This window comes from Athene cunicularia, assembly GCF_003259725.1.
Source record: "Athene cunicularia isolate RWA chromosome 1 unlocalized genomic scaffold, athCun1 chr1_part1, whole genome shotgun sequence".
NCBI classification, from domain to species: domain Eukaryota; kingdom Metazoa; phylum Chordata; class Aves; order Strigiformes; family Strigidae; genus Athene; species Athene cunicularia.
Window position 1 is genome coordinate 13,171,965 of NW_020799091.1, and position 72,089 is coordinate 13,244,053.

The 72,089-nt window shown below is 35.7% G+C and overlaps 1 protein-coding gene across 1 annotated transcript; it reads right to left on the bottom strand.

The window, feature by feature from the left end:
• Nucleotides 1–7,881: 7,881 nt before the first annotated feature.
• PGR (progesterone receptor) lies at nt 7,882–42,648 on the bottom strand. Its single transcript, XM_026847517.1, has 7 exons — nt 42,503–42,648; nt 28,401–28,517; nt 20,817–21,119; nt 19,710–19,854; nt 16,273–16,403; nt 12,067–12,224; nt 7,882–9,812 (listed from the first exon to the last, which is right to left on the bottom strand). Exons 1-7 carry the CDS (start codon nt 42,507–42,509, stop codon nt 9,657–9,659), a joined length of 1,017 nt encoding a protein of 338 aa, XP_026703318.1. The 5' UTR covers nt 42,510–42,648; the 3' UTR covers nt 7,882–9,656.
• Between the last annotated feature and the right edge of the window lie 29,441 nt (nt 42,649–72,089).

Sequence of the window (72,089 nt, forward strand, 5' to 3'; positions counted from 1 at the left end):
ATGGCTCCTCTCCTGAATGCAGCAGGAACACACACAACTCTGCTTTTCACAATTTCCAAGGCACTTGTTGGGGTCAGCCTTCCCCTATAGGATTCATCACATTTGAGTAAAGCAGTGGTAACACAAAACCCACCGCAGCGCAGTGGGGGATTTAGGCCAGTGGACCTCCTCGTTGTGTCACCTCAGCCCTGGCTCAGTTCAGTGCCTTGTCCAGCGCTACAGCATTTTCATTATTGACACACAGGAAAGCAAATGATGGGTTCATCTGAATTACTACATGGCAGGAGCTCTGACACTGCTTCTTTCTTTCATTTAGATAATCACAAAATAGCAGGGTTGTCTTTCCTGTGAGCAGCAGATTATTGCATGAACTCATTAGTGTAAGTGGAAGGTCACCTGCGCTGTGCAGATGAGTCAGTCTCCGTCGCAGCTGTATCATTACAGTCTGCGATGTTGCAGTGAAAAAACATCTCATATAGGTAGGCTGTTATTAGCTAAAGGTTAAAGCAAAAAATTTTACCTCAAAGGGCTTAAACATCTCATTTTTATACCCATTACCATGTCTGTTAAAAAAACAAAACCCCAAACCATTTTTGAGTAGAAGAGGTATGAACTGAGACTGAATTTGGACATCGTATAAACACATGTAGTCCTTCCACTCAATCCAGAGGAACACCATTGCATAAATAACTGGGGCCTAAATACCAGTGCAGGTGTGCTCAGCTGTTTGCATATTTAAGTAAGAGCACAGTTTTAAACTTTGACATCTTGTGGTTCTTCAGTGTCTCAAAAGCTCTTAAAGATTATTTTCTTCTGTGTGCTAACAGCTAATAGAACTTCCACTTTAAAGAAATCCATGTATTCTTGTATTGACCAAATGCCTTCTGCTATTGTTTAATACTTAATGGAATGTTTTAAAGCTAAATTAACTTGGAAAAAATAATCTGTGTGGTAAATCCCAACTCTGTCAAACTGTTCATGATGTGCACATGAGGTACCGAAAATGTCTAAGAGATCAATTCACAAAAACAAGGACATTCAGAAATGAAACTGAAACATCACTTTCAAGATATACTGTATTATGTGGAAATGATGTGGAGCAGTGTCATCATTGTTGGCACAATTAATGCTTCTCTGAGAGCACATTAACATTACAAGTGCATCCTTAGCAAGGGGTGACATCCAAACCACTGGTCCAGAGTACCAGAGCTTCCTTAAAACAAGCTGGGAGAGAGGTCTGTCCTGCTGAAGGAGAACACACCACGCTGCCCGGCTGTTCTGCTTGCCACCCGAGCCCCTCACTGGGGTGTGAGTCCCGCTCCGTGCCCATTGCACACCACATCAGAAGGCAGCAGGCTGGGCAGCAGGATGTGTTGAATGAGGAAAGGATTGCCTGAGGGCTGGGGTCAGTTCCTCAAAAGCCAGAGATGACGTGTCTTGTTGGTGCAGCCAAAAAAAAAGGTTGTGCCAGGCCAAGTTAATCACCCCTCTGCTCACCAGCAACAGGGAAAGAGCCTTCTCCCCGTGACTGGAGATTGCAGGGGGGATGGCACCCTGCAGTTGCACTGCACCTTACGTCTCAGGGGGCAGGTCTGGCAGTGCCCACTTTTGGCAGGGGAGGACTCCAGTCCTTGGTATGGACATGGCAGTGAGCCCACAGACAGCCTCTGTGAAGTCTGGGGACAATTTACTCTCAAAACCCAGCTATAAAATATATATAACTCTGCTAGTTTTTGTCTCTACTCGGCTTTTTTTCTGATACAGAGAGGCAGCAGAGTGCCACGGCCTCTGCTCCCACATCAGCACCTGTAGCTTGTGCTGCTGTGCATGCACCTACCACCATGCAGGTCATACTTTTTAATAATTTTCCTTGACACGTATTTAAGCTGGAAGATCAGGAATGCAGTGTAACTTATTTTTCTGTTTTTATACACTAGCAGTTTGAGTTTGTAGTTTTTCTTAAAATCACTACTTTCCACTTAAAAAAAGTCTCCCATTCTTTGAGCCTTGTAGAAGGTTTGAATTGAAAACAAAATGGAAAATAATTCCCCTCTCTCCACCATATAGGTTTAAATTCAATAAATAAGCAGTGTGTGTTATCTCTCACCTGGAGCTGCCAAAGTAATCAAACTGAAATTAGCCATTAGCCTCCCAGCTGCTGCTCTAGGACTGCAAGTGCAAGTGCCCACCAGCCTGGTACTGGAACTGCAGATCCATGGCCAGTTACAGCATGGGGCTGGTTTGCAGCTTTACTTTCCTTCTAGTGGTAACTGAAGACTTAAACACTGAAGACTTAAACACTTCTGATACTATTATAAAGTAAGCACATCAATTTATTGGACATGATACAATGTAGCTAGACAATGCCTTTACAAAAATACTTGAAAGCTATTATTTCAGATGTACAGATGTACAAATATATAGATGCAAGTTCCTCTTCACAAGAGGAAAATACAGAAATCTTATACAAGTCTCTTTTCTAAAAAAAAAGTAAAACTATAGCAACAAACCATAAATTATGTCCGTCATGAACTCGAATGTTAAACACAGAGAAATACTAACATCAGTCCAAATATGTCTCAGAGATTATTTGGCTTCCTACAGAATTTTCCATCAAGGATTACAAAGCCTCCACAAAGTGCTAATGAATTACACAACCAAGTACTCCTTGGGAAAGAAAGTTCCTCCAGGGGAGGGAGGGGAGGGTAAGCATTTTACAAATATGGGAACTGGGATTTAGAGGTTGTGTGAAATTCAGAAACCACGAGATCATGTATTCAGGAGTCCCCAGCATGGTTTTTAACCCTTTAGCTTGTGCTTTTCTCTATCTTGTAGTTTTCCTTCAAATAAATGGCTGTCTTCAGAGAGGGCTTTAAGGATGCTTTCAAATAAAATCTTGCTAAAGTATTATTTTCAGAATTTCAGAGGACTTTATTTTTTAATGTCAGATGTTTATAACCTTGCTTTATGAACAGACAAATAGACACATGACCTGCATTATGAAACTTGAGAAAGGGTAGTTGTTTCTGTCTCCCAGTAAAATATATGCTGGCTATAGCCATCACTATAAACTGCATGTTATAGCAAACCCAGTGCCAATGTTTCTGTGTAAAATTATTCTAAGTGAATTGGCCACTGCACAGTATGACTATATTGTAAGCTGAGTTTGGGGATACAAAACTTCCAATTAAATTTCAAGTGAAAAGCCTTATCATCCTCAGCTGGCCAACCCATGATGTGCAGTGAATACAGTCCCAAAAGATGATATTCTCCTCCACTGTGCGTAATGCCACCACCACAGACCCCAGCCTGACCGTGGGGCCATGGCCAGCACCCCGACTCCTTGGGCATTTCAAGCAATGTGAAACTTTAACAGATTCTGATGTCACATTTCTTCTATTTAATAGTGTATGATTTTTGTCAGGTGTATTGTACTCTGTCTGTGAGAGAATATGCTTACACAGACCAGAAAAATCCACATTTTACTGTAACTGTAATGTTGCTGGGATCTGGGAAAAGATTTGGGAACATATCAATTGCTTGGACATCTTTGTCACTGTTCTGAAAGGGAAATAGCACATTTCAGATGCAACATCTTCAAAAATTTCTAACAAAAGGGAGGTTCCTACTTGTAACAGACTGTCACCCAGTAGTCTGACATTTCAGTTCCTTCACTGCATGTGTCTCTGAGCTACAGGTGAAAACGCATTGCACAAACTGCTTTTGATGCATGATGATGCATGAAGTCAATTATGTTGACATTTTTATAAATGCACTTATATACAGGACATATAATAAGCTGTCCACACACACACATACAGAATCTCTTATACAAAGGCTTGAGTCGGACACAGGGGTGCTTGTGTAACAGCACCTCTGTGTGTTTCCATGTGTGTGCCTGCATGTGTGTGATACTGAACTATTTTGGCTATGCATGCACAGTGTTCCTTGGCTGTCAGAAAAAGTGTGAAACGCTACTATTCATAGTGATGGCTTTAACTTTACATTTAGATGCACTTGGTAATAGCTGCAATCAACTGCCTTTTAAACAGATGTGTCCATTTTGGGGAATTTATAAAGTATATGGATTTATGGTTTTCAAAGATTATATAAGACTCCTTGGAGCTTACTTTTTTTTGTTGTTGTTGTTTTTTTTATTTTTTTAAAGAATGAGAGTTCCTATTAAATTTTAGTATACAACCGGCCTTATTCAGGCACTATATAATATAATCATATACGTGCTTTCCTTATTCACACTCCATAGAAACACAATCTGCTGGGGAAAAAAAAATAAATCAGGTTTTCTGAACACCACTATGACGAGAACATTGTTGTCAACCAGAGGTATTGCAGATTAGAGTCCCAGACTGGACATAAGCCAACAATATAGGGTATGAAGTGTAAAGGCATTACTCTATTTTTATTTATTATATGAAAAACAGGCATATGTGAAAACTGTACAGCCAAGATGGAATGAGCAACTTACGGTGATATTCACGTAAGTCTCACTGGTATAAGAAAAAGGTCTCTGTAGTGGTCTGCCCCGGTATTTCTGACGTGATGATAAAGATATTTATTAAGCCCACTAAGATGCTTTGCATCCAGTCTAACTCCTTGTTTGAAAGGACACAGTTGTGGCATTCACTGATGCAGAGCTCTGGATTTCTGTCAAATATATATTTTATTTTTCCTCAACACAGCAAAAATAGCTTTTAGTACTAAACTGGCTGGGTGGATATTTAAATTGAGCTGTGGGAAAATGCAATAGAGTGAGACTATTTAAATGACACTGTGAGAACATTCTCACTGATATGCCTGAATGCTAAATTGGTGGAACTATTGTACCTGTAGAGGTGAAAGAGTAATTTAGTTTTCATGGCCAGAAAAACATGATCTATGACCTGTGATGGTATTTCTACAATGAGCACACCTCACACTGGCAAGAAATGTTGCCAGTTTCAAATGATAAACTAGAATTAAATGAAAGCTCACCACACCTTGATATCCTTTATATTCTTTAAATACCTTGTAGAGAGCACTCTGGGCCCAACCCAGGAAAAAAATGCTTAAATGTGAGCAAAAACATACATCAAGGTAGCAGCACTGCTCGTGTACTTGAAGTTATGCAATTGCTTCATTAGTTCCAACAGTACTGAAGGATTATTTTCTGAAGATTATTTTCTCTTTAAGGTAAACAGACAGCTAAATTTTAACTTGGTTATTATTATCCATGCAGTCACCTTTTTACTGCATGTTTCTGTCCAAGCATGTGAAAAGCTACAGTACCATTCTGCATGCAAATAACATCAATCTAAGAAATTAATGAAAAAAAAAAGGCTCATAAATTTTAAACCAAAAACCACCTAAAATATGACTTTTTTTTTCCTTTTCATCTTCCAGGGGGGAAAAGAGAACTAAATTAAAAACAGACTCTCTGTTCAAGTCAGGTCATCATGACAGAAAGCAGTACAAACCAATAAATCCAGCAGTGCTGACAGTCCAACCTGGCAGCATGCACACAGGCTTTTGAGCCATGGAAAATTGGGAGGGCTTGGGATATTGGCTCTGCAGCTGCAAGCTGACTTATCGGAAGGAAAGCAAGGTCAGCGTGCCACAAACGGCACGTCAGGCAAGAAATGTGCACTGGGAGTTGCACTGCTGCATGGGCAGAGAGCAGCCCCATCCTCTCCTGCTCTGGGCATAAACTAACCTTATGTTTGTGCAGGTAGGTGAGTTTGGGGAGGAAAGAGCCCTACAGATATTACTGTTCATGCTACTGATACGTCATTGATAACAGATAAATATTTGGGTTTAGATAGAAACACGGGAAAGCAGATGACCTTCCCAATAAAGATAATTGAGAGAGAGATATTACTGTACTTTAAAAGAACAAAAAAAGAACTAAGGTACTAATGAAGTATTAACTGGTCAGAAAATACAAAGTGAACTCTCAGCTTCTCTATTGTACAAATAACACAAGAAAACGTAACTGCACTGCAGCCGAAGGAAAAGCTGGAGTTCAAAAACACCTAAGCTTCAGTTTATTATGCACACATATAACTAGACCATTCCAAAGTGCCACGCGATCAACTGTAAATTCTCAGACTACATCTACCTCCATCCCGGACTAGGTGTTAACAAACCTACATTCCCCCTTCCTTAAAGGCTGATCAAAACTGTTGATCCAGCTAAGATCTTTGACAACATGAGCCACATGTTTGACCTTTTATTTCTTTGAGAACTATAGGTACAACTGTGAAGCAACTTGGTGTGAAAGAGCAGGACAGCTTGCTGGGTCTGGAGGTCTCCTCTTCTCAGCAGTGCATTGCTGTGGCTCATCAAACACAGCTGGGCTGCCACAGCCAGACACCTCAACCTCCAAACCAGTCTTTTAAAACTATAAAAGTGGTACCTTTACAAAGCTGAATAATGACAGTAGAGCTCAAAGGAAATGGTTGACTTCATGAGTTGGTTTCTTTGCTTCACTGAAGTACTAGCAGAAGGCAATGCTAAAGGCCTTGGGTCAAAAATACATAAACTGTACAGAATAGGAAAGGCTTAGCTTCAGGCATATCTTGCATTATTTAGTATAAGGTGAAGAACTTTGACAACTCAGACAAAAAGTTATGTCCACAATCTACAGAAGACAGCAAGCTTTCTGATTAGCACAACAGGTTTCATACTTTTAAAATGTAATCAGGCACATCATAAATGTCAGAAAACAAAAAAGTCCATCTGCCAAAACCTCTTATTTCTAATGTGCAAAATGCAACATAAGAAGATTCAGCATTGTTATGCCTTGTTCAGTATATTGAGAAGCACTACAAAAACTATTTGTAAAGCTCAGGTCAAGAAATACCTTAATGTTTAAACAAATACTAATGCAGAGAAATAGACAAGTAAGAAGCCTCACACTCTCTAAAAAATTCAAAATAAAAACTGCTTTGCTGATGGCTCTCTGAACAATGCTGCAGTGTGGAAAAGTCACAGTCTGTGAGATTTCTGTGGGGAAAGAAGCAATCTTGTGTTTTGATCAGTGGTCTTGGTGTCTGTGTAATCCAGAGCAAATTACGGTATCAAACTGGAGTCTAAAGGCAATTTTACAAACTGGGTTCAGAGATGGAAGTTCTCAAATTACGACAATTTTTTCTGAACTTCAGATTCAGACAATAATGCAGTGAACACAGGACTTTTGAATTCATATAGCAGCCACATTTAGCCAAACTTGTTCTGTCTTGTGTAGCGCATTTATCATGACCATGAAGTTCTGGGAAATTTTTTTCCTGTAAATTAGAGAACTTTAAAAAAAACAATTTGAAAATGTTTACAACCTTTGTTATCAATTCCCAAAAGACATATTTTCTCCTTTTTTGATTATGCCTTTGAGGCAAATATAGAGCATTTCAGACTAATCTGTCGTATTTATGGGACACGATGACATGGCAGCCACTTGGAACAAATTTCAGGGATTGAGTATAAGGCAGATGTAGGCTGATCCAAGGCACTCCTAAGGCAAACACACTGCCTGCTCCATTTTTAATTACAGAAGTGGGGTGCTGAGGAATAATTTTTAGTGTGGGAAGTTTCTGTTAACAGTTTAATCTAAACAGTAACATAGTCTGTTTATTCAGTGGTAAATCTTGTGGCAATGCTTAAATTCCCAAAGAATGCATGAAAATATTGTTGTTAAACAGAAGTGGAATGGTCAAAATGAACTTTTTTACTAAGCTCCAGAATTACTGAATGCAAATACAAAGAAAAATAAAGAAAACAAAACTTCAATATGTAGAAATAAAGAATTCTGTGTTATTTATTAAAACATAATTGTTTTAAGGATCACAGTTAAAAGTCAGACTGTATTGAAAATGAAATAAATTGCTTGTCTCTAGGCAGTTAGAAATGACGAACCTAGTCAAATAACATAAAAGTCTGCTTTTTTATCCAGGGCCTCAACTTTGCATCAATTCTAGTGGGTTTTGCATTACTATGTGAGAATCAAAAATGTTTCTATCCCCAGTTGTATTGTAGCTTCTCTTTATTAGCTTTAGGAAATGATAAATAGTAAGTATTCCTTTAGATCTACCTTTAGTTATCCACATTTTTTTCAAGAATCAGGACATAATTTTTATGAACGAGTAACATCATTTATACTTTAATGAGGGGCACCCTGATTTAATCAGGGATACTGAATTTATGTCCAATGGGCCTTTGTTCACATGACACATATACGTCTATACCGACCAAGCACAGACCATCAGCAGTATGCTAACACAGGATGGATGCATCCAACACACAATGGGGAAGAGCAAAAGCATATGGCCAGCAAGTCAGACTCACCATTTCCTACACTGTTAGAGAATCTAAGTATCATTTTTAGTGACTGGCAAAATTTGTTTTATTTTAATACGTTCTTCTTGGGCTTTATCTGTTTCTTCGTTGGTTTAATATACCAGTAATTTACTCCCTTAAATGCATGAGTTACTTCATATCCGTATCAAAGGAACAAACACCACATTATAATTTTTCAGTCTTCTTGAATGTATAAAGCTAATTGAGTTCAATTTCTTTTTTACAGTTATCCCAAATATAATGTCATGCCTTTAAAATATAAAATATGTAACTCCACTAAATAGTACTGAAATGAGCCTGTATCAAAATGTTTGTAGTCATATTTTCCACTTCTTTTTACATTTAATCTTGCTATAATTTGATGTTAATGGCTGTTTGAGAGTATTCAGCACTAGAATTCAAACATTAGGATTATTAAGTGTTGTAGTCAGTGAAAACATCTCTATTTAAAGCTTCTGAAATACAGAATTTTAAAGTTGATGAATTTAAGAAAGTTAAGTGATTTAGCTTTAATAGGTGCCGAACTTTTAAGGAAAACAACAAAAACTAAAGCTGAGTGGATCTGCATACACATGTTACTTCTGGTGTAATATACACTGAAATTTGGTGTAATATACATTGAAGCTTTCCCATTTTTGAAGGAGCGCTGCACTGAATGGTGCAGAAAACAGTATGCTGAACTCAGTTTCAATGCAGTATGAGCACAGACAAGAATATGAATGTATGCTTTGTGCCTAGCACTTCAGATACTCATGAAGGTATTGTAGTGACGTCTACTTAATTCTGGACAGCTGACTTCTTTGAAAGGATAGTTCTGTGAGGCAGGTTAGTTAATAAAAAGTGACATATCTGTGAGAAAATGTGGGCAATGTTTATTTTAATTCTTCCAAAATCTTGTATTACGCACATGCCCACATGTACCCATGAACACAATGTACTAAAGTAAAAAGTTTACATCATGTCGTATCAGAAATTTGAGAGCATGTAATACGTAAGAAAAATGTGTAAGATAACTGTTCTTAGAAATCTGAAAACTCTATTCATTGTCATTCTTATGCATATCTAAAAAGCAACGTAGCCAAGTTTACAAAACATTTCTTACGACTGCTGTGATTTTTGCAGTTAAGGAATCAGGAACTCACAGTATGTACATCAAGCTTAAACGGCTTGTGTATGTTACAAGTATAAAGCAGTAGGCAGGGTAAGTATGACAAATATAATTAAGTCCTGACATTGCAAAATCGTGACCAAAATAAACAAACAAAAAATGACCCAGAAATCATCTCTATGATAAGAGAAAAGCCATTTCACTTTTTGTGAAAGAGAAGAGGTTTCACCATCCCTGCCAGAATCTTGGGCAGCTGAGCAGCAATGACCTCTGACATCATCTCAGGGAATTCAACACTCAGTGCACGGGACTGTAGAAATGTGTTCAGACAGAAGAGATGGAGCTGTTTCACTAGCTGGATTTAATAAAATACAAACATGATAAATCAAGTAATGCAGACAGATAAACATGCTGTCAATCACTTATCTCACACATTCATCAGCTGAAATCGTTATATACCTTCCTCTGTCATTCTTTGAATCAATAACGTGGGTATTTGTCATTCCCTCAAATTATCCTCCCATGCCAAAATGTCAGAAATATAGCTAAATGGTATGTCACATAAAAACAGTGTCTCACTAATATTATGAAGTGATATAATCCTCACGCATGACATGCACCATAAACAATGGCAATTACTGAACAACTATTCAATCTTTCATTTCATCACTTCATCCTCACATTCCACACGTCTCCATGCCTTGTTCACTATATTCAGTTATTCAAGCACTGCTCTGAGGACAGCATTTACTATTTCCTTGTGAGCTTTCACATTAGGCTGATGATGATCATGTCTGGGTATGCCACAAACATTAAGCTCCACAGGCACTCATCCCTTGAAAGCAACTGCTCAATATATGTGACTATTCACCCTCTTCCACCTTCTCTGAAACATTCTAATTTTATAGAGGCTTTCCTTTAAGACCTGTGACCTTTATGCTCTCAAATATCATACCACTTCTGCTACCCTAGGCTTTAGCATTGTGCAGACTCTCCAGTGTGATTGTCTTTTCCTTGTATCTCTCATCACCTTATCAGCCTGAGCTGAAACAGGGACTCGAACTAAGATACTCTATGGACCAAATACTACCCTAACTATCACTCTGCAGGATATTTTGCAGCAAGTCTCACTCACTCTCTTTCACTAAGGCTATTTTATTTTGTTTAAGTATTTGAAATTAAGAGACTGACTGTACAGTATAATCAGTACTCTTCTAAGAAGAGTTTTCCTCTGGATCCTGTGACAATCAGATTGCAAATTATTACTACAGGTAAGGCAGGAAGACCTTTTATCCAGAACCAAACAGGTTTCTTGAATACAGGGCTGCCGTGAGTAGTAAACTGGCCAGGACTTGTTTTTGCAAGTAAAAGGTAACTGACAGACCTCCAGGGAAAGGTTTAGCACTGACAGTCCCAAGTTAAGCTCCATATTCTCCCTTCAGAATTTTGTATTGTCTACCTTCACCTGTAAGGATGCTTTTCATACTTGTCTCATTCTCCTTTTGCTGGTATCTGAGACAATGTAATAACTAAATGGCTAAATTTCTGTGGATGGCAGAAGTTGATGGGAAGGTTTGTGCACAAGATCAAAATACTCCAGACCACCCCGTAAACCTCATAATTATCAATATCGTTAACCCTCTTAACTCCCATAAATGAGTTCTTAAAATTTTTTTCTCTCCCATCAGAGGGAGAGGCATTCCCATCAGGGGAATCAGTAGCAACGAGAGGTTTTAGATTAATAAGAGTTTATATCCAAACAATTAAAATAAAATGCACATTTGCTAGGTGCAGAAGGACACAAACATGCAAAGACCTCATCCTTCCCTGAACTACCTAAGATCTTGTCACAACCATCACTGAACTCAAAAACGCTCTTCCTAAACCACCTTAGTGCCACTCTCTCAGCACTTACTAAAACTGTCAGGTATGGCCTCTGCTTTTAGCTTGTTGCAGAGATAAACAAGCCTTTACAAAACAATATTCACATGAGCAAAAATTTATACAAAATGTCATTCCTCAGTTTTAACAGATGTGGAAAGGATTCAGCTGCATCTTTTAAGACATGAATCTCTATGATATGACCACTAGAGTTCTCAATTACTCAGTTCCCAAATATAGACAGATACTGAAAAAATGTCATAGAATATCCACATAAAAGTACTTGAATTAAGGTTGCAAAACCAATCTTGGTTGTCTTTCTCTAATTCTTAGTAGCCTAACTTTGCAACCTGAATTGTCTATTCTTTGCATTATTTAAATATTTACATGAGCAAGCACACACACATACACACCACCCCTACCAAAAACCATAACTGTACTAGTTGTGTTATACAAATAATGAAACAAAATGGTGGCATTCAAATGCAGGTTTCTCAAATACTTAAATCTTGTATACCATATTATATACATACTATATATTGATGCTGAATATATAGCTATCTCTTCGCACAAATATACACACTAAAGGAAAAACTTACGTAAGAGTTTTTTCTTTTGTTGTTTAGAAACATTGACTAGCTACTTTCCATAACATTGCTTTTAAGAATACTAGGTCCTTCTAGTTCCTTCTTACACAAAAAGCAAAACATATTAACAAGCAAACTTACATCATGCATGGAATCCATCAGTTTTGTAAGTTGATAGAAACGTTGCGAGTTGGCCACAACACCTTTCTGGCGTAAACCAATTGCCTTCACCAGTTCTCTAATGTAACTTGTTCTCATCTCATCAAATTGGCTTTGGCTTCTTAGACCTTCCAGAGGAACTAAAAAGAAAGTAACACTTGTGATGCAATTTATTCTGAAGGCATTGAGAAGAATTTTAAGTACAGGAACAATCTCTAGTACTTCATGCTGTGCAGTGCTATTCGTTATTATACATGGTTACCTCTTCCATTTCAACTGCTACTCCAGAAACAGTGATATGATTAGTCAAAAGGATATACCAGCAACAATCGGTCAATTCCGTTAATCGCTGATGTCTGGAAATAGCCTTAAGCTTCAGCTACACACGTCTGCTGAAAAGATGGCCAAAAGAACCACTCCTGTCCTTGAGGAAAGATGTTATGAACTGGCTCATGTTTACATTGCTGAGGGTCAGCCCTCTTCACAGCGGAAAGAAATGAGTTATGCTCTAGAGATGCTTCTTTTTCTCCACAGACTCTAGAAGTGTATCATGGGGACGAGCTGTTATAGTTAAATAAACTGCCTGCTAGTTATCTACATATCTAGTACATCTTCAATCTGGTATCAGACCATGACTAATATCAGGCCACAACAAATTTAATTTGAATGACTGTTTAAAAAATATTGAAGGTTCGTTCATATTGATATTGACTTATTCAATACAGTAACACCTAACTTTCAGGTGATTTGTCACTTTCTGGAATTAAAACATAAATAAATGTGTACAATGCACTGTATTGTCAGATACTAAGGAACAGAATTCTTAAAAGATAAGCCACCCAAAAAGGAGATGGCTGCACAGGGGTCAGACCTAAACCCATTCCCTGAAAGAGAACTAGGTAACAAACCCTGCACTGAGCACAACGCTGCTCTCCATTCAGAAATCATAAACCCTGTTCTGAGATCAGTTGCCTAAGTCATGTCTGGTTCCTCAGAAAAATGTGACAAGTAGTAAATTCAAATATCTATTCTATCAGAGTTAAGCAGAAGTCTCCTACTTTGTGGGAAACTGCCCAAGAGAGGAAATTATGTTTCCCAAGATGGTCTCTTGCTCAGTGTCTCTTCAGACAACTGATTGTCTGGGGGAAGGAGGGAGACATGGATAAAGAAAATAGCAAGTTTACTTTAAAGACAAGTGTCTAAGCACTGAGCTGGGCTATGAAAGTCAAGGTCTTTCTCCTGACTAAAACAGAATTAAAACAAAAATAAGAATACAGAATAGAAATTGTGACTGCTTCCACAGAAAGTATGTTTATAACACCGTATCTATGTAGATTTTAGGGATGCTGTGTTAGATTTCTCCCGGCAGCTGCTGGAGATGAAATGCTGGATGACATGGGCTTTTAGTTTTTGACTCAGTATGGCGTCTCAACCCAGACAAAGGAGGTAAGTATCTGAAAGTGTGCCTGTCACATCTACAACAAGGGTCTGAACGGAAGGGGCAAGTTCTGGTAGGTGGAGAATGCAATGTGCTTAGGAGTAACACAGGCAGGAATACTCACAGTGAGGAAAAGTTATGTCATGGAAAAAGAATAGATTAATTTTCAAAGCCTGGACAGTTCTGGGTATGTCTTAACAGCAAATTTAGACACCTATGAAATCTTTTTCATATAAAGTGACATTCTGATGGAATTTAGGGTTAGGTGGATGCTATCCTTGACTTTCATCTCCAAACCAGCAATTAAGTCCTTATATTTCCCTTGTGAATTAAAAGATCTCTTACAATGTCTTACATACATAAATGCAACTTACTTAAACATAGGTAGCTCAAATGTTTCTTCCCCCTGAACATATCTAAAGAATGAGGATGCTTTTATCCAGTGGCAAAACCTTAGCCAAAATCTTATGCAACAAGATTTTGCAGTTCCTCTAAATCAAAAGTCTGGAAAGTGTTAAGAGCTAGAACTGAACTTGCTATATGTTTATTTTTCTTTTTTTTTTTTGGCATAGCTCTACTTTTTTAAATCATAGTCTTTCTTAACTTTTTATAGTATTGCTTCCTAGATGTATGTGGCCTCTGCAAGATGAAGCCCTATTTTAAAATTTTGGGGCATTACTACAACATAGCCTACTATGTATAGTAAGTAAGGATCTGCAAAACTGAAACAATTGCAGAAAATAAAAATGCTTGACTCCATTTTGCAAAGACTAATTTTACTTTCAAGACAGCTTTAAAACTGTCAGAATTACAGTATAAAGAAAATGGTCTAAGGCACAGCAAACTCAATGGAAAAACTGTAAGATCAAAAATAATGTTAAAACTTAGGCTTGGGTTTCCCAAATGTATCAAGACAGACATTTAGTTATGTTACAAATTACTGTTTCTTCAAAATTATATAAAAAATAAAAACCAGTCAAGCAGAAGACAGAATGAGAGACTGCATTTCAGACTTGATTGACTGTTAGTATATGAAAGCTTGAAATGGCCATACTTTCACATTTGAAGAGGATTAAGATGAATATCATGGCTAAAATAAAAGTACTCTTTAAAAACACTTTATAACAACAATGAGGTTATATGTTTTTTTGAAAGTAGTTTTGTGGAATTATATTTATACAGTACCAGACATTTACTAAATGTCTCAGCAACAACGGTTAGGTGTGTTCCTTTTCCCAAAGATCTGACAAACTGTTATTTCCTACAAGACAATAAGTGCAGGACAGAATAAAAAGCAAAAATTAACACAGGTAGAAATACTTACTTTTTATATATATATATATATAAAACATATCATCTTAAATATGAGTTTCTGAGCACAATGCACTTGCTAAAGAATTATAGCTTGATAAATACTGTTGAATCGATGAACTCAATGAGGGGGACTGGACCACTGTGATGTTTTTTGGAATTTGATTTGAACTTTTGGGGACAGAAATGGATAGCTGAAATATCACAAATATATCTAAATTTCACTGAAATTTAAAACTTCCCTCTAAGGTTCAGATGATAGACAAAGGAGTTCTTTTGTGATGAAAACAAAGTGGAAGACATTTAAAATAGGAAAACATTCCGATTCAAACAAACTAACTGGAGTTGTATCAGAGAGGGATTTTTGTCCATGTTATTTTTATTGCTTTAGCAGAGTGCATAATATTTTGCTTTTATTTTAGTAATTTTTATGTTCATATGAGTTAAATTTAATCTTCACTGCTTATGCTCTGCTGAGACCAAGGTTTTTTTAAGCATGAGTTTATGCAAATACCAGCCAAGTACAGCTTAAGACGGAATAAATTTTAGTTCCTTATCTTTTACTGAAACTTTGTACAACCAACAAGCAGGCTATGCAGGATTTGCACATCTCTCCTCTGACTCTGCAAGTGTGTAGAGAACCAAACATCAACATTTTTCCAATTGTATTTCTCAGAGGTGCTTATTCACATTTCCAATAGCACCTGTACTATTTTAAAGCATTCCATCTGGGGATTCATAACTAACAATTAGGGCCTCAGTAGATGTACATTTTAGTATTTTAGAAAATATTTTGGAAGATAACTTTATCAACTACCACATTTTCCATTTAAAGTAGAATGCAGCTGTATGCTGGATTCTTTAAAAGATGCATATGATTAAAAGTGACCATGGGTTTTGTCCAAAGAAGCCAACCAAAGAAAGATATTTCCATTGTTTATATCTGTGCTAAACTTGACCTATTTATAGCTATAAAAAGTTGAATAAATGTTAGTATTGTTTGCCATTTCCACCTCCCTGATTCTTTTGAGTATACTTTAAGTACTTGGCCAAGATAAAGCCCTCACTCCTGACAATTTATTAAACATTTTTAAATGTATTTCTAATGCTTGGTTTTTTAATCTGTCATTTAAGCTGAAGAGTTTCCAGACAGAAATACTTCACATTTGATTTGAAAATGAGTAGTACAGTATAGCTATGTATCAAAAGAGATACAAAATTCCTCCAGTGTCTTTATACAGAATAAAACCAACAATGATTCACAAATTATTTGTCCCTTATAATCACCAGAAAACATATTTTTAGGTCTTGGAATACTAACAGTTCTCCTAAAGAAGTTTCCATTTGTTAAGCCAGATAGCTTAGCAATTATCAAGTTAAACAACATGGTTCAAAATTCTTTTACTAGTGATATGTTACAAAGAAATAAAAGAACCTACTTGTGTTGAGAAGTAACAGTGCTTTCATACATAGGAACTCTTCTTGGCTAACTTGAAGTCTGACAAATTCCTGTGGGAGTTGCCACATGGATAGACACAGGGAATAAAACGATGATTCTTTCATCCTCTGTCTTACACCCAGAAAAGGTAAAAAACATTAAAAAAACATGAAAATAAATAAAAGGAATGGCTCAAACAGTACTAACTGTTTGAAGGAACTGCCTTGTTAGCAGTTTGATTACCACATTACAGAAACTAAAGAAAGAGGTTATACACATGAACAGTTTTCTGACTTTCTTGTATGTACACTAGCTTTTTAATGTACTTTTGGATGTTTAATCTGTTACTACTGCCTAGAGAAAAAACCTTGGAGACTATCAAAGCTGAATGCTATCACCAAAAATGAAGATCCCTTTATTAATTAAACACACCATATGATTAATAAGTACTTCTTTTTTTTCATTTAGAGGTTGATAGATTTTTACATTCTCTGAAAAGACTTCAAAGCATAACATTGAAGATAAACCTGAAAGTTTCTAGAAAACTTGTTCTTAGATTTTGCAAAAATGTCTGCATCAAAATACTTTGTTGCAAGTCTAATATTATACTGACAACAGCAAGGATACTACTTTGTAAAAGTTTATGTCTTTAAAGAAACAGTTTAAAATGTTACATATAAATATATACAAAAAGTTTTTAAATCAATTTAGACATTAATGAAAACTCACCTAAATCCTGCATAAGTAAATAGGACAAATCACACAAGGAAATACATAAAACTGCTTACTTTTTTGCAGCACTTCAATCTTACTTTCGAGATTTTGGTATACTGAGTATATTTTATTTCATATATTTATTGGCAAGGCAGTTTTCAACTGAAATGACTCCCAACAATACCCTTACAAGGTACACCTAGACTGAATTCGTTGTATATTAACCTGAAGATCCAGTAACTTTGGCTAGTTTTACAAGGTTGCATCCTGATCCAGATGAATTAGGTACAACAATGACAACAAGATTAAATTTTGCACCACTGCTCCCCACAAAGTTCAGATCAGCATTCCAACCTGACTGCAGATAGGGTACCCTCAACAATGAAAACAGAAGATATTTTCCACGAATAAAAGGCTTTTCTCAATGCACTGAGGTTCTTCTTGTTATTTAAAGTGTTACTGTTATCTTAAATGAAAATTATTGCAGCTTTGTTCAACATCTGATATCTCACATCAGCTCTTAAATGACTTAAGCATAGAAATTTAATCTTAGATCTGAATGGACTCTGTACTTCTGTATCTACTACCCTTCCTATTCCTTTCTGGTAGTCTCTATTCCTAATTATTATCTATGAAGAGTGATAGCAGCTTTCAGAGTATGCTTAAATGCTGTTCTTAGTTATATTTTCAGAAACTGCAAAGTGTAAGTAACAGTAAATCCTGGTAGGGTTTTAATATTAATTAATGATTTTTTTTGTCAAACTAACACTCCTGGCTTTCTTGGTCTGAAATTGATGCTACCAAACATGTAATTCCCAAGAAACACTACAACAGAGTTCACTAAATGACAGATTAGCTGTGAAACAATCTTTGGATTGTGGTTTCATGGTCATTTTGAAACAACTCGTGTGTGTGTTGCCCCTGTGGAAAGAATGAATTTCCATTATCTCTGTCTACCTCTAGGTGTGCATTCCCGCTGTTCTGGCATTAGTGCCTGCAATCCCACATGGCGAGTCAGATTAGGGATCACCTCCACCTGGTAATTAATGCCTTTTTCTGGGGCATTTCTCAAGCATATAATTTCCTTATCTGTTTCACAGTGCAGCCAAATAGTGTTTGATTCAGTTTAAGTGAAAACATGGGGATGCATGACCCAGGCAGGGAGGCACATGGAATTAACTTTTCTGGCAGTGTGCAGCAGTTACCATTGCTTAAAGTGATCACAAAGGTACAGTCTTAGACATCATTGCAGACAAGGAAGTTGCTTATATTTTACTGATCTAAAAGCTAACATTTCCCAATAAATAGTTGCAGCTATGATTTAGTGTGCCAGTTACGTTTCATGTCTCTTTGTTATGACCCTGATGAGATGTTTTACAACCAAGAGAAAGTTATGTTCTCAATCCACCTCTTTCTCAATATAGATGGTCTTGAGCTGCAAATAAGAATCTGTCTTTGACGGATTATAATCAGGGTTCATAAATCTCAACCCTATTCTGGAAGAAAGTACTTAAAACTCTTCACAAGGTGGCAGCAGTGGTCCACACACAAGGTAATACCCCAAAACATGCCATACGGCCTTAAAGCCATCTCACTTTGTTTCTTCTGAATGTAATCATAAGATATATCACAGACTATGCTGGGACACAACACAGTCAGAAGTTCTCTCAGTCTCATCCCTTCACAGTATTTCAATTTGTACAGCATAATTAATACACATGGGAGAGGAAAGAATTCATTACTCTATAACCTCAAAGTGATTTACAGTTATCTGGAATAGAAAAGGTCAGGAGCTACAGAGCCTGCTCCACTGACTATTTTCTATAAAAAACTTCACTGGTGAGAACTTGCATGTCTGTAGATTTTAAATTCAGGTGCCTAGATCTTCTGCATATCCACCTCTTAATCCTTAAAAATGTATGTCTTACAAGAAAACTTGTTTTAACTTTCATCTCACTTCATAGTAGTTCTTTTAGGATTTTAAGAAAAATGTACTAAGGAAAAATAGAGAGATTAAATTATGTTTTACAGTTCCTGGAAACCTCCCATGTATTATAACCAAAGTATCTAAAATCACAGCTTTGACAATATGAATTTGCTGAGCTGAAAAACTGACAAAGACTGAAATGAAGACTGTCTGAATTAATCAGCACAGTGAAGGAAAATATAAGACAATAATCCTCCCCCCAGCCAGAAAAGAGCAATCTCACATATTTTATCTTTGATATTAAAATTCCTTCTGCTAAATTATGACAATTTTCTAATAAGAAACGTACTTTAGAAAGAAAAGTTTTATCAGAAATGTCAAAACTGAGTATTTAGACTATATACAAACTATTTGCAAAAACCACCCAAACAACAATGACCAAAGAGAATCCCATGTAGTTCCATTTATTAAACATTAACTCACATCTTATTCAGATGAATTCAGGTAAATCTTCTGATGGCATAATTTTTATTTATTTTTTTTTTACTTTTCTCTTAGATAATTAAAATATTTTTTGAACTCCTTTTGTTTGGCTATGTCAACAGAATATTTGGGATTCTCACAAAACCCTTCTCAAAGTTACTGAACTTTAGTATGATCAGAGGACTTTCTTCTGCTGTTAATTTTGAAATGGAACAAGTAATGAATGAAAACTTGGCCTCAATGAAGTCACATTCTCACTGACAGAAGTAAGTTCGAAATGTAATTCATATTTTACAACAGCAGAGTCTACTTACTCATTTAGAATCAGATCTGGTGCAAAATACAACATCTGACCACTGACATGTTTGTATGATCTCCATCCCATTGCAAAAACCATTAGACTCATCCAAGAATACTGGATGAGGGTTATCTGATCATCGATATGTAAATTCCGAAATCCTGCAAATGAAATAAAAAGTTAAAATGCTTTAGAATTCTCATTTAGACAACAGCTGAGATTGATGTTCTGAGATTACAACTTTGAGCTATAAAGTGTAAAACACCTAGAAAGACAAGTGCTTTTGGGGATGCAGCTCTCAAAAGTTTGTGAAGTTTGTGTAATAACTGGCTACCTCACTTTGATATACTTAACCACTTGTCTTTTTGTTCTGATCCAATACTTTGAAATGATCAGAATTAACTTTAGCAGTCAAAAGTTACTATTTCAGGGAATAGGAACGTATCTCATTTTCCTTTGGTAAAAGTGTGACAGTTTGTAACATGATCACTGTAATCAATTCTTATTTAATACAGACAGCCTGGACTTCAGTGTTCTTAACAAGAGATACAGTGGTATTACAATATCCACATAAGAATATCTTTCTCGCCTTCAACTAAAGAGAAACATATTCAGTTGTGTGTTTGCCTTTGATAAATTTCACTCCTTGGTAACTTTTAAGGATTGATATGAATTATCTGAGTCAATCTAACAGCTTCCTGACAGTGAAATCTGGGGTCCTGTTCAGGGATACTATTTATTCCAATTTTTCTCTGTTGCTTTCAAAAAATCATTTTAAGAAGAACAAGAATAAAGAATATGCAGAAATAGAAATATTTTTTATACCAATAGAATGAATAATAGAGTAGAAGGTGTTAGGGTGGAAAGGCTGCTATAATGATCACATAAGAATTCTCTGGCCTTCTGTTGCTTTTTGGAGTGAGTCTAAATTTTTAGATGCATTCTTTCAAAAGTGCCACCTATTAAAATGTATTTGATCAAATATATGATGAAGAGGAAGCTTAGTTATTCTAGAATTTGTTAAGAATTAACTAACAGACAGACAATAATACTCTCTTTTGACTGCTCATCCTACGACATGTATGCTAAACTAGAATTCACTACATATAAGAAGTGCTATTACCTGGTAACAGTTTAGACCATTTGACTACACAAAGAAGTTGCCTCTCACAAAGATGATTTAGACTGGTCAGCAAGGAACTTGGTGTTTCAGGTTTTGTATTGTCATAACCAGCATAGACAACTTCTGGCTCAATGCCTCGTAAAACACTTATCATTGGGGGAACAAACTGTATTTCTTGATTTGGAGAAAAGGACAGCCTTTGGGTTAGAGATTGGCCTTCATCTTGAAGGGTTGCTGGCTGCTGGAGTGCGACATCTAATGTTCTCACAACCTTAATTTTGTTACACTTTTTAAATTTTCGACCTGAAAAAGAAAATTATTGATCCGTTAAAAAGAATTAACCAGAAATGTTAGTATTTTCCAGTAGTGCTGGATTATACTCTTAAATTGTACAAGGAAACTAAATTGTCTTCAGAATAAGTTTTCTATTTTTTGATTATTTATATAATTAAGAAATAATAATGGAAAATTCTTAAGAGTTTCTCCCTCCGCATCCTTCTCCCTTCACTAATAGATGAACGGCACCCACCCATTAAAATTATTGCCATGAATTCTAGGTTACAGTAACCTCATGAAGTGTTTCCTGGTTCAGTTCCCACTGTTCTATCCTATGTCAACAGCTGAGCCAGCTGGCCGTACAATTCAGTTTCTATTCAATGTTAATTAAGGATACTGTTTCTTTTTTCTCCCTAATATTCAGAAACAAAAATACTAGCAATTAATTACTATACACAGAAATTCCTCTCCTCCAGTTCCATAAAGGCATTTCAGTCTCATGGCTAAACTCTGTTTTGTCAATCTGTAATGTAACATTTTTCTCCTGTCTACCAGAAAGAAAACAGAATTCAGGGAATGAGTGAAATGCCAACAAATACTGTAAAACCACACGTCAACACTTACAAAACTCTTCACTTTCTAATTTCTCTTTCTCAGTATTTGCAATTCTTATTTCCATACTGCAGTGGTTCAAAGAACACTAACTAAAAAAAAAAAAAAAGCACTTAACTGCCTTTCCAAAATAAGCACAGATACTACATCTGGTATGGCTATGGAAACATAGAGAGATCTAGGTAGCAACTCTTCAAATTTCTTTCATGGAAGCAGTCTGACAGTGCACCATATAGACACAGAAAATCAAACCTTTAGGGGTTCAAAGATCCTCAGCAACATATAACCACATTGCAGGTTTCAATAAAAAGACAAATCCAAATAGAGGTAGCTGCATGGGACACTTTTGCTTTAAACAGATTCTCAAAGGTGATGAAAACCCTGTTAGATCATTAGTTCTGTGAAACAAGTCTGGCTTAGTGAAAAAAGGAATTAAAAGTGCAATAAAGATACTGATACTTATGGTGTGACTTAGATGACAGTGGGACAGCAAGAGAGATGCAGGGTGATGGTAAAAAAAAAAAAAAAAAAGGGTAAATCGTTCTGCTAACAAAGAAAAATAAGTTTACAAGTTTCAACCATAAAGAAAATAATAAGGAAGGAGAAGGTTTTACTCCAAAAACCACCCAGAAATCACATTTGTTGAGGTGTTGCATACTTTAACAACAGTAGAAAAAAAGATGCACCAAATTTCTCTAGATGAAAAGAAAATCCATGCCATTCAAACTGCGGAACCACTGAGAAACTGCATTATAATATGGCAATATGCAAAAACCACTCTAAAAATATAGGAGGTGAAAGGTAATAGAAGCATAACAGTATGCATCTATTTGGTTGAATTAAAATTGAGTTTATAACATGAATATCAAATTGCCTTTTGAAAAACAGTACTTTTATTTACAAATGAAAGATTAGACAAGGGAATTTATCACATCCTAAAGGAATGAGACAAAGACTTCTCCATCTGTTACTGCTTTCTTTTTACTTCAGTTTAAAGTAGCACTGTGCTGTCAGAATGTAAACAGTGATCCATGTAATAAGTGTAATAATGTATGTAATAAGTGACCCTCAGGACGTAGGGAAGCACACCTGAACTTCGGCACATGCTCTGAATCCATTCTCAGCTATTTATGGAAGGAATCAAGAGATGCTAGCATAGTCAGACTCATCTAGTACTTTCCTTTTTGCAAAGCCCCAGTCTTCCAAATTACACACTAAAACAGAAAGGTTCAACAAAAATGGCTTTACTTAGGAACATGCCTATTCCATTTTCTTCAGGTGCTCTAATATCACAGAAGATAGCTAATTTTATGAAAATCCACTGTCTCCATTTTGGAAGACCTAGAAGGTACACTTCAGAGAATTAAATTGACCTTTTCTAAACATGCATTAGTACACGAGTAGTATAACTCCAAGCAAGATTAATACATCAAATATGGAAAGATTTCTTATGTAATCTCTAAATATTCAATACAGAACAAATTATTTAAATTAATTAATCTTGATGTACACTGACATAACGGGAGGCAGAATCAATCCTCTTGTTTTGTGAACCAGACAGGAATGAGCAGATGAACAAAATCTAAAAAGACAAAATCTGCTTTTTAAAAATAATAATTCTGTGTTATCCCGTCATAAATATGCATGTTTATGCAGCACACATACAAAAAAGTAAGTTGTACACAAAAGTGCAAAACTTCTATTTAAATTAAAACAGTATTTAAAATCCAAAAGGACTATACTAAACAAAATTCATATTCTAAATATAAATTATCAGCTCTTCAGTAACACATCATCCAGTGAATTCAGGGGTCATACTCCCCCTAACTTGTGAGTTAAATTAATGGAGTATCAAGTGCCCCAAAAATCTTATGCTCATTTATCACCTTGGCAAGAATACAAACATTTCTGTTTAGTGGCTCCTTAGTAAGGAACCAAATACAAACTTACACCTTATGTTACAGCTGAACCAAAAAAAACCCCAAAAGAATAGACAATATTTTATGACAAGAGACCTAGGGCCAATTTCTATGATAACAAAGCTATACATAATCCCAAACATGCTGGGAATTTCCCATTAACTATTGTTTGGGCATGAAGGAAAACAGAAGGAACAATGCATGTGATAGTTCATAAATCATGATTTCAGGTATTTTCTGAAATAATGACTTCAGATACTTTGACAGTTCAGAGAACAAGTAAAGAAAGAAACCAAACAGAGTGCTTATCACATGGAAATGTTAGTAGTTAATAATTACCCATGTTTCCAAGTAATTAAATGTATCAGGATTAATGTCCCACTGGTTTGCAGAATTACTTATGTGTTTATTTCTAATTATGTTGCTTAACAGCCATCAGTAAAAGCAACTAGTCAGAAGACCATGTCAAATGAATGCAAACTCTTAAGGACATACGGAAAATAACAGAGATGTAACAATAGCTAAGTTTTTCAATTGCCAATCACAAAAATATCCAGATACATTCCTGTTGTAAGATAAACAAATGTCTCCACTTAGTCCTATAATGTGTAAAGAATGCTAAAACACTCTGGCAACTACTCATCTTAATACTAACACCGTCTGTGCATATTTAGACAGCACACCTCTTCTTTGTAACATTTTCATTAGTTTTAAGATAGCCAACTACTCAAGCAGTCTCTTAGTACTCACAGTTCTCTTACCCTCGATTACTATAAATAGCACGTGTATAGTGTTTGTGTACTACATGTACCTAAAAACCAAATACATTTAAAAAATAAAATCTTAAAACTTAATCTCATCATCAAATATAGTATGATTTTCTCCATAATAGATAATTCTGTGTTTTAATATTAACTAGGTACAGAGAACAATACCGCTAATCAGACATTACTAATAGTAGACAGTTCACATTAAAATGGCTGGGTTTCTAGTAAAAGTCTAACATTCACTAGCCTTCTCCATACCCTGTAATCAGGTGAAAAATGTCAATAATTTATTCTTGACAGAACACTATGGCTCTGACTTTAAGGTCACTATGCTCTTGCGTTTTGTGTAGGAGAACAAGCTGTTAGGGTTACACACCTTAGGAGGGTGTATACAAAATAAAGGAACAAAGCATCAAAGCAGAAGTAATACATCTTGATTTTAATAAATGCTTTGATGATACCTCAGAAAATATTACCTGGGAAATAAATTCAAATTTGTCTGCCTGTAACCACTGCAATGCGGACTGAATGCTGACTGAAACAATGAAGAAAGCAATAATTTAGCAACACAGCTGAACAAGGAATCTGTGTTAGTCAGCCTGGAAATGTTATAGATTCACTAACAGGAAATATTTGTTTATTCCAGGACCTGACACAGCTACCTGCTATCCTATTACGTAGAAGGTAAGAAAGGGGGTAGGTTAACGTGTCCAGTTAGGAGATCATAAAACTCCAAGACAAATAAGGCTCCCATAGAGAATGACAAATAAAGAATTATGAAGTATATGTTTTCATTGATAGTTTCCTTCCATATACTAAGAAAGAAGAAATAGTCCATATAGTGAAATAGGTTGCTAAAGTATTTGTTGCTATTTTATTATTATATTTATTATATTATTATATTATATATATATTTATATTTTTATATATATATATAATGATATATATAATATATAATATATATATTATATATTGTGTGTATTATATTATTTATTATATATTATATTATTATTATATTTATTATATTTATGTATAATTTACTTACAAATTACTACAATTTATTTTAGAACAATTCAGGTTCATTTTACTGCTTTGAAATTAGGGTTGAAATATGGAACTGTTGTCAATGTAATACAATATTATTTTCTATCTATATGGTTGCGACTCAGTTACATTCAGTGGAACACAAGTGTACTTCTCCCAGCAGTAAGTTTAATTTAATCAATTTCATAAGAATCTTTAGAATCTTATAGTTAATATCCTGTAAAATCTTAGTCTTTCTCACCTTGATCAAGCAATACTGGTGGTCTCCTTTTAGTAACTGAAGGCTAGCGTTAAGAAACTAAGTAGTAGGAGTAAAAGAACAGAAGTGTATCTATGTAAGTTCAGAATGGCAGAAATCAGAAAATGCAAAAAAAAAAAATCTTAAAGTGTATTAGGCTGTAAACATAAGAAAAGATTTAAGTATTGACAATTCTGATTGGTTTAAAATACTCAAAGATATATCTAAGTATGTAATTTGTTCCATGAATAGGAAATTTGTTTATGGACATTTATGTCCTGGGGAAAATTACCTAAACCACGTAGTACCCCATATATGAATCATACTGTGTTGATCAGCACAGGAAGTTGCAGGTAGGAAACATTGCTCAAGTGATACAATAAAGGAAGTATAAGAAACGGCAGAAGATCAAAAGTAAGAAAGATGACAGTAATAGTAGAAAGCATTATGGTTAAACAGTCTATCTTGAGATATTTTTTTTTCTTTGAATTTTAAATCCTCATTTACAACTAATACAATCTCACTCCAGTTTTCCTCATTTTTTGGCCTACATTTGTCTTTTAGAATAATTAGCTCCCTAATTCCCCCAGAACTGTTGACATCACTAAGAGCACCTGATAGACTACGCTCACCCTGATGCAGCTGAGAAAAAAACTAGAGATGTCACAACCCTTTTTTCCATTGCCCCACTGTTCTCTTCTACTTCCTGTTTGCTGCCAGATTCCTTCTTTCCAGAAGATGGGGTAGGTGGAGATATCAGGGCAGAGATCTGATGAGATGGCATGCCCCTCTAAGAACTAGAGGAACTAGACCAGAACAGTCCCCTCAAAAAATGACAGCTTTGATTTTAGAAAAAGTCTAAGCAACACAACAAACTGACTAGATAGAAGAACACAGCACTAAATACAAAAAAACTACTCACACTTGCTGAGTAACAACTGAGAAAAAAGGTGATCCAAAGAGAAAGAGGAAATTTTTATTCCTACATGATAGTAAAGAACTAAGAGTCAGAGCACCTTCATTCTCAGGCTTTGGTTTCAAGTATGAGTATATTAACATCCTCCTACGAGGACACAATAATGAGGACATACTATCTCATCGACATTGTTAGTAAAAGCATCCAACTTTTTCCATTTTAAGTACCTACACCCAAAGCAAAATGTATGTATTAAAGAACATTAGGAAATCTAGCATCTATAAACACATGCAAATGTGAACAAAGTCAAGCCTTCTGGCTATTTTTCTTATGTAGAATTACTATGCAGAACAATGCAGAAGCAAAAGGACTAGATGATGCTAGTGAGTCATCACACACTCTTCTGGTTGTTGAAACACTGCTGCCTGTGATGCTAAAACACTTGGAGTTTAGTTATTGCTGTTATCCAGGCTATCATACAGGAAAGTTCAGGTTAAAACATTGTCAAACTCCTGGCTGTGCAAAATTTACACCCAGAAATGAATTTTTACCTGTATTAATTTACACGTTAGAATCATAGAATGGTTTGGGTTAGAAGGGATCTTTAAAGATCATCTAGCCCAACCTCCCTGCCACGGGCAGGGACATCTTTTATATATCAAGTTGCTCAAAACTTACAAGACAACCTTATAAGTTGTCCCAAACCTTAAAAGACAGGCATTATGTCTGCCAACTCCTCTTTTCCCAAGTCTCCATTCTTATCACATATCTTCCACAGCCCACTCTGGACCCCTGCCTCTCCTCTTCCAAACCTGGGCAAACAAAGCTTCAGGTTTTGCCTTTGTAGTAATACTGTTTCTCTACTGCACTGCTATCCCAGCTCTAAAACACCACTTCTCTCTGAGAAGGATCCAAAGGACATGTTCTTTTCCTTTCAATGCTCTTCCCCTAGTCCAGTGCCACCAACATGCTTGTCAGCTCCATTTTTATTACTGAGGGGCAGCACTGACTGAGCAAGGCGCAGGAAGGAGAGAGAGACAGTAACACCAATTAGACTGATGGCTCTCCTTACTCTATCTCCAGTGCTGGGGGCTGAAAGGGATGCAGTTTGGAGAAGGCAACTCAAAGGAGAGAGGCAGCACTGAAGGTCTAGGGACATTCACGGGTATGACACAGAACACAGTCCACGTTGCAGAACTACCTCTCCCTCCTCTCATTCTGCTGGCTGTTCCCTGGAGCTGCAGCACTGTCGCTTACAGAATCACAGTATCATTCAGGTCAGAAAAGACCCTTGGGATCATCAAGTCCAACCATCACCCCTACTCTACAAAGTTCTCCCCTACACCACATCACCCAGAGATGAAGTACCAAGAACTAACAACAGCTGCTCACTGATTGGGAACTACTGATTCACATCACTGATAAAAGCATAAAATGTAAGAATAACACAATGGCCGTGTGTACAGAATACTCCCGACTCCATACAGCATTACAAGAGCTGAAAGCATACAGCTGTGCAATCAAAGTATCAGTCTGAAAAATAAATACACGTTTTAATTTAGGAATGAACACAGATTAGCAAGATAATTAAATTACTTAATTACTTAAATTCCTACAGAAAGGTATTTTTATTTCAGGATTTCCAGAGTCATTAAAATTATAAGGAATTCTAAAACATCAGGTAATTCTTCAAAAAATAACATTTTAATATGGCTCTTTATAGTATCAAAGTAATGTTGTTTAAACTCAACAAACTGAAGGTAGTGTTCTTGACTGCCTATTTTTCTGAATCAGATTTGAAAAGCAGCTCACCTCCCAGGACCATACCAGCTTGGCAGCACTTCCTCAAGCGACATGCTGGACAGTTCTTCCTACGAATTTTATCAACTATGCAGTCATTTCTTCCAGCGCATAAATAGTTGTGCTGCCCTGCAGGGAAGAGAAAAAACAGGATTAATACTATGTTTTCTAACATTACAAAATTAATTCTGTGTATAAATGTACTGAAAATAACAGGATTCAAAAAAAGTACACTTGAACCATTAAAGGACTCCTTCATTTTATGCTAAATTTCAAATAATCTTGTGTTACTATTTAAATAGAATAATTTATTTGGCCTGTTTAAGAGTAAAACTCCCTATCTATGAAATCCCAGATAATTAGCAGACAGTATGAATTGCTTAAATTATTGTACTAGCAATATTTCCTGAGTAAATCAAGAATGAGAACATATTGATTAATTTATTTCAAACTTATTTTTAAGTTACTGTTCCTGATTTTAAAGAACTTAAATAAATTTTGCTTGGATTGATGTGGAGTTTCTGACAGAAAACTGAATGAAGAAGTTGGAGCAGTGAAAAAAGAGCCCTCTAAGCAGAGTAAATTACCTCTGACAGAGAAGCAGTTTTATACTAGACCTGCTGAAATACCAGCTGAACAGATGCAGCCAACATAGCCAAAAAGGAGAAACAGAAGGTGGCTGTGACTTTTGGGTTTAGGTTAGCTTTTAGTTGTTTAATTCTGAAGGACTCAGTTAGGAAAAGCCTGTCATTACTGTATTAAAATAGAATTTTTAAATGAAATTAGCTTCCAGCAGAGTAAAAAATTAAATTCAGCTGATATCCTGACATTCTTTTGAACACAAACTTCAATGATACTTCCAAATTCCACTTGAAGAGAATGAAAAATGCAGTTTTATGTTTTAGCATAACTGATAATTTGTGACTGATTTTAGTTTTTAATAAGTAAACAAAGCTAAGTAAGTACATAAGAAGAAATCAAAGCTAGTTTTCTAATATCCTTTCAAATTCAGTCCAGATTTACCCTATAAGGTTTGACTTTAAAATCCTGCCTATTTGTATACATCATCCTCTATTAATTTCTGTATTTTCAGTTTCTTACCAGCACCTAGCATAAAAGCATGAAAATAAAAACCAGTATTTTGAGAGCAACAAAAATGATCAAAAAAGTATGGACAAACTACAGAAGTACCAATATCATGGATACTTCCTTCATGGAATATTGTGGATGTGGACCTCCAAATATAACAGACATCAATACAAAACCGTTGAAGTTTTCACTAATTTCTAGATCTATACTCTCAGCCACTTGATGTCAGCAGTAGCGAACAAACCTGAGATGATTATTCACTCAGATGCTGTTAATCAGGTTTCTTTATAACCCTATTCTGTCCCCTCTCCGCACATCATAAAACAAGCAACTGTTCATTAGTAACTTTTCTTCACAGAAGACAACCTGAAAACAATGACAAAAATGCAGGATAAAGAACATTCTATTCTAACAACAGGAGCTAGTGCTAAACCATGTGAAACAATGTATTTGTTTCTGTGCTAATATTTTTTCAGAAAATTAGTTTATTTCTTACCCATACTTTTAAGAACAAGTTGTTTCGTTTTCATGAAAGAAACCTGGTTGCCCGAAATTCCTTTTTATGTTTCTTTTTTTTCTTTTAGAAAACAATGGGTAAATAAAAACAGCTGCCTCACACAATGCCTGGCATTTAAAGGGTATTTAGTAATGCAGTAAATGAGAAGAAATTCTCATTTGCTTTCTCCCTTTTCTTCCTTCTTACAGGAAACATTACCAGAAGTAATCAAATGAATAAAAATATGTCTTGCTTTTGGCAGGAGACCAGGAAGAAAATCACTTTATTTTAACACGTCCTTGGGATTATTTGCAGTTTTTCCTCATCTTGCTTTGCCTTTATTAGCTACAAGACCATTCAGTCTTTTGATAAGCAGTAAGTTTTAAAACTCTTGTCAGTTTAACTAAAATCTATGAAGCATCAGATTATCTCTGCACTGTGGCATTCTGATGCTTTGATGTACAGTTAATTTATAAAGGAACACTTAAACATATGTTAAATTTTGTTTGTGGGTATCTTGGTTTTGCGGGTTTTCTTTGGTCTCCTGAAAGATATCTCTTCTGGATCTCTCTTTTAGGGGATCGTCTGAGTTGACAACATGGTCTGAGTCCACATAACCTATGTCCGTTGCAAGACCAAAAAATGACTATGTATTTCCAGTATGGCAGTTAATGCTTATAAGCAGCTCACAATGCTACAGACATTTAAGATGTACTTTTCCCCCTTGACTGACATAGAAAAATGCTGATCTACCAAAGCCAATTCCATACTGTAAAATATTACTCTTCAAGCAGTCAGAGAACACTGTTTATATGTTCTAGAATGATGCCAGTATTCAGAATTAGCTTTTAGTATCAATATGTGATTTGCCTACTCAACACCCAAGTGCATGCTCTGACTGCTAAAGGAGGTTAAGGAGTTTGGGAAGAAGCAGTAATGGCAACACTGTTCCTGCTGGAACAGGAAATTATCTGGAGAAACAGAAGTTAGTAACTTAATGTACATTGATACACATTTAAATAGCCCATTTTATTTATATAAGTGTTTAAATATTATGCATTTAAGATTAAGTATTACAAATCAAATTGTAAAATTTTAAATTTACAGTTACACATTTAAGTTTAGCTACAGCTCTTAAAAACCTCTTGATAATTTAGAGGTTATCAGTAGATCCAACTTTGACTTCAACTGGAAATGCATGAAGTACTTCACCATTACATAACAATTCACAACAAAAATTACTACCACAAATTTTTTCACATTTTCAAAACAAATTGTAAAGTAATCACAATCACGAAAACTACTCTTCAATGTTCATGTGTTCTGAGTTTAAGACTGAACAGGATTAAATAATGCCTCTGTCCAGTGCATACCATGGAAGAAATGAAGTCTGTTGGAATTTAGGCACAGTAAGAATATGCTTTGATCTTCAAAAAGTGAATATTTCATTTCTATTTATTTCAGAAATTGTATTTTAAAAACTAATAATGACCAATGACCACCTAATCTTTATTATGTCCTCACCTAATTTATTTCTTCCATAAAGACTCCATGATACTAGCATTTAAAAAAAGAAGCAAGAAAAAGCCAAAACCCTGCCAAATCAACCCTCCCATGAGATTATGGTGATAAAATCTCAGGCATTTCTTGATTCTTACACACACACCACTTCCTTGTTTTCAAGACTATAAAAAAGTCACTGTCATAACCTGAGCTTGAATTACACCTTCATGTGAGTTTTCCACTCTACTCACCTCTATTCAATCTCTCCTCAACACCTCCCATCCCAAAGTGTACTCCATCCATTCTGATTCAGTTGAAACTTGTTTGGAAAACTCCTAAGATTCAATTTATATAGTAATTTACATATTCTCATCTGTCAGGGATATTTTTATTATCTCAGCCATCTTACTGGATCTCACATCTATAGAAAATCTGAGCAAATATTCTCATCTAAAACTGTTTCTACCACTGTGCAAAGCTGGGTTCTAAAGAAACTACTATTAAGTGGCAGCAACCATGTGAAGGACAGATTGTGTAAGAAATAGAAAACAAGCCAAATACTTGGTTAATTTCAAAAGTATGGGACAGTATTTAGTCAGATGAAGCTGTTTGGAATGTTTTCTTGGGATGCTAAAATATTTATTTGTAAATACATTTGCCATATCTCAGTCTTTAGGATCAGCTATATTTTAACTGATTGGCTTCAATAGGTGAGCATTGCAGTTATATTAAATGCATCCAAAAGATGTATTTTATGTATCCAAATGTATCCAAAGACCCCTGTCACAATAAAATTCCTATTCAGTTGGTACCTCGTCATTCAGTATCTTTTATATGACTACTGTAATTATAACCTGAAAAAAAAAAAACAAAAAACAAAAAAACAAAAACCAACCCAACAAGACAGCAGTCTAATCACTAGAGCACAGGTTAGAAAATAAAGACCATTACTTGTGTTTCTTACAAAATATGAATCTGGTAACTTTCTGACAACTGCTACTTTTTCGGAAGTCTTCACCCAATGTTAAGTTTCCTATACATGTTTACTTTTCACCTCTTTTTGAAAGTGCATGTTGTAGGTCTCTCTCAACATTATCACTGTATCAGTTTCTGACCCAGATCTGGCTGAGAATATGGAGAAAGTACAGAGACAATTTCATCTGTTACTCATATGTTCTAGATTCTTGTAGGATAGCATTTTTCTAAAGCTCCATCAAAGTCTGTTTGTGTCAGCAAAGGTGGAAGTCCTAACAGAAACAGACAAATACAAAAGTACTGTAATGGCTATTGCTATACTGGCAGGTTTATATGAGAAAAAGGTCAAAATGCCAATGGTCTGCAGACACAATCACAGGTTTTGCTGTCAGTAAAGCTGCACAGACCATACTCCAGCAGTGAGAAATTTTAATCCAAATACTGCTGCAAACAGCACATATAGTGTCTTTAAAAACTGCACTATTAACTTAGCTCACTGACATGCTGTAAGTCACTTAAAATCACTGTAGCAAACTAATGTTGCAGATATTTTGCAGATGTGCAAAATATGGAAAACATAAGGCTTTATCTTCAGTGGCGGTATCAGACGCAAGCAACCAGTTATCTGAGTGATTGCATCTGTGCTGAACTGCTGCCGTCCTGCACAGAAACAAAGCACTTGTTTGCAAACTCTCAGTTCCTCCTGTCTTTTTTCTCTCTTCCATATGTGATTCTGTCTCCCTGCATCACCCTTAACTAGCAATGCTTTTGTATAAAATCATCCTGTCCCCACCGCTGGATGACTGTTCTTTGCAAAACATATCAGTGTTTTATTTAGTCTAGTTTTAGATTTCTGTCTAAAAACTACAGATATCAATTGCATCTCTCTGTAAATTATTTTATTGCCAAATTATTTTATTGCCAAGTCTCCCAATGTCGACTTTTTGCTTCCTGAGAGCTAGCCTCCAGGTTTTGCTCAAGAATATACTACCAGCATGCTTCACCTCTTACAATATTTTTCAAAAGTACCAATTAAATCAATAGGTTTAAAAAAAAAAACAAAGGAATTACTCTTTTAACATAAATAAATTTGGAACTCCTGGTCGGGGGTTCTTGTGGAAGCTGATAATAAACAGTGTCAAAATAAAATGGAAAATAGGTTCCCCTGTATACCTATACTAACCATAATGGTGTAGATGTAGCTTCTGCATAAAACTCTGACTTCTGGAAGCTAAGACAACATACTAGGGCAAGTTACACTGCACTTGATCTGACAGTCAGGTTTTCTGTAACTAGGCAAACAGTCTAGCCTAGTGCATCATCAGGAATGGGGAACAGCTAACTTGACCTTTGCTCTGATCTAAATCTAACACTTCTATTTACACGGTTTCAATGCAAAACAGTAAATGTGTGTTTACCTCTCATTATGTGAGTTTATGAGCTTTGGTCCTGGAGAACTAGGAGTCTATACTACACAATTTGTAACACTGAAAATACACCCTCCATGTCCCTGTATGCCGTTACAGGCCATTACAGTCTCCAAGATACCACACATCTCAAATAATGTTTTTTTAATCATTTAATACCAATTTCATTTATGTGCTAATATCTTCTCTAAAAATAAAAAAGTCCCTGAAGTGAGACATAAGACTCTAAACACTTAACAAAAAAGCATATCCCCAACTAACCTCATCATGCATCTTTTTATAAAAAGCCCATTAGTTAGTGGGTGACTTGCTTTCAGTTTCCCTCTTTGCCCAATGAACTTAAATTCTCATTTCTCAACTCTTAAGCAGGTGTCCTGACTACTACTCTGTAGTCTATACTGGTATAAAGGCCTGTCACTGATGCAAATCTGCTTTACGGCAAAGAATTTAGCATTCAGTGGACAAAAGAGGGCAAAGAGTAGGTAGCAGAGTAACTTGTGAATACGTTCCATCCTGCAATATTCTTCTAGCGGAAATAATGTGGAATTCCTTTCTTTATAATAATGTAGTTGAAAGTGAAAACAATAAAGAATGATTGCATCTCAAATCATCCAACAGGGTTGCTCAGGGCTGCAAGGAAGGAAAGGTGTCTTTGACTCCCTTCAGGCATTAGAGATGATGAACATAGCTCTCATATCCTGGGTGACTGACTTACTTTGTCTGTGTGCTGTGATGGGGTTTGTAATTATAACAGGTATTAGTAATTCCTTTATCTTTGTGAAACTAGTCTTTCATTCCTTTGTCTTAATTACATGTGATGAGAAAAAGGGCTGAGTAAAAATGTTTTGTTCAAAACTAATGTAAACCCCTAAAATGCTCATTCCTAAGTCAAACCTAGTATTTTTTATAGTGTATTTTGCTTTAGTGAACAGTTTTACAAGTAATTTTTAACATAATTCTACTTACAACAAGCTTTTGGTATTCTTCCACTCCATTGTCTGCTGGTTTTAAGCATGTAATCCTCTGTCAGGTTTTTTTGATAAATGGGCCAAAATAAAATGGTTTCTCTACAAGGGATGCACCATTTTAAAACCACCATATAACTTGCACTGCTTTCCTTCTCTTCAACAAACCACTTCAAATGTTTGCAACATCCTTGACTGACTCTCCTTCTCATGTATCCTGATCTCAAAATCTTTCTGCCTTTTGCTGTGAATCCCACAACTCCATTGTTTTTTTCCTTCCAAAATAACTTCTCCAGACAGCAACCTGAGCACATTATTTTTATGATATCTACAAAACAGAACAATTAGAAGTAGGTATCCTGTTTTCATTCATTTCTGAACAGAGCTAAAAGTTACAATCCTGGTTTTAAGCTCTTTAATTTCCCTGTCTGTTCCATCATTTCCAACAAAAAAACAAATAGAAAAAACAAATGAAACAAAATTAAGTCATATTTCACAGAAACTATCATGAACTGCAAAATCAGGGTTAGTGTTTCATATTGATTGTCAGTTGGTTTGCCTAGATTGTTTACCCTTGCAACATCTTGAAAGGCATAAAGCATTTGAGTCTAAATACGGAAAACGACAACAGTAAACATTTTCAACAGCTAACACCTTTCAGGAGATGTTGGCTTCTACAACTCAGTATTTCCAATTCTTTTTATGGCACTGTGTCACAATTGCTCCTTGGTCACTGTCTTTTAAGTAATTAACTATATCAGTGGTACAAATATGTAAAATGATGGAACTGTCAGTTTTTTTGTCAGTAAGGAGTCTATTTCTTATAAATATAGAATGTGTGATTTGAACACAAAACCTACTTTAAAAATACTCCAACTATTTCAGAGGTATACATCATTAAAATACCATTTGTTGTTCTTCTGATCCCCGAGTACTACATTTTTCTACCAACATAAGAAGCATTATATTTGTATTTCAGCCATCCCATCATTCTGATTTTAGTGACAGTATCACAGCACATTACCATGGTAAGTTTTTTCATACTTATTTTCCTCTTATTTCTTGACTTGTCCTACAACTGAGCCAGTGGGACAGGGTCACTCACTCTAAGACTAATAAATGTAGAAAAAACAGAAAAATTAGTAGCAGAAAAAGGCAATGGGCAAAGAACCAGATATTGCTGCCCACTGATTGAAACACTCAGCAATAAATTTCTGAAAAAAAAAAAAATAAAAGGGGACTAATTTGATTAATTAGATTCTAAAGTGTAGGCATCCATCAAAATAAGTAGCGTACAATCCCTTCTTGGGCATGAGACAAAAACAGGCACTTGAGGGTGCAATATATCTCGAGTAAATGTCTAAATTTTCATTCTTTAATAGCCTATGGCTTTTCAAAGGACATTTAAAGTGATTAGCCCAAATATGGATGTCCACATTGTAAATGCCTCCAGCTTGGTGAAACAAATCTCAGAGAAAATACTGTCTTGGAGCATAAGAGAAGATGGTATCATAACAACAGGACAAGAATAGGGCAATATTCTCCTGGATCTCAATGTCTGCATGTAATTGTATGTTTTAACTGCAAAAGACTCCAGGTTGCTGAAACGTGCTCAGATGTTAACTGGTATTAAGCAACAGCCACTTGTGAAAATACAAGAGTTGTGACTAGGTATTCTGACGTGCTGCCATATATGATGGCACATAATGGCAGATTATAACGTACATGTCTGCTAAGTCTTTCAACCCAGCAGCTTCTAAATAACCACCTCTTACTAGTACATCATCAGCACTGTGGAACAGACACACAGCTTAAGCAAATGGACACCATCAAACCTAAATCTATTTTTAGCAAATAACAGTTTGACTGTAAACACTTACATTCCATATACTTATATTATGTAATTTATAATTATTTTAATTCTTAAAATAAGTATTATTTATATATAAAATAATTATATGCTTTGTATAAAATATTTTAAAATAAGTATTTTGAAGTATTTTATATACTTATTATATTTCTTTTATATACATCAGAAATGTATTAGCTACCTTGGTGACATGGGTGGGATTCATATCACCAAATGCAGACAGTGTACATCCTCACCCAACACTCCTTTATACTCAGTGCTGAGCAACAGTTACTGTTAGAATCCTGTTATTTTCATCCTGAATAGATATTTAAAGTAAGTCAGTGAATTACTTCCTAGAAGTTCCTGTTTCTCTCCACTCACTGTAAAGTGAACTTAAGAGGAGCAGCTCAGGTTACTCACGTTGTGCATACGTGAAGTTAGAGCAGAGGAGTATCAGCCACACTGAGCAGTGAGTTGCTGGTGCTCTTTAAAGCACTACCTGAAATATCTTTTACTCCATCTGAAAACATGTTTAACATAATATTTGATATTGTTTCTAAAATACTACATAAAGGTAAGCCAAAAATTTTAGTAATTCACATGTCTGCAGCTGATTATGTTCTAAGTCATGTCTATCAGGAAACCAGTAATGTCACAATGAGAGCATTAGGAAGCCCAGCGTTAGCACAACAGCCAAAGTACCAGAATCAAGGCAATCTTAACCTACTTAGTTGTTGTGCCTCATACAAACCAATTCATCAAATTAATGTTTGTCAAATGGCTGAACAACAAATATTTTTGAAGTCAGAAGTATGGTGAAGATAGACAATTATGTACCAGTACAGATTTTCTTCCTTCTCTTTTCATGATGCAAATTCTTTGTTCTCACAAAAGTAACATTTCCCACTTTAATTTTAGGACTCTCAATGAAGTAACTTTGTATATCTGTATTTGGAAATACACTTAGCTTACTGTACATTAACACATTTTGGTCATGTGCAAAATAAAAGCTTTAGTAATATAAAACTTGTATTAAGTGAAAAGCATTTTCACCTCCCAAGTTGTCATATGCGTGCTCTGTTTATGTGTATGTTTTCTACTTCATGGAACTTTCATCCCTATCAGGTTTATAGCACATGCTGTACCAAATTCTGATCCCAAGACCCAGCCTGGAAAGTTGTATTAAAAATTAGAAATCCCTACTGAGTTAGGAGGAAAAGGAACTTTTTACATCTCTCTCATCAATTTCACAGGCAAAACTGTCTCTGTAGTATTACATTTCACTGTTTTCAAAGAGGATTTTCTATTAGTGGTTAGCATTTTTTAAAATATTTGGCATGCTGTGCATTTTATATTCTTAAACTATGGAAAAGTGCAACTATTTAGACCAGCATTTTTCCTCATATACAGTATTTTGCTACTTACATAATGAATCACACTGCCATCATAAAACTGCCTATACATAACACAAGTCAGACAAACTTTATCAGAAAGTTTGGTCGAAGTCATGGTCAGCCTTCTTACTATATGTAGCTCATCTTTTATTCTGCCACAGTACCTCTCCATGTAAAAGCAGTGAAAAATCTTGTGGAAACTCTACTATCTGTCAGGTAGTTTGCCAGAATCAGGTCTCAGAGAGAAGAAAAGTTCACACTTCGTCAGTTAAATGTTATCTACTACATAAGGTGGAGCTTGCTTTTTCCCCGGTGCTGTTGCTTTTTCCCCGGAGCTGTTACCCTGAGCTTGAAGCACATATCAAAACCAGACACTTCTGCTCTGCGATCATTTGATTGATTTTGTAATAGGGTCCCAGGTATTTAAATAAACTAAGAGTTAGTTTCTGACCCATCTGCTGTAATATCCTGTATTTATGTTGGCTGCAAACTCTTCAGGTTTGGGCAACTACTTTTCATTAGATATAAATAATAAAAAACCAAAGTGCATATATAAATACAGAACAAAAATGAGAAGTGGGTATAGGAAACACAGCACTTGAAATTTTTTTTCAGGATGTAGATAATCTTAATTTTTCATTAGTAAAACTACTGCAAAGGAGATGCTTTCAACAAAAAGGCAAGAATGCAGGTCACCAAGAAACCACATTAGCAACAGATTAACTGCAGAACCACGAAACTCTACACACTGGGTTCCTGTTCAGGACAGAAATTTCACTACGGTGGTACACAAGCATTTTGATCATGCTTGCCCTGCATGGTTTTGCATGAAGGTATCCATCCTTCTAAGACATCACTAATGAATGTTTAACTATTTAGTGCTAAAAAAGTAATAGGTCATTTCTTAATCTTCACTCTCCTAAAGCCCCATTAGAAATAGATCCTATTTTTATTACCATGAACAAGATATACTGGTAGCACATAAATAATGCCTGATTGGCAGCAGCGAATTACTTTGCAAATACAGTAATTCTACATATTTGAAAACATTTTAAGTATTATTGCTGAATTTTTTTTTATTGTTAACTCCCAACTGCTCGTCACTCTCAACTCAATGACAGGAATGGCACTACCCCATCAACATACTGAATCCAATTTTGTCTTTTCCAATTTCTTAACTGAATATAAATAACAGTAACTTTTGTTATTTTCATTATACCAAAGGAGATCTTTAAAGAATTTTTAAAAAGCCTTGTAATTTATTTGTGCATTAAGTAAATCAAGGATTAGTAAAACATTTCTTTATAAGCGACCAAGACAAAATGTAAAAACCTGTAAATGCAAATAAATGTTTCATAAAAAAAACAGTATTGTTGTCCCTTTTCTCCTCTCCAATCACAGCACTTTTTTTTTTTTTTGGTATCTGCTATATCACAGTTTATCCCCAAAAAAGACTTGCACTTTCGTTTAACCTACTTCAAGAATCTGCTTAGAGTAAAACATGTTTATTGTATTATCATCATCATTTGCTTTGCATATATAGGCACTTGGGGGAAGCCAACAACCCAAAAGACAGAAAATATCTACCAAATCATATATATATTCATTGCCAACAATCATTCTAAAATAATTTAATTCTAAATCTATACTTTCATCTTAGTGCTCCTCACACAATTCTGACACCCTGTTAAGCTGTATGTGTACCTACTAGTTATATTCAAATGTATGATTAAATCATACTTAGTATAGAAACATTTCTAGGTCCACCTGTACAGTTTTAAATTATTATTCACTCTGAGTATTTTAAATAAGCGCTGGCTTTATTAGAGATGGAAAATTGAGTTTTCTGGATAATGTAATGGTCCATTTTATCCCAAATGAAGCATTTAACTAATACAGTATTTTCCACACACTAGGGGAGAGTAAAACAAATGGTGTATGAATAGGATAATTTCTGTAAAAAAAAAAACAAACATGGGCTATTAGATTTGAAACAGTCAACATATCTGAGATTACAAAAACTATTAAAATAGACAATAGAGTTTTCTAACAAATTTAATACCACTATATATGTGCCTTGTTATCTACATGGAGTAGCAAAATCCAGCTATTTCCAAACATGTTTTAACTTCTCATGGTGATCAGTACTTTATTGAAAGCATATGAAAAGTAGCATTTTGATCATGAATTTGCACTTACAAAGTTTAACGCCTTATTTGCATGAATTATTATTAAAAAAACCCCACATATCTGTAGTAGTACTAAAAATTTAGAAAGGTAAATAATGCATTCCCACTGAAAGAAATGATAGGCAAGGGGACATTTCACATAGAAAAATGCCTCAAATTTATACAGTTGCTACTGTGAATCTTTAAAAACTATTTTCTATTGCTTTTACAACAAAAATATTATGTTTCTTCTTACAGAAGAGTAATTTGTCACCTTTATTTCTAGTAAGAAATAAACAAAAAAGTACCACATGTCTAATTGAAATCAAGTATCTGGCCATAAATGGGATTAGTTCAATGCCAGTAATCATATTCTATGCTTCTATTAAAATAAGACAGTCCATCTCTTTAGGGACTCTCTGTAGTCTTGCACTTTCTACACAAAACCAGGTAACTATTTGTTCATCCTGCTCATGCTCATACTGCTCATGCCTGTCATTCTTTCAGTAAGACTCAATAACATGTATTTTTTTCTTATTATGGTCAGGTTTCTGAGGTAGTTGTCCCTTTTCTGAATGTTATTAGTAAAAAACACAAACACACTTTCCCACCGTACTCTCAGTCTTTAGAATCGCTTAAAAATTGAAAGTATGAAGTTACGATGTAAAACAGAAGCCTTTTATTTGTGTAACTGTGTTGACCTCTTATTTCTCTTACGTCTATATTCTTAATCTGATAAGATTCTGCAGATTCAGACTTTGATTAAATAATCAGTGGAAACAACTTTTAAGATGTTCCTACTATCAATTTATATGCCTTCTTAACACTTATCATTAAAACATTTATGCTTAACAGTCATAAGATACGGTTTTGAGCAGGTTCACCTACTGCACAAACTAACTGGATACTAGTTTAGGAAACAGATGAAATTCAGAAGTGATGGAATAAAATTAAAATAAAAAAAATATTACTGTATAGGTGAAAAGCAAATAATAAAACTTTTTAAAATATGGCACTCATAAATTACATTATGCTTGCTCTTAAAACTTCAACTGACTTTTTTTTAAAAGAGTTACTGAAACAAAGAGATCAGTTAGCACAGTCAGTGAAATTTACATGTATTCCTGTGATTTAAGAGCCAAGTGCTTTCCTTGCAGCCTAACACCTACAGTTTCTAATGGCTTTCTCATTAATCCCATTAAATGTATTAGAGAAAATGCAGCACTAGCTCAAAAGTTCATCTAGCCCACCTAGTCTAGTGCTATCAGGTATCCAGTATGCTGAAGGAAGAAATAAGCACATGCTCAAAGTAGAAAACACCACACTGAAACAAAATCTTTAACTACATTATTTTGCTAAGCTTTTAATTTTCCAATATTGCCCTTTTCATTTGAAGAGCAATGAACTCTACACAGCTGAATAAACTATGTATCACAACAAGAAAAGACATGATGCAGGGGTTTTTTATTTTTAAGGATTCCTATACATTTTAACAATGGTTTTGTTAAATATGGAGCAGAAATCTGGATATCCTAGTTCTGACAGGATCAGATAAAAACCAGGAAAGGAGACAAAGCATAAATGTAGGATTTGTTTTACTGCTTCATCGGGTGAACTTTGTAAAGCAATCTGGCCTTGTATACATACTTAAAATCTCAGTGAATAAGGCATATAATACAAAAATAAAAATTAAACATTGGTACCGCTACTGATTTATTAAACCTGCAGCTGGACTTTGTAATTTAATGGCTATTAGGAACAAAAGTCAAACCCATTTATTATTATTATGACTTGGAATAGTTCAGTGAAACTTGAAATCCTCAGGAAGCCAAATTCTGCATCTTGAAAGCAAGAAAAATTCCACAACTTCAAAAAGAGAATGAAAAGAGATAATAAATTCTTATCAACCTATCATTAGTTCATACCCACAAAGTTTTCCTTTTAATACCATTTACACTTTTTAAAACAAATTGTGATACACATTTTTTTATGAAATCTGTCTACTCAGAAATACTGATAAACAGTAAATAATAAATACCAAATAATTAAAGTAAAACAAGTTATACTAGCAAAATCAATTAGGAAAGAATTTAGTCAGTATATACTGTAATATTTAAACAGAGTCACCAAAACAAGACTACAATGATAAGATTTTAAAAGATGAGCAATAAATAAACAATATGTACTTAGCAATGCCTAGAAAGAAATAATGCAGATAATCAGGAACAATGGTATAATTTAGTACCTTCCATTGCCCTTTTAAAGAAGACTTTACAGCTTCCACAGGTAAGTACTCCATAGTGGCAACCAGAAGCCTCATCACCGCAGATGAGACAAATCTTCTGGGGTAGTGATTCAAAACTGTATTGAGAATTTTGGCTGTTTTCTGTATCTGGCCTTCAAAAGAAAAAGAATTAAGAGAAATTAAATATCTAGTTTTGCAACAGTTAACTACCTACCTGTATTAATCAGTTCGATATTAAAAACTTCCTTCCCATATTTGTAATCAAGCTACAGAAGGACAAAACAAAAACAAAGTGGGAGTGCCTTTGTGCTTAGGGGTTTGTCTCTCCTAGGGTAAAAAGCACGTTTGTAACATCTGGCTAGTCGTTAAACAGGAGAGTAGTGCCCGCCGTGCCCGCATCCCTCTCCCATCGCGACCGTCTCCCCGTGCCTCAGGGCTGCGCTCCCTGGCCTCTCCCTGCCGCCTGGCTTTCTCCCTGCCTTTCTCATCCCTTTCCCCCACCTCTCGTGCAGGTGCCCCGTCCTCACGCTTCAGCATCCCGAGAAGTGCAACTCTAGACTGGGCACAGGCTGCAGGCAGGTTGGGTAGGTCGCTGTTTTGGAGAGCAGAGAGAAAGACAAGATTTACTTATTCGCGGTGACGACAGTCTAGTATTCCTTTTGCCTGTTTTTCACCGTTCCCTTCAGATATTCACTGTAATTTTTCAAGAGTAAGCTCTGGCTCAGTTCCTCTACTGATATATCATCTATTTTCCAGTAGCTAAGAAATCGAGGCTTTGTAAGGAGCTTTAAATCACATTCAGGGACCTCAAAGTATCCTCTACACCAAGAAAGAACAACATTTTTTTCTACAAAATGCTTGGAAAATGGAGCGTTCTTTGCTTCTAGTGTTTTCCTTTAATTATTTTTCCAGGGTGAATGAGGAGACACTTAAAATGATTTACAGGGCTGGCTGGCCAGCCTGCATATAGCAAGTTACAATCCAGCCCAAGTTAGTTCTGAACAAGAAGCTGTCACCAGCTAGTTGCCACCTGGCATTTTGTGTAAAATGCTGGCTTTGTGGCAGAACCCATTCACCTCAATAAAACAGTTACTAATTGGGAACCCAACCCCTAAAATAATTTGCATTATATAGCAGTCTCAGAAGAGAAACTTGTGGTGAAAGATACAAAGAATAAATCAGCGTAGGAGTAGTCTTCGTGACTTTGAGTAGAATCATTGTATTTTTGATTCAGACAAATGTGCACTGTTACATGGCTGTTTATGCTAAGTATAACATGCTTTTCAGAAAATACATTTTTTTTTCAAAAACTCTGATCACAAAATAGTTGCTTTTGTTATTTTGATTTTGCTTTTAGAATATTTTCAAGCTGAAAATGACAGCTTCCTTGGGAGAAGAACTTAACTTTTAAAAATTATTTCACTGTTCTGAAAGCGTAACATAAGAAATCATACAGATTATAGAAGCAGTGGCTTCACATAAAACTCCTTCAGTATGGTGTGTACTTTCTACATTATTGGCAAAATACTAATGGCTTAGAGACTGCTTCAGGAGTCTGCCTTTTATTCCTTTAGGAAGCAGGAGAAAAATCTTTCTTTTTTCATTTTTTTAGAACATGGATACCATTTTAAAATGTAGACATCATATAGGCACCTCTATATATGTTTAGGAGGTTCAACAGAATGATACACATCAAAGTGTTATGTATAGGAATGTTTCTGGAACAGCAGCATCTCACACTGTTGCTATTGCAGGGGAAAGAACTGTTTGACCAGGAAGTAGCAAGAATTGAAGATCTTTGTAAAACCTATAGGTGGAACTGATGTTAAAAGAATGCTTTAAAGGGTGCTCTCCAGTTCTGTTATGACATGACATTAACAGAAGTAGTTTGAAGTGCTTCTCTGGCTACCGAGTTTCTGTTTTTCATGCTACAATATTTCTGCCTTCTCCCAAGCCTTCCTTTTCTCAGAAGAGTCAGAAGTTCATCTCCAGCACTGTTCATCTCCATGCTCATTTTGTTTTTCCTGTGATGTTTTCATGCTTAGTCAGCCAGTTGTCATGCCTGTTTATTGCCACTGTCTTGCTTTCTCATTTCCACTTCCCCAAACCCACGCAGCATTCATGACCTGCATCTTTACAGAAATGTGCTCTAAAGACTCGTTTCCTTGCAGTGACTTGCCTCCTGACTACTGTTTCAGGACAAAGGAGAGGTAGAGAGCCACGGAAGTCAGGAATAGGGGGTCCTGAAAGGAAAGCAGCACTGAGTAGTTTGCACAAGACCAACTTGCTGCTGTTAATGATTTGTCTGCTAAAACTCTACACTAAAAAGGCCATGTGACTGTAAATACCTGTAAATTCACCAGAAATAGAAACGTTTACTGTTTGCATTATTTATCTAAATGTTAGCAGTTAAATATTTTCCAGGTTTTCCTAAATTCATTTTTATGATCTGCCAAATATACTCAGTTCTTTAATGGTAAGAGTAATTATGTTGAATTATTGTTGTTTAAGGAAAACATTTTGGGTTCTTTACCTGTAGGACATTTATTGCACTTTGATCTACATTGGCTTCAAATGATTTCTATAAACTTTCACTGTAAACTTTTGATATTTTCTTCATATTATTCTGTCCATAACCTTTGTGCCCCATCCCTGGCAGTGTTCAAGGCCAGGTTGTATGGGTCTCTGAGCAACCTGGTCTAGTGGAAGGTGTCCCTGCTTATGTCAGGGGCGTTGGACTAGATGACCTTTAAAGGTCCCTTCTAACCCAGACTATGATTCTGTGATTCATTTGTTTCCTTTTGCTGTCAGATTTTTCTCACATCATTTGGATGCTTTACCCAATATTGCTAGAGTATCACAAGTTTTTCAGTAAGAACATTTCAAAGTATGTCCTGTCAAATTTATTGACATTCTACTGTTGTAATTTGTTCATTGTTTATTTATTGGTTTTGTTGCTGTGGCAATCACCATTACAGAAAAACAGGTTTTCTTATATTTCCCAGACAGCCAATTTTCATTTACAAGACATTAAAATTGAAACTGACATTTTCAATTCAGATCTAAAATTTATTTTTTTTACATTCAACAAACCTTTACTAACTATAAAAATTTCAAAAAGGAAACAGTATTAATGGATTTGTACTTTAAAATAGGCCTATTTTGAACTGAAGAGTAAAACACAGGTTTGATTGGCACTATTTCATTTTTTAAAATTCAGCCAGAAATTCCAAATATAATATTTGAGAGTTCAAATTATTTTTGTATCTGTTTCCTTGATCTGTTCAAAAGCTGTGGATGAGCAAATGCTACACTTTTCATCTGTCTTGCTCTGCAGCACCATTCCTGTATAAATTGTCAACAGGAATAGTAATAAAATTATACTTTCATTGTAATGCTGTAGATTTGCATTTAATTTTTCCTAAGCATTTTCTTGACCACCGAAAAATTCAACTGTACACTTTTGAGCAGTAAAAATTTTTGATAGACCTTTCAAAATATTTCTAATGTTAGTTTCACAAAAAAAAAAAAAAAATCAAGATGAGTACACAGGCTTCTCAAACATTACAAATACCAAAATCACAAACCTTTCATATGACCACCTTTTCTTAAAATAATCTTGAAGCATGGTCTGAAGGTCAACAAAACCTAAGTTCCAGTTCTCAGATTAAAGTGTTCCAATTGTGTGTCAAGAGCACTCCTTATAAACAGTGTCATAAAGTTAATGACTTAATGTTTAAATCTAGGAAAGGATAGATTGATTCCACTAGAAAACCTAAATTAGTGTCTTAGTCCATACAGACCTGTAGGGACCACATTGTTCTGCACAGGCTCTTTGAGAACAGAGCTTGGAAGTTAAAAATTTTATTTTTTCACAGTTAATCAATGCCTGACAATTTTGTACTATCATTGTTTAGGATATGATACAACCACAAATGTAATTCACTTTTGTAAACAGAGGGAGAGAGACTATCTGCTTCAAAGAGCTTATAAGCACACGGTTAAAAATTTTTAAAAAAACCCAACTAGTTTGCATAAGGAGAGGCTTAGGGGCTTTTGCTTCTATCACAGAAATAACATTTTTGTTTAAAAAAATTAGACGTCTGTAACTGCATTTTGCAATTCCTACACTACAGAAAACCCCCACATTTTCAGCATGTAATGTAGGGGATAAAAAAATAGTAGTGTCATGCAAGTAACAGCACATTGTTGGTATGTTACAGTTCTTGGAAATATGTACTTCTGTGGTTGCATCCCTATTCTGTAAATATTTAGACCCCTAGTTAACATGCTAAATTTCACTTAAATTAGGATGCCAGCAGACATTAAATATGTATTTCTTGGAGATCATAGTTTTGGTAATTGCACTGTAAGCATACTTTCTTTTCCCCTAAGCAAGTGCATGCCACGATGTAAATAATCTCTGTGGTCTGTTATCAGGTGTTCTGTTAGCTTAAACTAAACCACCAGATTAAATAAAAAAAAAAAAAAAAAAAAAAAAAGGTATCAAAATTGTTGACTTACTAAGTACAAGGGTGTCTTGATGCAAAATGGTATCTGCAAATGGCAGCATATGTAGCAAAGTAAGCAATAGAGTTTTAAAAGGAGATGAGGGAAAGAAAGATTATCACAGTGCACATTACACTATTTCTTGATCTCAGGTGCTGAAGTTGCCACAGGGGTATCAACAGGGAGGTGAGGTGGGCTCTGAGACGCTTTTATCTTTATAAATTGTCTGAAGAGGGGTATAGATGGGTATTGAGTTATATTCAAGAAAGTGGTAGCTGCTCTTGGGACAGTCATATATTTTATTTATTGTTCTTTGTTTATACTTTGGCTAATGCTTGCTGGACTGCAGAACATAACATATGCTTGTAGCTGAAGAAATAAGCAGGAGCATGAGAAGTGAGGAAAAAAGAGGGGAAGAGAGATACTTTCTGGTTTTGTGCTCTACAGAGAATGACATTGCTTGCTGGACGACATCCTCAAAAACTTGCATATTTTGTCCTGTGGCTGTCAACGAATGCATCACCTCGAGGTGTCAAAGGGCACATGCTGTGCATCCCTCAAGGCCTAGCTAGGAGACCTTTAACCAAACCCACCATCTTCCTCAAAGTGGCTTTCTTGATATATTTTCTAGACTCAGGACAAAGAAACAAAGCTTGCTTCATATAAAAATGGTATTTAATTATCTGTGTCTATGAAATACATATTTCATATAAATATGTAAAGTGGCTGTATACAGACAATTGAACCCAGTGCTGTTAGGTGGAACAAAATGACTCCCAGCAGTTCTACATTCATGATAGTCAATGTATTGCAGCAAGTCTTGTTTGGTGGCTGGAGAGTACCAAGTTGCAACCAGTGATACTAAACAGATGTTAGCATCTCTGAAAATCAGAAGGAAGTAGTTAATAATTCTTCAGAAGCATTAAAACTAGTATCTTGATTAAATTGTGAGTACTAAATAATCATAGAAAAGAAGATAAAAACTAGATAGAACCCAAGGAAATTTACAAGTAAGTTTGGAGATCTGAACTGATGTGAAAATGCTATTCAACACACAGGGAAGCAAGGGTTGAACCTAACTATGGCACTTTCTTAAGAGTTCATAAACTGGATGAACTAGAGCTGACCTTGGAGTTGAGCTGCACTGTGAGTGGAAGTAGGCGTGATTTTCTTTTACTTTTGTGTAGATTTTGCTGCCAATCTTAATTTCTTAAGAGACTTCCTTCCTATGTAAATTCAAATGATCTTAACAAGTGATCTTGCATCTACTTATTATATTTCCAAGTTTGTCTTCCTGTTTCTACTCACAGTCTAATTTTCCACCAGGGTCTTGGTTGTCCCATGAAGTCTCAAAGTTGACTCTTCAGCCTTAGAATATTCACAAACTCCTCTGAATTATCAGTTTCTTTTCATAACCTCAGGTTAGAGGCATATATTCATTTCTGTATGAAATACACAATGAGTTGTGTCGTACTTAGCTATCCCAAAGTTAATTGGAAATGACTAAATGGCATCATACCAAGTATGTAAAAATTAATCTGAATTTCTTATCATACTGTGTCCCATCACTGCTATAATAGATAAAGACTAAAACATTGCTTAAAACTCCATGTGCTGTGTAATAAATTCTCAGAGTCCTGATTCTTATGGAGTTCCAGATAAATTTATTTACGGTTTATCTCTTGTCCTATATGTCCAGCTCTGTCTACCTCTGCCTCACAAACCACACAGTTGTCCACAAATGTACTCCAGGAAAGCAGAGAAGCCCAATGTATCTAGCTTCAGGCTTCTTGCATAAGCATTTGTGCAACAGGAGGCAGAGAATAGTAAACTTTCTGTCCCAAACAAGCAGCACAGGCAGGGTTAGGTTATACTCCAGAGTAGGCTGGTTAAAGCACTTGCAGAGACTTCAGTGCCAACATTTTTGATATTCAGTTTTAGCTGGAATTTAAGGGGTCTGGGTGCCCAGATGTGGGCACATTGTTTTTTTCACATTTCTGTAGATGAATTGTCTTCAATTAGATTACTCTTGAGTGACAAAAGAGGGACCAAAACCAAAAGCTCGGTTGAACTTTTATATTAGAAATATCATGTGAAGTCAAATATCATCATGCTACTTACAGAAAAAAAAGGGCACTGCTTTGCATTGATATCATCTGAGATCCAAATCTTCCTTTTTTAAATTATTTTGGGTTTGTTTGAATCAGAAAGTTCTTGGGTTCTTCCCTTATATGATTTATAATTTTATTTCCTAATTAGGCTCAGAAATAAAATTATTCAAAGCTTCCAAAATATAACTTCACTTTTCAAAAACATATGCCCCTTTGACATGGTATAACCTATATAATCAATATAATAGAATAAATCTCAAAAATTTTTCTAGCATTCTGCAAAATCCAATTTTGTAATAAAATAATAGTCTGCCATATAATCCAGAAAAGAGAAAAACACAAATATGTCTTTCAAGGCATTCTTCATATATTAAGTTACACCATATTTTATCCCTGCTTTGAAATTTTGTTGCATTAGATGTGAGCCTGTTCAGTCTCCTAAATGAGAGAAAGGTTCTACACAAATATGTAAATTCTAAAATGGCATAAATATTTTCTACTGCACGTCTGCTCACCTTTAACAGCTTCTATATCAAAATTGCTTAGTATAAAAAAATTAGGTTGTTTGGTTTTCATCCTGCCTACCTAAAGGTCAGACCATGCTGCTTTCTGTATATGAATGAGCTGCATTAATAAAACTTCTGCAGTGAGAACATGGGGCTACATAAACAACAGGAGTTTGGCTCTGGACTCTGCATTGCATCTGTCATACTTGCTGTGTAGGCTCTCCTTAGCACACATCAGATCTCAATACGATACTTCCCGTTGTAACACTATTTTATGTTTAGTGCTTATTTGCTCTTTCTAGGACATATTGTTATTTTAAATTTTAGCCCAGAATGTAAAGACTAACTCTTAAATATTACTGAATTATTAATCATCATTAAATTACTTAAAATCAGAAATTGCCCAGTTTTTCTTCATGAATCCTTCACAAACAGATGCTGATTTCTCACAGTATGCTCTCTGAAGAATTCACTGATTTACTTGGTTAAAGTGCACTGAATTAAACAACAGCTAAATCAAATTGTGCTATAGTTACTCATTACCATGAGAAAAATTTGTTAAAATAGAATATAAGGAATTTGTATGTGTAATAGTTAATACTTAGCGATGCATGAATGATTCGTTTGTTGCAAACAGGTGTGTTTGTGAAAAACCCATTTTCCTAAAACTTTATGAAAATCTGTGCAAGTGCAAATATGGAAGCTCTTGTGGGTAGATAGTAATTTTCTAGTTTCAACCAGATATATAACTTTACATTGCTACCAAGCTTCCATCAAAGCATTCTTTTGTACTTTTGTGTCATCATAAAATACATTATTGTATCAAAATAATTCTTAAAATTTTGTCATTGTCGAAATGACTCTTATCTTTCCCTCTGCTGTGTGGTGGTATTCTTGGCTGTGCTTCGCAGATCATGTCTTACAGTATTCTCTGTCTTTATATTTAATTGATGCAGTTTTCTTACTGGATAAGATAATTTTAAATAATAACTTTTGATTTATACAGTTATCAGGAGGAATATTTACTTTTCCTCCTTTCTAATTTTAAGAATTTTAGTCAAAACAATGTTTGTCTTCAATTAATATTTCCAGAAATTGAATTGGTTTATTAATGGTTAAATCCTCCTCAATCTTCATCACTGGGAATGTGGTATAAGGAGAATCTAAGGAGGAAGGCACGAGGCCTGCATTATTGCTGCACAGCAGAATGGAAGTGTACTGTTGAAAATAGTTGAGTTACTTGGTTAAATTGAAAGCAAATTATTATCTCCTGGTATGGCAAGGTAGCATTTTTCTGTAATTTGTAGAGAACAAGGCAGATACATATGTGACAAATTTAGCCACGTAGTGAAGGATGGGTTGCAATGTATGAGAATTAGCTAGGAGGTTGTCCATGAGCTAGGCAGTTCTGCAGTAGAAATGCTAAGATGTGAGGGAAAGTGGCCTGCAATATTAAAATTAAGCTAAGGCCAAGGTAGAAGTCCTTCACCTTTTGAAAGGTGCAGCTCTATCCAGACTGTGTATAAGAACAAACTCTACTCGAAGTATTGCTAATTGTTTCTTAATTGGCCAAGCATTAAAGAACTGAAATATTAGACTCGATATTTTGCAACATGTATTCAAATAACATAAATCAGCACAGCTGTACTAGATCCAGTGAAGGAATTCCACTTAAAAACTGTCAAGGGACCAATATTCTTTCATTCTCCCACTTTAAAGTTGCCCTAAAGCATGTCTATTAAGGATAATAAATGTCAGGTCATTTGTATCCTAAGAAGCCTAGAAGTCTCACATTTGTACCTTTGGGTCTGGATACTTATCTAAATAGTAGACTGCTCTCAAGGTGTCAGACAAAGCCAATGTTTCAAACTTGGCTGATCTAAAAGGGCTAAGTTATTCCAAATTCTTGGGAAATGGAGCATGGCTCTGAATTGAGAGCAGCAAAAAGATGGACAAGGAACCCAGAAGTGAAGATTTGTCATGCAAACACTCAATTTAAGCCCCAGCAGATTTTAATTAATTACACAGTATTCAATAAAAATGAGCCAGAGTTAAGCCACAAGCCTGCTAGGCTCTGATTCGAACATCAGGCATTAAACAACAGGAAGTGATGGGAAGATAAACCCCTGAGACATAATGCTCAGCTTCTTAAGTGAATCAGAGCAAATTAGATTTCATCATTGAAATTTAACATTACTACATGCCCTTTATAAATGAAATCAATAGTGAAACTTGTATGGATAATAAGAGGTAGAGGTCACCACTTTAATTAATTGGGATCTTCTAAAAGATGAGAAGGTTGTCTAAACTAAACTCATATAAATTCTGGGCTGTTTAACAGATTGAGAAAACATTATTTACTATAGAGTAAAAGCTTCAAGTTACATAAATTATTTTTATGTTCACCTGAAATTACAATTTAAAGATGAGTCCCTTAACTAGACATGGAAAGATGTAAGAGACCTGGTTCCTTGTGTTTTACGTTAACTCCAAAGAAGCAAATTTATTTATGTCAGTAAAGAGCACAGACATTCTAGTTCTTGATTTTGAGAAACTAACTAAAATATTCCTGAGTCAAATAGCCTCATTAATTCTGGTTTTAGTTGTTGCTGGTGTTGTGTTGATCCCTAGACCTGTCTGTCACTGATCAGAGCTCCCAGTTCTATGTTAAGTAATTAACAGAACAAAAAATGACCTGAAAACCTCTTACAGAAAAAGAGATTCAGTTAATCTGATATAATGAAAAGATAAATATTAAGATGATGGTGTGGTTTACTGTAGAAATATAGATACATGTGAGGAAGATGTTCTTTTTAATTGCAGCTCCAGAAGCCTGATACAGCTGTTAGTCACTCTGCCCTAAAATAAATCTCCGGATATGATGGCATTGAAATTCTGGCCATAAAGCATCTTTGCAGAGATATTGTAGGTGTGATTTTGTTGACTTCTGCCATCCTTAGGCTAAAAAATAATAGCGACATTTTCACTTTGAGGGGCCAGTGCACTTACAGGGAAATGTAATTAAAAAAAACAAACAAACAAACCATAGTGAGGTGCTCTCTGTAGTGCTGTTTGCCATAAAATATAAAGAAAGAAAGAATATTATCACTGGTCATGGAAAAACAGATTAATGAGGTAGGAACCAGGTAACCAGAGTTATCCTCAGAGTGGTAACAGTGGTTGGTAGGAGGGATGAAGGAAGTAATGAATAGAAAAGAGAAGGGCTGACAGTGACACCAATGCCATGATTGTATTTTGGTGGGAACCTCTACTGCAGAGACAGAAGCCTGCTTGGCTTTGTTGTAGTCTGTTCATCCTGTTCTTCTTCATTGCTTATTCACAACAAATCTCACATTAAGTCAGAACTGCTAAATTTCATCAACATTTCCAACAAATTGTCCAACAAAAATCTACTAACATTAGCACACAAATCTGAACAAAGAGATTAGATATAAATTATATCTGAGATAGAATGTAAGCTCAATTCCTAATAGAATACAAATTGATAAATGAATAGGACACTTGTTCCAAGCTACTGGAAGTCACAAGAAAAACGTGGAGGGAATTCAATAATTTTAATATTAAAATATTCTTACATTTTATATAATTTTAATAGATTATATATTATATGAACATTTATTATATAATAATATTTTATCGTACATTTTGTAGAAATCATATAGAAGTATTAAACCCCCCCAAACTATTACTTGGTATTTAAGGAATGTTACTACTACCCCAACCCTACTCAATGATGTCCAAACCGTATCATTCCTCTCTGAGCTGGGAGAAAATTTTCCTCCTAGTCCCAACTCCCAAATTCAGAATGCACGAGCAATATACACAAATTGGGTAGGATAAAATCTACTAGCAAGACAGGAAGCATTTAAAGTTAAAAAATATAAACTAAGCTTTCTTATTAACACTTCATATCTGTTCTTATATTTGTACATTTTTCTGATCAGGAAATGACATCTTTTCCTTTAGTCTTTAACCCTAGACCAAGTATGTTGCATGATCATTCTGTCATGAGTTATATTTGTTCAATCTTTTTAGCATGTTTGCTTTCTGAGTTCATTTCTCTTTCACTGCTCTTTCAAAACACAATATTCAGTCCTGATTTTTAAGTAATGAAAAATGATCAACAGTGGGTTTCTGTGAAGGTGCTCTGTCACACAACAGACAAAATAAATCCATGAGAAGCTGATGCGTTTGAGATGACAGTTTTCAAAAAGTCATCTGTGTTCTGGAAAATGAAGTGTTGCAATTTCCAGGATAATATATGATGTTGTTTACAAACACTTTAATTGTCATGTGTCTAGTTATATTCACCCTTTTATAAACAGACGGGGAAAATGAACATGGAAGAAGCCACCATGTCTGAACCAAAACAGAATCTGAATTAGAGCCACAGCTCTGTGCTTTGGGCATCATTATGATATCAAAGCAAAAACAGATTTTGAGTAAACAAAGCATAAATAAAAAATCAGTCTTAAACCAGAAAATGATACTGACATATTTAGATGCCTCTCATAGACTGGTACATTTAACACACTTTCTGTTACTAATACAGGAGTTGTCTCATCAGAAAAGGTTTTTGTCTCAGGTATAAACCTCAGCCAGAAAATGTTCCAAAGCATTAGTAGTCGTTCAGAAAGGATATGTTCCATTTCACCAGAACATTAAAAGGCTTTCAAATAGTACAGAATGCAATTACCCAAATAAGAACCAGGTCACAGCACTAGAACTGCTGTCCTGACCCATGCAAAAGCAGCAGTTGGTGTTTTTTTTAAAATGGTGAATGATATTAAAGATGTGACATAGTGATTCAGTAGATATGTACACTGTGCAAGATGGAGCTGGACATTTTTAAGGAGATTTTTAAGACAATTTTTAAGGAGAAAATTAAAAATGTGTACTAAGGCTTGCAGGTTTTTTTATATATTTATCATTCTGAGCCTTGTCCAATCAAGAATGCACAAATTATGGGGACAAGGAACAAGTAATCAAGAGGTAATTCAGTCTATCATAACAGTAAGGAAATGCAACACAGAGAGCAGACGAAGTTTTTCCTCGCTTTCCATTCAGTCTGGTGATGGCTCAGTGTAGACCATGATCTGGTTTTTGAATTTGTTACAGTTTGTGGCAATTGCGAAGTGACAAAAGGTTTTGGGTCTCTTTATACAAAAGGATGAATGTCCCATCAGAACTCATATACAATTTCATTTCACTTGGGCTTGGATAAGTACTTGATGAAAAAACAGGAAGATGCATTGATTAATTTAAACCAAAGCCAAGGCAATCTCGTTAAAAAACCTGTGAATTACGTTGCCATCATGCAAGATATTGCCCATGAAATAAAGAAGGCCAACATCATCTTGGGCTGTATGAGAGTGCAGCCAGCAGGTATAATAGACTTTTCTAACTGAAGTCATGCCTGGGCTTCCTGGTGATGTGGAGACTTAAGGAAATTGTGAGAAGATATAAAATAACCCCTGAAACTTTATATCACTTCAAAGGTTTTATTGGGGTGTTTATGTTGGGTTTAATAATGGGGTAGAGTTCTAGTGTAGAAATCTATTCCCATTATTTTCACATTAGTATCTGCTGGTCCAGCCTCATTATTTGTCATCCTGTATGTCCTGAATTAGCCTAGAGCCTCCTTCACTGAATCTATATTCAATGATTCTCACCTAGGTATCTCTCCAAAATGTGCCACAGGATTTATGCACATTTGTAGACGCTAAATTATGATCTGCTTTTGTGTCTTTGAAGCTAGCCAGTGGCTATAGAAGTTTTTGACTGCTTCTTTGTTTCTCTCATCCCTGAAAACAAGAAATACTGAGTGCTTCTTTTGATTTTAAAAACATCTCCAAGTAACAAATTAAACTAAAAATCCATTTTCAACAATACATGTTGTATAAGGTTTGCTGAAAAAAAAAATATTCTATTTTCTGTCCAGAAACAAAAGATAATGGTAGATGTATATCTAATAGAGGAACACAAAGGAGAGGGAATTTAGAACTCAAGATATCAAAGGGATACAAATCTATCACTGCAAACCATAAAGATCCTGTTCTTTCTGACATCAAAATGAAAGGTGCTAAGTTAAATTCTGGTGGCTGTGTCTGGTTATTCAAGTGAATCCCAGTGGTCTGGTTTCACTCTATATTGTTCAGAATTTGTGAGCCATCCAGATGTTGAAGATCCTTGTTCTGGAGAATTAGGCCTAATGATAATATTAGCAGAGCTGTTCTTTTCCTGCCTTGTTGCGTGAGGAAAGGATCACCAACCTTTGACATGGACAGGGAGGAAAGTTCACACCTCTTTCCTTTTCTAGAATAGAAAAGTATTGGCAAAGTAAGAAATTAGAATTCTGTAATTAAGCTCCTGGGAAGAACTGAGCCACCAAATTAATTAACAACTGTGATTGATGAACCTGGAAGATTGCAGAGTTATTTATGACTATAAATGACACAAGGTGTTCTTCCTTATACTAATATTTCATTATTGTTTTTATTTTTAAAAAGTTACACAGACAATTCCAATAAAGACCCACTAAAATATCTCTAAAATATCTCCTTAATATTAGACTGAGATATTAGATTGACAGATATTTGGGCAAAGAATTGAATACTATTGCTAAATAATAAGACTTTCAGAAGTAGGTTCACTGACATTTTTAATGATTATTGCCTTTTAAATTTGATTTTTATGTTACTTCCCAAAGTGAAGAAATATTATATTAATCTTTTTTTTTTTTAATGCTTATATTAAAGAGATTTTTGTGGCTTAACAGGCAGCTTAATTCTCCTTTCCCTTCTTTTGCCAAAGGAAATAGTGGATTTTTTTTTCTTCCTTTGCTTCTTCTTCATACAGATGACCTATTTTTGCTGTTGCACACTTCTTTACATCAAATTGTGCAGTAGAGAACTTAGATTCTTTTAGCTTGCAAGAATACATGACAGAAGCCACCAGAAAAAAACTACTTTTTCCCCAGACTGAGACTGAACATATCAAAGATCAGTAGACATATTATTGAACAGGATGTGTTTTCCCATTTATAAATTCTTGAGTCATCTGTAAGGACTTAAATGCTGACAGTAAAGAAAAAATAAGGGGACTATTGAGTTTTATGAAAACTGCTTCACTTCAGTCATGTCCATAAGACAGATTAGTTCTGAGAACCTGTCTGTGCCTCAGCTCCTGTGTAGTTAAAAAGATCTTTTATTGCTAGAGATTTGCACAAAATATATTTTAATGTGCCAAATTCTGTCTGCTCCTCAAGAGTGCAAAATATGGAACATCAGCTAATGCAGATTATCTTCCAAAATTCCTCAGTTACATATTCATCTTGTGAATGGTAAGACCTTCCAAAGCATAGAGATGAAATGCTTTTGCAGTCTGCTATTTCTTTCATTCTGTTAGCCACTTGAAAAATAATCTGGTGAGAACTGTAGGCAAAGATAATAAAACAAACAAGCTAAATTACACTCACAGTAGAAGCTGTGGAAGTCATCTGTTCAACAAATGCTAACCACAGCTGGTTTTGCAGTCTGTCTTCATGTGTGTAATTATGAGAATATGTAGGCGTTTTGAACACAGAGAAGATAAAATGAGCTTGTTAAGTTTTCCAGTTTTGAATCTGAGAAAGGTAGGTTGGGAGTCATTAAAAGTTGGGGTTTTTTTCCATTTGTGTATCTGACCAAATTAAGGAACCGCTGCTTTCAGCATCTTTTCCATAAGTCTCATCTGACTCATATCCTCTCATCTGATAAGTGACATGATCCTGCATAGTAGGTCTCTTATTACATGGGCTCAAATCTTGAAAAGACTGCTGTGTGGCAAAACAATTATAAGTGTTCTTGCCCTAATCTCTCATTTGTCATAAAAGTAAGATTCAAGTATGCCGAAGACACACTCTTTGTGATTGAAATAATGTCATTGATTTATTTCTTTTTCTTCATATTGATTAGGTTTGTTACTTAAGGTTGATTTTATGCTTTTACTGTCTTAACTTTTAAATATGTCATTAGTCTTTGCATATTGTTCAGTGTGCTGTGAGCTATAGCTAAAATGCTATACAGCCATCTGTCAAATCTTCCAAAGGTGGGATGTTCAGCTCACTTGTTCTCTGTAGGCAAGTGCAGAGGTGCAACGACAAGGGAATTCAAGCCTCTGCCTCCTGGAGCAGCCTGGTACTGCAAGAGTACCACCAGTTTCATCAGCATGAAGCCCAAGGTCCATAACCCCTCCCAGGATTTACCTGGTCCCACACAAAAATTACAGTTTTGACAACTGAGTGTAGAAGACAGGAGACTATCAGAGCCAAGGGAGGGGGACTTAGGGTTTTGGGACACGTAGACATCTCCCAGGTGTCAGTAGCATTAACTGGAAAAGCTCTGGCCTGTCTGCTTCTATGTTTTAATCCCTCAAACCACTGCCAGGCTGTGTGTGAGTCCACACAGCAATTAGTACTACATGGTAAAAAACCCCCAGGCTTCAGCTAGTTCTCTTGAGTGTAAATAACATACAAACATTGTCGCAAAGATCTAGTGTACTCAGCAGCACCTACCTTGGCTGTCTTGGCAGCCATCTCTGTCTTGTCTTCAGTATTATTGGCACCAGCTGGATAGGTTGTGCTATTTTGATTACACCTGGATAAGCTGTAGTGATCCCCCTATAAGCATATACATAGTATGAACATACACACAAAGCATCCGTAGGTGCCCTTTTTCATTTCCACCAACCAGAAAAGCAACATGCCCTTGTCTTATTCATATATGAGGAGAAATAAATGTTTGATTATGGTTAAGTTTATGATTTGAGGAATCTGGCAGGCCATGTTTTGTGATTTTGGAGGTTGGACTTTTCTGGGGAACCGTTATTCACCAAACTGTGTGAGGCAATGTTTAGGTCAAAAGATACGATGTGTTTTCAGCTGTTGTCTTAGAGCTGCTGCTTTTACTGTTTCTTGATGGCAACTTAGTCGGCAAACTCTTTGGATCTGATAACTCTAACTGAGAGGTTGAATAAGGCAGCTAGGTAGGAAATGAAGTTATAAATATTTGCAAGGTTCATATTTGTGAGTAAGAGCTGACTGCTTTGGAAGTGGGGTAGGGAATACACATACAGTGAAGCATTCTGTTTTCTTAATGGAGCGTTGCACAGATAGAAATCAAATCACTCATACCCACTTTACTATTTTTGCACCACTCACTCCGGGTCACTTACATTTTCACTCCATTTGGTGAAGCAGAATGAAACAAAGCAACATGATTGCTGTTAACCAGGTCATGCCTTCATCTCTGTCTGCCAGAACATCAGTATCATTCTGATACTCCACTCAGACACATATGATCAAAATATTTAGTAGAATCAGAGTATTTTTCTTAAATGTAAGTGGTGCTTTTATCTGAAAGAGTCCCAAAAAACATACTAAAAGAAGAAACAGCTACAAACATATCAAGTTCATGTACAGACTCCATCATCACATACTGCTGTGCAACATCTCCCTATTGTGAACATCCCCATACCAGAGTGTGTCCATTATTCCCACTGTATTTTCTTATTTATTTGTTTAAGAGTTGCTCTAATATCCTGATTTGAGCTGTTGGGGTATCTTGTTTTGTTTTCTTTCTTGAGTTGCCTTGAGCAGGGGATCTGATCCTGAGAGGGAGAAAATTGTCTGTGCTTATAACCGATTAGGCCTCATTTTAGACAAATTTGCCTTCAGGTATCTCTTTGAAATTGAGAAGGGTTTCCTCATATTATTTTATTACTTCAGACAGTGCATTTGTTGGTTTGTGTATTGTTTTTCTGTGACAAATAATTCCTATGCCATCTGCCATCTCTTGTGCACAAGCAATTGTATTTTATTTGTTACTCATTCTTTGTTTCACTGCTCAGTCTTCCTGTGACCTTAGAAAAAGTTTTTCCCTTCTCACTACCTGTTCTAATAAAAATACTGCTCCCATATAAAACCAGTAACAATTAACACTTTTACATATTAGTTTTCATAAACTGACATTTCACATTTGGAAAACGTGAAAACGTAACTGAATTTTGTAGAAAAGGAAATAGGGACAGGAGAGATTTTCAAGTAGCTTTTTGTCACTAATGGTAGTCCCTGCCAGAGACATAGGCAAGTTTGTTGTGGTCGTTATAGTTTTTGCCTCCAACTACCTTCTTCCGAGTACATTCTCTTTTACCTGATCTTCTGGCTGGTGCTTTCTCCACCCGGATAGCCAGCCTTTGCAGCAGCAATTAGCAGCTATCCCTGACTGTCTTTGGATTTAGTGGAATTTTTCAGGCACTTAATAGCGATTTCCAAAACCTCAGGTATTATGATCAGAAAATAATAAGGAAAGTATGTGGGAAAAGAAAAGCATTTGAGAAAGTGGATATAAATCTGACTGGGCTTCAGATTCTCTTAAAGACAGAACATTCTTTTTTTCTTCTTTTTCCAACAGAAAAATAAAAAAAGAAACGGTAGAGACTAAGAAAAACTGCAAGGTTTATGTTGCCTAACATCTGTAGGTATGTTGCTATCTGCCTCTTCTGTATATTTTTTCCTTTCAGGGCAGTCCTTGGCATATGGTTTTGGGATTGCATCTGCACATAAACATGAAGGTTATATACACTACTGACCACTGTTTTCTCCGTTTCATAACTGTGATCACATATTATTCTAACTAGTGCTGTAACGTAGTCAGATGGTGATAGCAGGGGCGTTACTTGTTAACACAGAATTATAGAATGTTTGTGTTGAAAGGGACCTTTAAGGTCATCTAGTTCCAATCCCCCTTGCCATGGGCAGGGACACCTTCCACTAGATCAGGTTACTCAAATCCCCATCCAAACTGAACTTAGAAGTTCCCAGGGATGGGGCATCTATCACTCTCTGGGCAACTTGTTCCAGTGTTTCACCACCCTCATCAAATTGCTTCCTTATATCTAGTCTGAACATATGTATTATTTTATCAATAATATTAAAAGAAGTGCCACACAAAGGACATCCTGCTGCTGGCTACTGAGATGAATGTGTCTGTCTCGTATACACACACTGGAGCAATGTGAGCTAAGCATGGTCTGCCTCCTTGCACCTCTGCCAGGAACAGAAGAAAAGCTGACTACTGTTACCACACATAGAGCAGAAAAAAATAGATCACTTTTTACAGAAACAAATGTTATTCTAGGAAGTATTTTCCTCTTTTTGACATCCTCGTTGTCCACAAATCAGTGGTAACAGTCATCTTGCAACACACTAAATATAACCCCGTTATTTTTGGTGACATCCAGGTGACATCATTTGCCTAGCTGATGCTGTCATTTTTCAGAGGATAAGGGAATTCCAAAACAACAAGTAAAGATAAATGCAAATTCTACACTGACACCATCCCCATGGCCAGCACTACTCTGCTGTCAGCTCAGAAGCCTGAATATAACGCTTGGTCTCTATCTTTTGTGTATTTTTCCACTTGGCAGAGGAGTGATCTGAAGCACTGGCCAAGCTGGCTTTGTTTCATTTATGGGCTTGTTTATGCACTAACAACATTGATAATGTCAACACGGCTTTAATAATAGTGTTTGCTAACTTGTTCTGGCTCTGTAACAACAGATTATAAAATACTGTAGAGTTTTCATAAACTTGTATTTCCTCATTCAGAAACAGAACAGGTATAGTGCAGGGACACTCCTCACTAAACCATAGCAGAGTTGAAGAAAACTTTGTTAATTGTCAAAAGTAGACCGGGGATCTATTTGAATCTTTAAATCTATGACTAGATCATATGTTGACTATTTTTATGAGCTAGATATAGTCACTTTTGTTCACTGCAAAAGATACCAGACCAAAGAGGACTGCAGGTAGGGGAAACGTATATCTATCAATTGCTAGAGTTTGTGGGAAAAGGTGCTACTGAATTGCAATATATTATTAATATTTAATTGTTACCTGTGAAAAGTGTCAAGATATAATCAACTTAGGCCTCTTTTTTATGTTTTCACAGGACAATAACATCTACATACCTACTCTCATTACCTTGGCCTTGACTGTTTATTACATATATAATAACACTGTAGTAAAACAGTCTTTAGCCAGCAAGGTAGGGAAACAGTCTGTAAACTTAAGCACAGAAAGAACACTGAAATTGCTTATCCTGATTTTTTTTTTTTCCCTTTATCAAACTATATCAGGACCCTAGGAAGAATTCATAATACACTAATTTTTGCTGTTGTTGTTTTAAAGTTTTGAATCTTCTACATTTATGCAGTCTTTTTATCTGCTTTGCCTTACAGCAGTTGTACGTACCTACCACAAAACACATCAAGTGTTCTGATCAGTTTTGTGAATCAACAGCATGAATTAAAACAAAGGACAATATTACTTGTATAAAGCAAAGAAGATTTTAAGGCTTGTCAGTTAAGTGAAGGTTTCAAAACTGCCAGTTCCTTTTCCTTATTTTTTCTGACATCCTTGAATTTTGGTATGATTTATAAGTAGGGGGAAAAAAAACCCAAACAGAGAGAACTATATTCCTTTATTTTTTAAAAAAACACCACCTAGTCAATTTAAAATAGTTTGTTGTTTAAATGCCACCAACTTATTTAAACTGAGGTAGACTCTGATTAATAAAGGCTGTGGGAAAATTTTGGTAAACATGTATGCTCTGCATAAATTCTTACTGGCTAATGTGTATTTGTACAAGCAGGAACATGATGAGCTAATGGAAGATAATCTGTAAACTAATTTGATAATTTTACTCTAATTTGTTCATCAAACTAAACTATAGAAATTCTAACAAACCTTTCAAAAAGATAAATTTCTAGATGGACAGTAATTTTATGGATGCATTCACCTTAACTGAGCAGTCACTGCTCTATGTATGTTAATTTTCTCCTGCTCTGGGAAAACAAGGTGTTAGAATATATAAGCAAGTGTAAATGCTTCATTTCTGTGGTAAACCGAGTATTCAGAACTTCTTTTGCACTAATGTAGTTTGTAACCCTCCAATATTCAGGTGTTAGGTAAACCGTGGCCCGGAGGTATCTAAGGGGCGTCCCAGTCTTATAAGTCCCTGGTGGTGGGGACAAGCCTAGTGCAGAGGAGGAGGTGCAGTGTCTGGCTTTCACTTGCTATTTAATTGACTCTTAGGGAGTGTAGTGATCTAGGGGACTGCGAACAGGAACATTTAGCATGGCAGTTCTCTTTCTTCAGATGTACAGTGGGGGAACTAAAGACAGTGTTCTTAATGCAGACAGGAAAGGTACAGACTAGGCAAAAAGATAACCTTTCACATCAAGAATAGTTAACGGGTTGCCCAGAGAGATTGTGCAGTCTGCATCCTCAAACATTTTCAAGACCTGACTAGAAAAATCCCTGACCAACCTAGTTTGAATACAGTGTTAAACCAGTTTGAGCAGGAGGTTGGACTGGAGACCTCCTAAGGCCCTTTCCAACTTGAATTACCCTATGGTCATAAACCCAAGACTTTTCTGTAATCTCATCAGTACTGTTACAATTTTTCGTGTATGCATGGACATAGTCATATTTCAGATGAGCCAGTAGCACACCTAGTAACTCCCAGGCCCAAGATCGGGAGGGAATGGAGTGGATTTGCAGCTGAAAGTGGCAGTAGGTTCAAAAGGATGAAGCTGACAGAAGATTTCTGTTCAGAACAAGACAATTTCAGACATACAGGTACTCAAGTAATGTAATAGATGTAACTTGGAAATCTAAATAAAAGCAGACTGAAGAGACAGAACACAATTATACAGGTTCAGACCATATCCTATTATCCAGATTGCAGAGGGACGTTTGCAAGCTCAGCCATGTATCGTTCAGAAAGAATTTCTATTTCCCTCTCAAAGAGCTGGATCTACTGTCACACAGGGGATTCTGGACTCAGTAATTTGTTCTCTGGGCAACTGAACGAGGTCTCAGGGACCCAATGCAATATACTTACGTAAGTATAAATGATGTTGCAAGACCGTTCCACCCCTGCTTCATCTCAACCTGTTTGGATCAATGGCTCCTACTATAGTGAATAGTAAACAACAAAGGATGTTGTAACATACAAATTTGCTTCACAATCACATAAACTGAGTTGGCTGGATTTTCTTCTGGTGTAAATTAATCTACTGACTTCTTGAAGTGAGCCTAGATTGCATTCATGGTTTAGCCTTGGGTTTCCACATACTTGTCCTGTGCCTTGAGTAATTCTCTCCAAATGTGGCCACGTTTCTAACATCTTTACATCCGCCCTATGACCTTTCTACTTGATGGATACTTTTTTTTTTTTTTTTCCAGGTCACTTCTCAAAACTAGCTTTTTCCATGATGCCTTTTCACAAACCAAGAAACATTAATATACTTGGAAGAAAGTAGATGGATTGTTTGAATGCTATGCCTTTGATCTGTGGACATTGTGCTTTACTAGTCTCCTGGGAGCTTAAGCACACTAACAAGCTGACAGCATTTAGTAAACAATTCAGGTGGAAAGCTTCTAACTAATTATTTTACTCAGTGAAGCATCAGCCTTGAATTACCATCAATGTAGTTTTGGTTAGGGAAAAAAACACAGCATACTTGTAATTTTCTGACATCAGATGATATTATTTTACTCCAGTCTCTAAATGTCATACTTCAACTATGGCCTTGTATTTATTTAAGCATATATGTGAAGGACTGCACACCATGTGCTTATTGAAGGATTAAGACAGGAAATTTTTAGTGTGCAAAAATAACCTTTATGTTGAATTCTGATTCGAAATAATATTTACATTGCTTGTGAAGTTATTCCAACACATTTGTTACATAAAAACTGTCTTGAAAGACCGTAAACAAGATATATGCTACCGAACAAAGCAATTTCTGTTTGTTTTCTTGTTTATAGGAGTACATGTAAAATCAACCCTAGATTTCAGGTGGACATTTCAGTTATTAACATGCTTTCTATAAACAGAATTAATGATAGTGATAAAATTACAGTTTTTTTCATTAATGAAAATTAATAAATAATCTTCGTCAAGCATGATCCAAATGCAAATTTCCTAGCACTATGTAATCTGTTGGCACACTATCTTGTGCTAAAGAATCCTGCTTGTCTAACCTTGATTTAATTGTGCTCTGTGCATAAGCAATGACCTCACTTGGGTCATGAATTGCTGAATCAATGGAGCAAAAAGTACCACATTTGACCTTGCCATTAATGGCAAAGCCTTAGAGAGTGCTGTACTATGTTCTTTTATGTAAAATGTATATTTTCCTGACATTGTAAGGCAGTTTTCCTTTCTAAAAAATATTTTTAAAAATACAAGCAGCATTCTTGGTACTGCCTTCTTCTTCCCCTTTAACCCAACAGTCAGTCCCTAAAAATAATTCAATTTCATTATTTAAAAGCTAGAATTTATTATATTAGTAATTTTTTGTTGGAGTTGTGCTTGCAAAACTGCATGTAATAGGAGTTAAAAAATTAAAACCAGAAGTTAATGGCCATATAGCATATCTGAATTTGTAGTTAAAATTTTTATCTGTTCAACAGTTTTACTGGAGTGGGATTGCAGAGACATTTAATGTGACTATAAAATCCATACAACTGACAATGAGACAATTTGGGAATATTACCACTGCTGTGTTTGTCCGTTCAGAAATAAAATTATACTTTAATGAATAATATACCTTACTTATACATTGATAGTTTCTTAATAAACACATTCAGTTAAAAATTCTCTCTTGCCTTTCATTTGTTCATTAATAATAATTGATGTTTTTATCTTATGTTTTATGTTGAGTGTTGCAAGACAGTGACTCACTGAAGAATTACATTAAACTAAAGACAAAGGAGCTGAAATGGATTTGAAAATCTTAATAAAAATGCTAACTAGTAGCTAAAAGAAGACAGTACGTGTCTGTACTAAGTATTCAAAAATATGGGAGTTTGGGATAAACAGTTTGAAAGATGCTACACTATTTAACTTCCAATAGAGTTAAATGTAATGGAAATACATTTTTCTAATGAGTAAACAGTGTATTTTTTAATTTAACTTAATTTGTCTGGAATTAAAACTGTCAGTTATGTAAAGGGTACATAAACAAAATTGCTGAAACACTGAAGGAACACTAGCTATTTATCTTAATGAAAATGGATAAATTTGACAAAACTGAAATGGGATCATATTTCTTTGGCATTGCATTATAACTAAAATTAATTTTTTAAAGAAAATTTTATTTTTAAAAGAAATTTAAATCTGAACATCTGTCTTTTTCCCAAAGTGTTGGGGTTTACTTCAGACAAATTTTTAGTATAAATTACAGATTAAGTTAACAAAATTGGATGGTATTAAACTTTCCAAAGGAATGCTCTTCCACTGCAGTTTCTTCCATCACTTTGAATGATTAAGCCTGATTGTCTGGAAATTTCAGTGGCTATTTCATTACTTTTAGAAAAAATCTAAAAACCAGTAGCAGAATCAGAACATTTCTTCTTGCCTTTGAAATTCACAAAACATGATCTGGAAATACACACATAGATTCAGTGGGTTTGGGGAAGACAAATAAGCACATACTTCATTCATTCAGGAAAAAAAAAATAAAACACAACAAAACACCTTTTTCAACTGATTTTGGTGCATTTTAGTTCAGTTACTAATCTCAGGCCCAGGGGTAGTAGAAAGGGAAAAGAGTATGCTCAGATGTTTTTTTTTTTCTTCCAGAATTAGATATTTAATGATAATATGTTGGAGCATCAGTCATTCACAACTCGCATAGTGTGGCAATATGGGAAGCCTAGCAGTAACAACATACCCAAAATCAGAGAAAATAATAATCAGAAAATCAAGATAAAAATTAGGAAAGCATAGTTAACATACCAAAAGTAATTAAAATTCTCAAGTGAAGATTCCTGTGGAGGAACCAGGGGAGTTAAAATATCATTTTTGTTTGGTTGGTTTTTGTAGTTCAAAGTACTTAACAATAACGTGAGAGCAGTTGCTTTGTATAACGTGACCCTGAGAACATATCACATGCCTTGGGATACGGCATGAGAACCCACTAAGGTGTCTGATGTGTTTGGGTAAAGCTGGAGGACTCTGTAAGGGCAACCAGTGACAAATCTGGAGCAGTCTGGTCTACACTGTTGATAGGGAACAGCTGTCATAGAGAAGTGCCTCTAAAACCACCCCTGGATTTTGCACTGTTGGGAGCTAGGGGTTCACCCCAAAAGAGATCCCATGGTGTCATGGTCAGAAGATCCAGCCCCAGAAACCAGTGTGGGACTTTGGTTATTGATGCTGAACCTGTACCAAACGTCCGTCCTGCATCATGCTGTGGTCTATTCCGCTTCATTTACCAGAGTCAGGTTCAGGCTGAAAGTGATAAAAGAGAGTGTGCTGTTATTGGTTTACATTTATGCAATTACTTCAAATTGTGTTTGCTATTTTGCTTTTGGATGACCAAGCAGTGTGCTTGGGAGCTGTGAGCACATTCAGGATGATGTGACAGTGACACACCTGGTAGGAAGACACGCTGTGTAAGCATGCCATTTCCTACTGATATGCAGTTGATCAAAATGAATTGCCCTCTGGAGTGTGAGTGGAGCTGGCTTTCTTTAACAGGACACAGAGAATGAAACTATATTTTTTGCAATTCTATTTTGCAGGTGAACAAGGTCAGTGTCAAGTGACCCCCAAAGGGGTACCCAACCAAGCAGCTTCAGAGAGCTTCTCCGATTCTTATGGTGAAACCCAGTGGGAAAAGTAGCTTTAGAGCTTCCAATTATTAAGGGAATTCAAAGACCTCTCTTTCCTCTTGCGAGAGTTTGGTCTGTAGGCAGAGACTTCCACAGACATTTCAAACAGCAAAGATCTCAGCACTGGGCATCCCATGGGCTTCCTGTGTGTCATGACTTGAATAATGACTTCTCCTAAACTTTGTTTCCTTCAGATATTTGTTTCTAGTACCATTCTGCCCTGCTGATTTTATCAGCTGAAGTAGTTATGTTAAAATATTTGGACCAAAAATGGTAATAAAATAGCTCTCTGATTTTTTGTCATGATTTTTAGCCAGAGTGAGATGCTGAACCCTTGCAGGACTGGGACAGCACTCTGTGGTGAGCAGCCCATCTGAGAGAAAGTGCTGTATCAGGATAACATTTTTGTGCCATGCCAAGAGAATGCATAGTTCTGATCAAATTAAAACCTCCCGAACTGAAAATGTACTGCTGAGAGACAAGAAACAAGAAAGCTTTTCTTCCCTCCTTATTATTACAGAATATTAGCACTTACAAAGAGTTCTTTGTAAGCACAGTACCCCCAGCCCCCCTCTATCTTATCACTTCAGAAGAGTGGAAATGAGTAGAATTTTCCTCCAGTAGTTATGGAGAACGGTTCTATTTTGAGGATTTTTCACTGTGTTGTAGAGGTCATACTGGCATTTCTAAGAGCTGCTTCAGACTTCCAAAAAAATCTTTCATTATGTTGTTTTCTGTTGGGAACTATAATTCTTTAAGCTAAAACCAGGCTGACATTCGTGCTCAAGAAATAAAATTATGGGCACAAAATTTGTATTCTTGTGATAGCTCCCCGAAATACACCACAGGACTGCTCCACTGTTATAATTTGAAATGTTGTTTAAAAGAAGTTTACTGAAATTCAGTTCAACTTCTGCAAATGTAACTGTCTTTACTGTAATTTTGTTGTGAAGTTCTTCTTAAGTTTATTGTAATTATCACTACTTGCATCACTAAAACAGAAGTGATTGATAAGGACATTTTTACATTGAGCTGTACATAGTAATTGGACAATTATGCTGCGTAGATGGAACATTAAATTCACTGGAAACTGTTTCTTTTTGAGATGAGTTCAGAAATGAAACTTCAGAAATTGCTAAAAGCACCATTAAAAATTTACAGACTGTCTGATACCCTAACATTACTTTCTACAAAAGGACCAAGTAATTTTCTCTCACCTTCAGCCTCTCTTTATCTAAGAGAATCTGTTATCTCATCTGGGCTGCCAGGTAAGTAGAAAGTTAAAGTTTCAGGACTGAACAGAATTGAGCAGCACTGTGTAGGTTACAATTGCGTGTACATAGTTCACTAGGAGCAGAACACGGGAGCAGAGGGACCTTTTCAGGTCATCCAGTGATCACAAGCCCTTGATGATCACAAGCTAATAGGTCATACAATTTAGTGCTATTGATACATAAATCAAATTCCCTCTTTGCTTTGGCTATGCTTGTGTTAAAAAGTTTTCCAGCATCCCACTTACAGCTCCTTCATGTTTATACAGAAATTTTAAGCAGTGATAGCAAATACATACCAATCCAGTTATACTTTTATTTTTTATATGCTAACGATATATAAGCTGTATTTAGATATATGCCTACAGTATATATTTCTTTTTCAGGAACTTATATAGTATCCTCTTGAATCTCTGTCAGCTTTAATGATCTGATGTCTTTTCTGACCTAAGTTCCATAGGCCTGTAACTTCTTGTGTAAAGAACTACTTCTGTGCATTTTGAATGGGGGTTCTAACTTAACTTTGATGTCCACCTTAGTCTTGTATTGCAAGAAAATAATGACCAGTGAACATCTGTCCCCTTACCATGACACTCATTGTTTAATAGACATCTATCATACACCTCTCTTCCCAGGTCATATTTTTTTCTGTAGTAATTCCTTTGATGGGGCTTTTAGATCTCTTCACAGAAACAACTGTGGTAATGGTTATCCAGTCGTATTTTCTATACTGATCTTTTTTTTTTTTTTCCCCTGTTAGCCTGACAAAAACTTTGAATGCTTAATTCCTACATTCCGGGTTCCTCTGTGCTTCTTACCAGATTCTGATAATTTCAGTATTTTCATTCATGTATTGTGAATTATTCTCTTCATATAAATAGAGAAGTCCGTGCTATATAGTGGGGGGTTTTAACCACCAATTAAACCTGCAATAAACAATATATCAAAATGAAACCAAACCATAAAACTTAAAATCCAAACAAGCATTCTCATATGCCCACCTCCATTCCAAAATACAAGTAAATTCTTGTGTCTATTTCCTATAAACATCAGAGGATACAAGGAATAATAGCTACTAGGAAGGCCAACAAATTCAGAAGTCTTCAAACTCAAGAGAAAATCAACTCCATAGCGATTGCCAATATAAGGCAGAAAGAGGAGGATTCATTCTAAGAGGTTTTCTGATGCAAACACTGCCCTTAATTTCAGAAGTTTAATTTCGGTGTCAGTGAACAAGGTCTCCCTTTTGTTAACTAGAAATCAGCATTAAGACTCATTAGCAAAGAGTGCTTAAAAATGGCGTATGACAGAGGGAAAGACCTATTTCTTATTTGCCTGAGTTGCAGGCCCCGTGTTTTGGAGAAATTTCCTGTGGCTTTCACAGAAGCTGTGTTCTAGTTCTTCATTAGACATGCAACCTTGCATTGCCTGAACTCTAGCCTACTCTGCAGAGGCTAAATAAAGAACATGGAAAACATCAGATGATTCAACATTGGTTTCCACAGGCTCGTTTTCTACTTTAGATTCACTGGCTGGAGGATGGGTTTAATACATGGTTGTAAAAGTCACATCCTGGCCCACAGCTGTCTTTTGGCATTCATACTGCAGCAGAGCTCTTACAGCACTGTATCACTGCAAATGTCCTTGACCTCTGGGTTTTACAGCACACTGAATTGTGCATTTTAATCTCATTTAACAGTCTTTTTAGATAATGTTTCTGTTCAGTCCTCCTGTTCTTAGGAGAATATAGTGTGATAATTTAAGTAAGTATTGCATCTGTGAACTTTGTATGTACTACGGGAAAAAGTAGGCATTGACAGAGACTCTGAAAAGAAATGGATGGAGAGCAGCCCTGTGGAGAAGGACTTGGGGGTATTAGTGGAAGGAAAATTGACTATTAGCCAGCAATGTGCACTCACAGCCCAGAAAGCCGACCGTGTCGTGGGCTGTATCAAGAGAAGTGTGGCCAGCAGGTTGAGGGAGGGGATTCTCCAACTGTGCTCTGCTCTTGTGAGACCCCACCTGGAGTACTGTGTCCAGCTCTGGAGATCCAGTATAAGAAGGACATGAACCTCCTCAAGCAGGCCCAGAGGAGGCCACAAAGATGATCAAAAGATTGGAACACCTCCCCTAAGAGGACAGGCTGAGAGTTGGGGTTGTTCAGCCTGAAGAGAGGGGACCAAGGAGACCTCATATCAGCCTTCCAGTACTTAAAGGGGGCTACAGGAAAGATGGGGAGGGACTCTGTATCAGGGAGTGTGGTGACAGGATGAGGGGTAATGATTTTAATCGGAAAGAGACTTTAAACTGAAAGAAGAAAGGAAGAAGTTCTTCACAATAAGGGTGGTGAGACACTGGAGGAGGTTGCCCAGAGCACCTGTGGCTGCCCCCTCCCTGGCAGTGTTCAAGGCCAGGTTGGACGGGGCTTTGAGCAACCTGGGCTAGTGGAAGGTGTCCCTGCCCATGGCAGGGGGCTGGAACTAGGTGATCTTTAAGGTCCCTTCCAACCCAAACCATTCTATGATACATGATTCTATCTTTGACTTTGACAGGTGTAGACCTACCTGTCAAAAAATACAGTAATAGGGAAGAAAACATTGGCTGCTTCTTCATATTAGAAGAAACCAACAAAACAGTCACTTCAATGCACTTAGGATAAAGTGGCACTCAGGACACAATATACAAGATTAAATTAATAACCATAATAATAAGAAAATGGAGTGACATTACAGTTTTCTTATGTCTGATTTTATTTTTTTCCTCTTTTTCACATTAATATGTATTCTCTAAACATTAAAATTTTATCAAAATTAAATTGTGCTCTGTTAATTCTATCTTCTTGCCATGGTGATGATAAAAGAACCATTTTCTCCAAATCTACTGCATATACTCAAATAAATAATGATTGGGCAGAAAAAGTTAGTGTATGACTACTTTCCTCTGAATTAATCACTAATTTTAATTAGAGTTGATTAAATCATCACATCCTGTTTAGAATGAGTTTGTGTTTAAAACCTGTCAGTAATAACAATTTTAAGAGCAAATGGCGGCTTCTGTAACAATTGATTACATACCCTATATTAAATAATTGTAATAATATCTAAATAATGAGTAGCTCTGGGCAAAATCTGTTCTAGGTTTGTACATTATCCAACAAGGAAAGTCTTATTTTATCGGAGATGTCTAGGCATTACTGTAATGAAATGATAAAATATAGTTAATATTGCATTATTTTATCATATCCACATTGGAGTAAGAAAGTACAAAAGTGGGTTTTGCACCAATACTCTTTTCCTTGGTGAATACCGCATGATAATAAACGTATATTCACTTACCTTGGAAGAAGTCAGAATCAATGACATAATGCGGTTTCTCTTTTCGTGCAATATAAGTCTACATTTTTAAAACAGGGTATATTAAAAGATAATACAGGTGATTTTA

Bases quoted from the DNA above. Each gene is read 5' to 3' on its own strand.
- PGR (XM_026847517.1), bottom strand. The intron at 21,120-28,400 runs GTGAGCTGCTTT...TTTCTTTTTCAG, and splicing joins AGCTGGTATGGTCCTGGGAG to GTCGAAAATTTAAAAAGTGT. The intron at 19,855-20,816 runs GTAATAGCACTT...TTTCATTTGCAG, and splicing joins ATGGTCTAAACTGTTACCAG to GATTTCGGAATTTACATATC.